This window comes from Crotalus tigris, unplaced genomic scaffold, assembly GCF_016545835.1.
Source record: "Crotalus tigris isolate CLP2741 ecotype Arizona unplaced genomic scaffold, ASM1654583v1 scf7180000019126.842475, whole genome shotgun sequence".
Taxonomy (NCBI): Eukaryota; Metazoa; Chordata; class Lepidosauria; order Squamata; family Viperidae; genus Crotalus; species Crotalus tigris.
In genome coordinates this window covers 693,293-765,381 of record NW_024097388.1, presented here as the reverse complement: position 1 = coordinate 765,381, position 72,089 = coordinate 693,293, and the positions used below count along the sequence as shown (strand labels likewise).

Here is a 72,089-nt window from a genome sequence, read left to right as displayed (position 1 = left end):
AGAGGACAATTTTATATCCCCCATACATTCTTTGCAGTGGCACAAATGTAATATGATTTTTCCAGGTGCAAGCACCTTAAACATCTTGCTGATGTCAGAGACTACTTTAGGTGACAATAGCTTTGCTGATGTTTTATGTTCTCATTGCACAATCACTGCATTTTGTTCTTTCCCCTAACTTCAAAAATAAATTCCTTCAGATGGGGGAAAAAAAAACCTTCATATAAACAGCATTTTCTGAATGCATTCAGAGAGTACAACCTTTTTACGGAATATACATATATAAATCATTCTGTGACCAGGAAGCACATTGCTAGGACATCTCATTCAAAAGAAAGAGTTTCACCTAAATAATGTGTATGTAATTCAGGAATGAAATGCAAAGATCAGTTTCAAAACTAGCTTAAGGAATAGCAGATTGATCAAAATGGCATCTTGTGGCGCAAACTGGTATTATATGTAGATGAGTTTGTGGCAAATGCTGCTTGGTGTACATTTTTTGAAAAAACATTCTGAGCTAATCCACACTTTTCAGGCAAATGTATGTGTTGGGATATAGCTTTGACCTTTGATGTGCTGCATTAAATTTGGTAATATAGTTTGCAGCTCAAAAATTGCATACCGAATATATATCTTAGTAAAAATGCATACAAACATCTTTGTCCCAGAGTTAAACACCAGCATACATTGAATTCTCTTTGTGTGTGTTTTTTTTTTTTTTTTTTTAAAAAAACATTACCTGCAGAATTAATACAGTCTGGCTGTAAATCAAGGGAAGGGAAGGGAAGGGAAGGGAAGGGAAGGGAAAGGAAGGGAAGGGAAGGGAAGGAAAGGAAAGGAAAGGAAAGGAAAGGAAAGGAAAGGAAAGGAAAGGAAAGGAAAGGAAAGGAAAGGGAAGGGAAGGGAAGGGAAGGGAAGGGAAAGGGAAAGGGAAAGGGAAAGGGAAAGGGAAAAGGTTTATTTTTATGAAGGTCACATGAATTAACTAGTTGGATACCAAAATTCATGAAATACCTTATAGTTAAAATTTGCATGTGAATCAGTCTTCGTACTCATGTCCTACTTTCAAAATCATCTCAATGCAGAATGCTATTTCCTTTGAAACCCCATATATGTTCTTGCCAAGTCATTTATTTTAAACTAAACTTGTTGACAATGTTGGAATCCAAGTGAAGATAAATCATTTTATTCTGAGAAATGAATAAAAAAAGAACATCCACTATTTAATTAGGGGAAATGCTTAACTTTATTGCTCATTGTGTAAGTTTTATGTGCATGAGGATATCACAGCTAGCTGTAGATATTGTAAGTTCCTCCAGCATCTAAACTGACATCATCTATAATTGTCAATGTTCTTCAACATACTAGAAAATCTCTCTGCTGATTAGAACTGACATACCTGAAGAAAAAGTTTACAAGGGCATTCCACCAATATTCTGATTATTTTGTGTCTATGTGTGTGGGTGCTTTCAAGTCAATGTTGATTCCTGATGACTGTCTGGACATGTTCCTGCAGTTGTTTTGGCAAGATTTTTTTTTATAATATATTTTATTAATTTTTTAACATGGTCACCTTAATATTTGGTAAACAGTGTGTTGTCTGGGTTTACATTTAAAAAACATTCACTGACAATTGGTTTCTATGATCTATAATCCATATAATAGCTTTACTTGATTTCCTCTTCTTCCCATAATGTTCTTTTTTACCAACCTTAAGTTAATACAATTCTTATTGTTCTAATAGATAACAACTGAATATAATTTCTTCTAATAGTTCTGCAAATAATAATCACATCAATATAATATTTCTTTTTTATTTAATCATTCTGGTTGCCTCATCATAGATCCCGTTTACAGTTGTTTACATTTGTTTTTCTTACACTATTCAAGACATTCTTACTGGTTAAGATTTTCTCAAAGTTAATTACATTTAAATATTTGATTCTACTTTTTCTCATGTAAACCATCCCATAACTTTTATCTTACTTAAGGAATAAATAAGACTAAAAAAAGAGAAAAAAAGAACAAGAGTAAAGAGGGATAAAAAGACAGTATACTACTGATAGTCCATGTTTTCCCTAAGCTAATACATATTTATTTCCAAAATTTTTGCATTTTTTTTACCATAATTAAGAATATATTTAATCTTTAAATATTCCATTTAATAAATCTAGTCATCTGATCTTTTAACTCTTATTCAAAACATTTTTTTCAATCCATTGTAATTTTCTTAAAATCAATCACATTTAAATATCTAAAATATGTCCTTATATATAAGTCATTCTAACTCTTTTATATTACTCAGATCAAGAAATAAGAGAAGAAAAGAAGAGAAAGAGAGAGTGCTATGTTATTTGAGGGACTCCTCCCACTTAAAGTAAAATTCATATCCAAAATCTTTCTATTACTTTAACCATATTCAAACAAATGTTTCTTTTTAAAATATTCTCTCTGATAAGTTCCATCATCTATTTTCTTAATTTTCACTTTGGCCTTCTTCTTTTGCCCAATATTTTTAATCAATATATTCTGCTGAATCAAAGAGTCTTTCCATATTCTTGTAGGTATCACTATAGATATAAAAAAATAAGTCAAGTACAATATCTTTGTAAGAGGCATTTGCTCTTTCATGTTTGTTGAAAATCTTTTTCTTTCTTTTTCCTCTCTGTATCTCTTATCATTTTTTGTCTCTCCAGTTCTAGTGGTGTTCCTGATGTCTCTGCAATCCATTTTGACCAGTCTTTTTTCTTATCTCAAATTTGTCTTGTGGTCTTAAAGTATAAGTTGCCTTTTCCAAAATCCCACTAGATGTCAGCATCAGTTTATTTTTCAAATTATCAAAATATAAAATTGCCTTTAAAATGAGAATCTTAACCTTCAACAATTCCAAACTTATCCATATTTAGATTTTATATTCATTTCATTTCATTTCTCTATGTTTTGGCTCTCCATAAAAGGTTTAATTCACCGCTTCCATTAGTAAAAGGGTGGGGTAAAAATCCCCCTCCTTCACATTCGGAGGGTTTTTGCTTCTTGGGAATTTTTTTTCCAGGAAAGTTAATAAATGGGATATAGAAAATCAATGATCTTACCCAGATTCAAACACACTGTTTATAATCAGCTTAAAATAGTGCTTTTTGACTTGGGTTGCTTGGAGCTTGGGCTAGACTCTGAAATTAGGCTAACCTTTCTCCTGTTGGTTTCTGGAAGGCTTCTCCTGGAACGATCTGGTCGACTTCCATCTCTCTGTGATCCGCAGGACTTCCTTCCTTCTTTGCCGCCTCTTCAGGAAGGCTTCTGGCCCGCTCAGGGTCCCATAACAGGAAGAAATTCAATCAAAGGGCATGGAGCCCCGAAATCCCTTGGCTGCTGCGCTACTGTGCAAGACCGGAAGTCCTGTTTTGGCAAAATTTTTGCAGAGGTACTTCTTGATAGTTCCTTTAGTGACCATTCAAAGTTACAACAGTACTGAAAATAGTGACTTATGATCATTTTTCACACTTATGACTGTTGCAGCATCCCCATGGTCACATGATCAAGATTCAGATGCTTAGCAACTGATTCGTATTTATGATGCCTGCAATGTCCAACCTTTTATCAAGAAAATCAATGAGGAAGCTGGATTCACTTAACAACTGTGTTACTAACTTAACAACTGCAGTGATTCATTTAACAACTCTGGCAAGAAAGGTCGTAATTTGGGGGCAAAATTCACTTAAATGTCTCGCTTAGCAACAGCAATGTTAGGCTCAATTTTGGTTGTAAGTCGAGGACCCCCTCTACTGGTTTGCCCTTGCATGCTTTCTAGGGCTGAGAGAGACCGTCTGGCCCATGGTGATCCAGTTGGCTTCATGCCTAAGGCAGGATTAGAATTCAGAGTCTCCCAGATTCTAGCATGGTGCCTTAACTACTAAACCAAATTGTTTTTGTTCTGGTTTTTATATCTTTGTAAGGGAAAACCTGCAGAAATACGTTGGCCCACTAGAAATCTTTAGATCAGGGGTCCCCATGGACCAGTACCAGGCCGCAGCATGCCAGCAACTAATCCGCACAAGCAAGCAAAGCCCCATGCACAGGATGCAGGCAGCATGGAAAAAAATGCACCCTCCAGTCTGCGGAAAAACCTCTCTCCATGGAACCAGTCCCTGGTGCCCAAAAGGTTGGGGACCTCTGCTTTAGATTGTGTAGCACGGGATTCTGTAATTGCTTCTACTTGTTCTCTAGAAGAGCTCTGAGATTAAAGCGGCAGGGATTTTAGAAAGAAAAAAATTGGACATACAAATCTATATTGTATGCTCAATCCACCCATATCCAAAGTTAATTTTTTCCCTTTAGATTATTTGACTGCTCTGGAGAAGTTCCCTGCGCTGTTGAAATATGTCCAGAGAATGTATTTTATCTTTTGTGGCTTTTTTGAAGAGAGAGAGAAAAAAACAAAGGGCCAAGATTGATATCCAGCAGTGAGAAGTCAACAGAGTATTTAACCTGGAGGAGCATAAAATGATAGATTTACCTCCTGCCTGGATTAATTGTTAGAAAGAAAAAGAGGCAGCTCATTCTCTCTCATTGTTGGAGAATATTGTTCATGTCGATTAAGTTAAGAAAGCTGATCGGCGTCTATACAGCTAACGCCTATTTCTTAGATTATTTAGTTAGAAAATGTTTCTAATAAAATAATAATAATATTCTCTGAAACCCATAAGGAAAGCCAAATCAAAACTATCTTTATAGGAATCAGTTATTAGCCTCTCATATGGTAAAGGTCAGCCTGAAAATCAGTTGGCGCATTTGAAGTATCTTTGAATGTTTAAAATAAATAACATTTATTTATTTACATTAACAATAGCAGCCACAATCTCCCACCATTCATTGAATTTTCAGCTGCCTTTTTAACAGGCCACAAATTTCATGTTAGTGAAAATCTTTGTAAAGCGAAAGAGGGGGGGGGGAGAGAGCTTTAGGCTACTATACAAAATCTACCATGGAAGTTTTATCTCGTATCATAATATCTCGTCTGTGCTCTGTATTTAACCATGAAGAAGCTTTGCTTGCTAAACATACATTGCTACACCATTCCAGAGCTGAACGAGTGCTTTCATGGGGCATAATTTTAAAGCAACCAAACCCTAGGATATTGGCCTTGTCCAAGCTTTTTGGTTTTTTGCTCTCATTTCATGCTTTAAGCTACAGATAATGTTGCAGATCACATTTCATTCATGCTATCAATTCAAACTCTATTATCGGTTCCCTTGGCAAAACTCGTCCTCCAACACTTTGTTAAAAGCTAGCAGATTCCTGTCATTCTTGATGGTGAAATATTTCAGTGCCATTCATGTAACCCAAGTACTGTATATTAACCAACAGCTTACAAAATATCCATCATATTTTAAAGCTTGTGGTATCAGGTTTTTTTTCTCAGAATAGGTTTGACATTTATATTTCTCTACACGCAAACATGCACACATAAGCAATTTTGAGACAAAATGTATAAACAGGAAAGGGAAAAATATCCTTTCCTTGCTTTCTTCATTTCTCCAGTCTAATTCAACTCAAGAAGAGAAATCCAAAGTGAAATAATTAGACTGTTTATTTTTCAACATAGTAACAAAAGCTTCTAAGAGGGTGTAGAAGTTGTGTTGATATACAAGAGCTTTTAAAAACTCAGCAGACCAGTTTTCATTTCTGTCTGCTGAGTTGTCAAGCTTTTTCTATGAAAGCAGGCATATTTTAGACTGTAGGAGAAGAACCTCACAGTTGGGGAAATTTAATTGGAAAGAAAAAAAAATTAATTACTTACTTACCAGGGCTTCATTCATGAGCCTGAAGGGCAACTATTAAAATTGGAAAGTTAAACTGTGGTGCAAAACAAGAAGAAATTATGGGCTGTTAAGAAAACAATGGAAAATCTTGCAGGATTTTAAAGGCCAACTCATTTATTGTGGCAGTGGTACAACCCAATGGTTTTCAATAAAACTCATGCAAGGCAGAAAAGGTTAAAGTTGTTAATTGCAGGATGAGGAAAATGGGATTCTCAGAAATGTGGAGATCCAGCTAAGGGCTGGATAACAAGAAGGAGAATAGGATGTAGAGGAGGAGACTGGTTTGTGAGGGGACATAGAGAAAGATAGATCAGAAACATATAGAAGATTCCAACTTGGATTAGAGGAAGGGAGAATCAAACTAAAAAGAAAGAAGATAAAACATTTGAAACTAGCCAGGCAAGGAACTCCCTTGGGGACAGAAACACTACTTTTGAACAAGAAGTAAAAGAGAAAAGCCATGAAACCACCAGATCTTGGTGAGGATCAAAAATGTCCAAATGCCGTTGGCATCTCTTTTGAAATGTGCATTGACACTGCATACACGTAGGAAGAGACAAAGTTCAATTGCATTGCCATGACCACTGTCTTGACTTTTAACTCTCTCTCCCTCTTCCCTCCACTCCCCTGACAAACATTGATAAACGAGGCTTGTGCAAAGGATACCAGTGGAACAATGGACTGAATGTTGCACTTCCTACCATGTTGTGCTGAGAAAAAGTGTGGAGTGACAGCCTCAGAACAGGAAGCTGCTAGGAGGAGAGGGAGAGAAGAAAGCAAATTGTGGACTCTTAGAGAGTGAGGCAGATGACCTTGGCTAAGATAGGAACTGTTACTTGGACAAAAGGAGTTGAAATGTGTGTGTGTGTGTGTGTGTGTGTGTGTGTGTGTGTATACACACATACATACATATATGCAAGTATATACATATACATGTGTGTGTGTGTTTGTGTGTGTATAGAAGAAGTGGGCCAGTAAGGAGAGGCAGGTGTCAGTTCATGGGAGGCCTGGTAAGTGGGTGTGGGGCACATGGGGCAGCTCCACCACCCTGCCCCACCCTAGCTTGATTTTTAGGCATGCATCTCGCCCCAAAACTAGAGCTTATTTTTGGGGTAGAGCTTATATTAGGCCCATCCCCAAAAATCACGCTATAGCTTATTTTCTGGGTAGGTCTTACTTTCGGGAAAACACCACACACACACACACACACACACACACAAACATACATGTATATGTATAGGGCCCATTGTTCTAGTTTGTCAAGATCTTTTTGAATTCTGAACTTATCTTCTGGGGTGTTGGCTATTCCTGCCAGTTTAGTGTCATCCGCAATCTAATGAGTTCCCCTTCTATTCCCTTCTCTAAGTCATTGATGAAGATATTAAAAGAGTACTGGGCCTTAGAAGGAGCCTTGTGGTATCCCAATGATTACTTCTCTCCATGTGGATTTAGTACCATTGAGGACTACTCATTGAGTATGGTTTGTCAGCCAGCTGCAAATCCATCTGGTGGTGATGTTGTCTATTCCACCCTTTTCTAGCTTACCAAGCAGTAGATTGTGGTCTACTTTGTCAAATGCCTTACTGAAATCTAAGTATACTATGTACACAGAGTTTCGCTAGTCTACTAATTTATCAAAGAATGAAGTAAGATTGGTTTGGCATGATCTGTTTTTAACAAACCCGTGCTGGCTACCAGTTATAACTTTGTTTGCTTCTAGTTGTTCTCAGATCTGTTTTTTGATTATCTTTTCCAGGATTTTCCCAGGTATTGATATTAAATTGATTTGTCTGTAGTTTCTTGGGTCTGTTTTTTTCCCTTTCTTGAAGATGAGAACCACATCAGCTCTTTTCCAATCCTCAGGTACTTCCCTGGTGCTGCAGGATTTTTGAAAGATATGGTGAAATGGTTCTGAGATAACATCTGCCAACTCCTTCAGAACACTGGGATGTAATCTGTCGGTCCTGGTGATTTATATTCATCAAGGTCAGATAGGTGTTCTCTTACCATTTTCTTGCTTATTTTAATTTTTGTTTCTAGTTTGTCTTTTGCAGCATTTTTTGGGTATGTTGTGCTATAAATTCTTTTTATGTGAAGACTGATGCAAAGAATGAGTTAAGCAGCTCTGCTTTCTCCCTATTGTTCGTTGCTTCCTTGCCATCTTCTCTCTTTAGTGGACCTATAGTTTCCTTGGCTTTTTTTCTTGTTATTAATATGTTGAAAGAAACTTTTTTTTATTATCCTTGATTTCTGTTCATTCTGAGCCTTTGCTTTCCTGACTTGTCTTTGCATGTTCTGGCTGTCTGCTGATAATCAGCCTTAGTTATGTGCCCCTCTTTCCATTTTTTGTACTTGTCATTTTTGTCTTTCAGCTTGTCTGAGAGATCTTTGTGTAGCCATGCTGGTTTCTTCTTCACTTTCCTGGTTTTCTTTTTCAGTGGTATTGTGCTAGATTAGGCTTTTATGACAGCATTTTTCAGAGTTTCCCAAGCTTCTTGAGTTGTTTTAGGATTTTCATCCATGGAATCTTTCCTAGGTTCTCTCTGAGTTTGTTAAAATCAGCTCTTTTGAACTTTAAGACATTGCTTGAATTATTTTCTATTGCTTGTGTTTGCATTATATTGGATTCCAGTATGACATGGTCACTTTCCCCCAAGGTTCCAGCAACTTCAACTCCCTCTATCACTTCTTCTCTATTAGTTGTATAGCTTTACTTCTGGTTCCCTCCTCTACCTTTCGGATGACAAAGTTGTCGGCTAGTTGCTTAGGAATCTGTTTGATCTCCTGCTTGCTGCAGAGTTGTCTCCCAGCATTTTAGCATTTTTATTGCATCTGTATGAATATTGATTTATCTATAAACTTTTTCTAAAAATGCAAGCATTTACAAGTTTAAATGCTGCAATAGATTCACAGTTAGATGGGAGATATATTTTTCTTCCTGGCTTCAGCAGAGAGGGAGCTAATTTCTATGAGGCAGGCAGTTTATGAATCAATCAATCCTCCATTAAACTCCTACCTGTTGGTAGAAGGTTTCAGAGAAAGTTTCATAAGATACCTTCTAGTTTGTAAGATAAGAACTGGAAGAAATTCTGCCTGGAAAATTTCAGTAGGGAAATTTCAGGAGCAGCTCCTGAGTTACAGATGACTTGACATACCCTTTTGTGATTGGAGGGTATGTTCTCCATAAAAACTCTCAAGATATGGTACTTGTAGTTGAAAAGGAAACAGCAAGGCATGCAGACAACATGAGACCAATCACCATCTCAGTTTGCTAAGTACCCCATACTATGACAAGATCTCTTCAGCCTCCATTTTAGTGAACAGAAAACAGGGACTGAGACGTGGGGCTGGAACAAACAGGAAAATTGAGAGTTGTTGGACACCACTGTATCTGAAAATAGTTAATTCTAGTCCTTGATTATGTGTCTTAGGAAAGATTGCTCCATTCTCACTCAGCAAATCCATACTTTTCATTAAAAATATGTGTGGAGTTTTAAAGCAGGAAATGTATATAACTGTAGAGTCCTTCCTTTTATACCAATATCTCTTCAAAATATTGGAGAATGTACATAATTTAATGCTGATTTCTTTCCTTCTCTGATAAGGCCAAAAAACTACTCTTTATATGTCCATTCAAATGTAAATGGAATTCAACAAGGTTGACTGCTGGGTAATCAAAGTACAGATTTCATTCTGGCAGAACCATGTGAATCTAAATAATGAAGATAATCAAATACCAGCTTCAGAAAGTAATAAGAATGATTGACTGCAGTAACAAAGAAATTAAGCCCTGCCATCCAACTTTATTATTTTTAAATTAATGTGAATGCCGAATTTCTAATTTTAAGTTATCCAGCAGTTAGGAACAATAACACCATTGCAGCAGGAATAAATTGCTTCAAACTAAGACTAACACCTGATTCTTCCAAGCTGAGTTCTTTATTGTTTCACACCTATAGATAAAAACTTGCCAGATTGAAGTTTCTATTATCTGCATCTACAATATACTCTGTGAATTGTTAGGAAGGGGCTGTCTTCATCCCCTTCCTTTCACACATAACATCTGGATTGAGTTGCCTCTTACTATTTTGGAATGCATCCCCTCCCTCCTGCGAATCTCCTTCCTCAATGCATCCCATTATACTGCATAAATGGTACTATTGTTAGTAATTTGATTAAATAGGATACAATTACTTAATGAATATATACATTAGACAATATATAGAGAATAGCTTAATAATAATAATAAAGTTGGAAGGGACCTTGGAGGTCATCTAGTCCAACCCCCTGCTCAGGCAGGAAACCCTATACCATTTCAGACAAATGGCTATCCAGTCTCTTCTTAAAAATTTCCAGTGTTGGAGCATTCACCACTTCTGGAGGCAGGTTGTTCCACTGGTTAATTGTTCTAACTGCCAGGAAGTTTCTCCTTAGTTCTAGGTTGCTTCTCTCCTTGCTTAGTTTCCACCCGTTGCTTCTTGTCGTGCCTTCAGGTGCCTTAGAAAATAGCTTTACACCCTCTTCTTTGTGGCAGCCCCTGAGATATTGGAACACTGCTATCATGTTCCCCCCTCATCCTTCTCTTCATTAAACTAGATATACTCAATTCCAGCAACCTTTCCTTATATGCTTTAGCCTCCAGTCCCCTAATCATCTTCGTTGCTCTTCTCTGTACTCTTTCTAGAGTCTCAGTATCTTTTTTACATTGTGGTGACCAAAACTGGATGCAGTATTCCAAGTGTGGCCTTACCAAGGCATTGAAAAGTGGTATTAATACTTCACATGATCTTGATTCTATCCCTCTGTTAATGCAGCCCAGCACTGTGTTGGCCTTTTTGGCAGCTGCAGCACACTGCTGGCTCATATTTAAATGATTGTCCACTACCACTACGAGGTCCCTCTCACAGTTACTACAATTGAGCAAGGTACCCCCTATACTATACATGTACATTTGATTTTTCTTGCCTAAATGTAGAACTTTACTTTTTTCACCATTGAATTTCATTTTGTTATCTTTTCTCCAATCTATTATAGTGACAATGGGGAATCAGTGACATTTTGATTTCTCCTTCATTTTAAGAAAAATCTAAAAGTTTAGAGATCATTCTGAGCTAGCCTGCTTGTTTTTAAATCCTTGCTTGCTGAAAAATGGAGAAAGGGGATGGGGAATCTTAGCTTCAAAACTTTTCCCACTGTGGAAGTCTCTGAGGCTCACATAGGATCGACTTTGTAGAACCAACAGTATGGACTTTGTGGTACTGCATTGTACTTGCTGACTAACATAGTTATTTTGTATTTTAATTTGACTTATTTTTCTCTTTTTAAATGATGCTAATGGTTTGATTGATCCCTTTTAACATTCCTAAAATTCAAGCTAAAACACTGTCTTTGTTACTCAAGTCAGGATACGATGGGAAGTTTGTCCTTGGATAAGGGAAAACTGTTAGTGCTAATTGGTATTTGATTTTTCTCTCTGTGAACTCCAAACAGCCTGATGACTTTTTTTCATCACTGACATCTTAAATTTAACACCTCATACCTTTTGTCATACCTCATTTAAATGGACATATGTTTTGTCACATGTAATATGTTTAACGGCTATTTAACTCCATGTAGCTGATTTACCACAAAAGGGGTTACTTTTGTCCTGTTCCAATCAACTTTTCTCTACCATTTTCTTTGATGTGTTAACTAGAAGAACTGAAAGCTGAGGAGTGAGGTTCCCTCTTTGGATGAGAGGAATCCTTTTTAGTCAGAATCTTCTGAATAAATCATAATAAAATGATCTTCCTGTCTCTGTTTCATTGGAAAGTATGCATGCCAAAGCACGAGCCTAGGAAGCCATATTTGCCTAACACCTCAGACTTTGGATTCTTATCCCAGAGTCATATGCCAATCAGTTAAGATCAGGTCTTGCAATCTCCTGATCATAGCAGGGCCATGAAATCATGGTGCCAGATTTTGATAAAAATTGCAGGGTTATTATTAGGGAGGAGCTTCTGCAACAGAAACTAGCATTAGCTAGCAATTGGCTGCATATCGGGTATCCCTGCTTCATTATTGATGAATTCCTGGCAGCTTAAGGCATCATCTTGCTTAGTATGTATGCTTTTTTATGTTATACTTTTAAATGTTTACTTGAGCAAATAATAAAGCTTAAAATCCCTCTATTTACTGGTGCGCTTATTGTCTCTGAATCCAAAAAAGAAAAAAAAATGCCTGGGCACCTCATCACTGCTCTGATAGTTGGCAAATACATACATAAATTAGGAAGAATACATATAATCTAGCAGTATAATTTAGAAGGTATTAAACTTTTCTCTCAGTGGAAAAAAAATCCTGTTGCTCACAATCCTCATTTTAAATGCTACATAAATGTTTTCATCATTTTTGGAAAGATGCACAAGCACCATAGACTTCCTAAAATGTCTCCAACAAATTTAAAATATATGAAGTAAACAGTAAAGTCACCAACTTCCAACAATTCTGGATGGCTTAATATAAAGAAACCAACCAAAAGACCCAACAAATTACGAACATCACCCCAAACAACCTATCCACTAGAGGTTCAATCTTCCCTCTGCCCCAGACACTGGAAAATAGACAGCGATTTAATATCTCTTCAAAATATGCAATGTACAATATATGTTGTTTTCTTTTCTTGTACCCCACTCTCCATATCAGAAACCAAGAACCAAATCAAATAGTTCAGTGCAGTGCTAAGCAACATTGAAATAAATTGAATGATTACCCCAAGCTTGTGCATTCAGCTTTAAAGAACACAAACATCAACCTACTATTTAAATTCTTAGTTCAAGGACAAGTTGATAAAGAGATATGAAACAAGACAGAGAACGTGAATTAATATTCTATATATAGTGTATTTTTACCAAACAAGTTATTAACCAGAAGGAAATATGAGAGATCACCTTTTATACTCATTATAAATATGCAGTTTGCAAGCTACTGACTGGAATCCATAGAAATTAAAAGAGGTTGGGAACAAGAAGGATTAATTTAAGAGCAGTGAAGCCACAAGGACCTTACATCACTGTCAAGATTAGGAACCAATCTTGTTGGAGGGTCTAAATTATCTCAGTTTAGCTACATGCATTTTCCCTTGCCATTTTAAGTGTGATTTTACTTTGTTTTCCAGAGGAGGTGATCCCATTACATCAAATTTCCTGTTTCAGATATTGTTTACTTTGAAATGCCTTGATTTATCTATGTCAGATTGTTTACGGAGTGATCAGTGAGGCTGAATATTTCTAGAATAATAAATCTCTTTAAATAGAGGAAAGAATGGCTTTATGCTTCTCATGAAAATATTTGATGAATTGTGCCAACCCATCTTTATGTGCCTGTGTCTAGCGTAAATGGGTAGTGCTAAGTTTTGGGCCTATCCTGCCTCTAAATTTAGATCTACAGCAGTGGTTCTTAACCTGGGCGATATCGCCCCCCAGGGGGTGATTTCATTTTTCAGGGGGGCGATGGAACAAAAAGCGGCGATGTGGGGGCAAAGGAACAAAAAGGGGGCGATATGGGGGCGATGGAGCGAGAGGTTTTGGGGACACTTTTGAGACTTTTTCGTACAGTGAATCGCTGCATATCTGTCATACAAAAACATCAGATCGCTCGCTATTAGTGGATTGAATTGTGTTTTCAAATGTTCCTTCAGCTAGCTTCAGTACAGAATGCTGTACATATGTGAATACGCATTGTTTATCTTCATGCGCGTTGCACAGCAGCCTCTACCCTTTTTATATTTCTTTTTGCGTCTTAAATTTCACTTGTAATTCAATCATTAGATATTACTGTTTTTCTTTTCAGAGTTTCATTCCATACAGCATTAACCTTGAGAACTCTCAAGCTTCCTCCTTCCGTTATATATTTGAGATGGACAATATTTAATATTTATTGCTACTTATATATAGGGATGTGGGTCTATACATATGTTGTTCATAGTATGTTTAGGTGTGTGTCATGTATGTGTTTCACTTTGAGAGCGGGCAACTAAATTTCATTTTTGATGTGTGCCATTGTGCCCACAGTATAAAAATGACAATAAAGGTTATCTTATCTTATCTTATCTTATCATCTTATCTTATCTTATCTTATCTTATCTTATCTTATCATTACATTTAAGTGTCTTGAATAAATAAGATATTAATGAAATACATGTATCACGAAGTTTGGGAATAAAGTGACAGGTAGCATCAAAATTTTTCAGACAGTTGAGATATGGGAAAAAGACTGGAAATAAATTATTTGCATCAATATGTTTTGATGACAGTTTTAAAGAAAACAAAAAAAGTGTTTGCATACATTGAAGAATTATTTCCTATGTTGTGATTGAGAGGTTATGTTGGGGGAGGGGGGTGATGACAACTTCCTCATTGGCTCACGGGGGTGATTCGTTCAAAAAGGTTAAGAACCACTGATCTACAGTACATATTAAGGATGTGAAAGAAATCCATTGGGAATTTCTATATATTATAAAATGGTGCAATCTGTTATTTGGAGAACCACACCTCACCAATACTGCCAGGGCAAGCTACCATATAAAAGCAGGGAGCAAACCCCACACTCATTAGTACTGATGATGTTACCTTATCAAGTAATGAAATGGTTGTAAACAAGAATTCAAGCTCAGAGAGCACAAAGAACAGCACAAATGCCGATATCCCAGGAACTTTAAGAAGTGCAATAATAATATAACACCTTCATGGTCTGGGTTTAGAGGGAACTGAACATCACTAACTGTTGTGTAGTTCCAGCATAGATTCCTTTTTGTGGTGTCCTAAAATAATTTAGCTTACATTAGCAACTTTTATTAATTTATTCAAGTCCATCTAATCCATGCTTTCAAAGTGATTTAAGAGCCTAAGGATGTCAGTTAGAACAGAAGTTAAAATCAATATTTTTTTTATGTTTGCATAGAAGCTTAGTGGTTAGCTGCAACAGGAAAAAAAATAAATTTATGCATTGGCATTATGTTAATAAAGGCTAGAAAAAAATAATGGTTATGATCAAGTGATGGTTGGAGTCTTTAAGGTTTAGTAATTTAATACAAATCAATTAAAGGCATTTAGCTTTCCAATTAAAATCAAGCATAATATTTTAAATTTTGGCTAAATGATAATAATGGCAATTTATTTTCATGAGCTAAACCTGGGTAGCCCCATCTATAAATTAGATGGAGCAACAAATTAATTACAAAGTACTTTTCTTGTAAAATAATTAAAAAAAAACACTTTTCTTTAAGCTGTTATGGTTCATTTTTAGTCCATGTGCCATTCTTTCAGCTAACTGTACCTTGGAAAAATAGGTTTCCGAAGTAGGAACAATAAGAGAAAACAACTCCTATGTACTGTAAAAGTGTAAATGAATGAATGAGATACTGTTTGAACAAAAGCATTATATCCACTTAATTTACTTATAAACTGGCCTAACTTTTCCAATGCAACTTCAAGTTCTCAGATATTATAACTGCAATTGCAGTGTGTGTTTAATTTTTCATAGATAGGGATCACCAGCAATGGCAATATTATGAGCTGGGTGTTTTTATGTCTGTGATTATGAGGTCATCAAAATAATCACTCAGAATGTTGCCTACCCCTAGCTGATCCAGAGAGATGGATCCTTAAGGAAAGACATGGGACATGAGGAGAATAGGAAGCTAAAGACGACCTCAGGATAGATCAAGAGAGATACAAGACAAAAAGGAAACAAAATATTAGCAACTATCTTTAGGTAAGAATGTACAGATTTTTGGATGTCAACATCCAAAATTCTTCATATGAATATTCTTTGACTTAATATCCAAATGAGGATGGATTTTGAGTTGAGAAGCCATGATGTGAGATGATTTGGAGAAGTTGATTGATCTATGTGGTAGATTGAAAGTGTGTCCATCTATTCTTTCAGACGTATTCAGTTTCCATTGAGAGGATCTTTCACTAGTAATTAAAAGTGATGATTGGAACGTTGGAATATAAATATAAGGGGTGCCTGTTCAACTCTTACTGCTGCTGCAGGTACATTCCTGTTGGTTCCCAAAATAGTTTAAAAGCCTACTTGATATTGTTCAAGTAAGGAAGTGTTTGATAAGACCTGCTGATCTGTGTCACATTTTAGTATTGGTACCATTTTTGCCTTGTGGACTTTTAAAATGGGGACAGAGTGCTTGAGTAGTTATAACTGAGTAATTTAGTTAGCATTTTAGATATGGCTGTTGCATTTATAGAACTTCATTTAAAGTGGTTGGCTCAAGACTCAAGACTCTGCATCTGTAAAAACCACTCCTAAATATGAGAAAGAATCTATTTGTTTTATAGGCTCCCAACGCAAATACCAATTGTATTTGGCCTGTTATTTTCCAATAACTACCACTTTGAATTTAGTCTTATTGATGATCAAAAAGTTAGTAATGCACTAGGCACCATATTTCTTCATCTGTCTTCTCAGGCCTACTTGAGATTATGCCACAGGACTCTATAATCTGAATACAAAAGGATGTTGATGTCTCTGTTGAGGATTTTTGGCATGGGAACATCCATAGAATTTAGAAATTCTGGAATTACCATGAAGATTAAACAATATCTGTTTTTTATTTGTTTGTAAAATTTATTGACCACCCATCTTGCCTCAAATTAACTCTGGGTGGCTTGTAATCGTTAATAAGATTTATGAGTTCTGTAATTTTGGGGGTCTTCCTTGTCTTCTTTCTTTGGTATGGGAACTATGATGCAAAACTTTAACCTGCTATTATGTGTGTGTGTGTGTGTGTGTGTGTATTTGTGTGTGTGTGTATACACACACACACACACACACACACACATTGAATGGTGGGCTGCACTTTAGCAGGACTTGTTGGGCATATTATATCCTGAAAAGTTATGGGGCTAGAAAGACTTCACTAGGAGCCTTGATGGGTTACAGTGACTGAATAATGTGTTTAATTTATGTCACTGACACTGGTGGCCAAGGAGAGAGATTATCATGGGTCAAAAACTCAGTAGCCATCATTTCTGGATGATCCTCTTTGGAGCTGGCAAATAAGTTAGTATAAAAACATAGCTAAGATGGGGATATCAAGTAGAAGCTTACATTCCTTCAGCATACCAGATACTATATTCCAAAATATGACTGAACTAGACCCTTTTCCTGACTTTTTTTGTTCAGACCAAACTGTAACTTTATATTGAGCCTTCTTGGTTGCTATTGGTTTCTTGTAATTGCATTTAAGTTTAATAACTTGATGTGGTTGTTTGGTGAGGGGGTTTCTTTGAACCAAATGATAGCTGCTTTTAGGGTCTTTCTTGAGAGCAATCAAGGTTGAACCAATTAGATCTTATGGGCTGTCAGTTTTTAGTTGGCAATTTTCCTATTTTGTTTTTTTAACATGTAACACAGATGGCATGGTAAAAATTCCATTTGGATCTGGAATAGCGTATTTTCACCAAAGACTGTGTCTTTCAGAGTTCATAAAGCTAGCAATTTCTCAATCACTGGCATTTGAGCCTCCTAGCTTGCTAGTTAGCAAGTAGCCTCTTGTTGTATAATACAGGTAGCCTTATGTCAACATTGCCATAAAAGTTAACTGCAATTTGTCAGTGGTCACTATCAGCCTCCATTATGTAAACAGTGAGTGTAAGATAGATTTGTCTCTTGAGACACATATGTAATTCAGGATACTTTGCTCTAAAAACTAGCATTTAGCATTAAAATTAGCATTAGCATTAAACTAGCATTCTCAGTAATACATAAAGCAAATATGAAGATTTCAAGTATAGGTAAAGGAGATCAGTTTAGAGCCCACCATTTCCATTTTAGAGTTTCTTACCTGCCAGGTGGACCATTTAATAAATAATCCTCAGGTCTGGGCAGAATCATGCAAATAAGTCCCCATCCTAACATAAAAGTCATTCAGTAGGATCAACTTTGGGATATTTTATATTTATCTCTAAGACTACCTTTTCTAATTGCATCCAGATATCAGGGGAGAAGCATGGAAAGGGATATGAAGGTAAGTGTACATTTAGCAACTTCAGATGATTTATACTTAAATTGAATATCTAAAAGATAAAAGGGGTTTCTCTGAGGACCTGTTCCTACTCTTGGCAGCTCAATTCTGCCTTTACAAGTATGTATATTTCCTCAGGCTATCCTTCTGTCTTTGAATTTGTGCATTAGATCATGATCTGAAACCTGATAGGTGAACATTTCATCACTGGTAGTTAACCATGTCTGGTAGTAACCATGGAGTACTATGATGTTGAACCTGGAAGGGGGGAGAGGGAATGATTCTATGCAAATGGAGCATGGACGCAGTTGCCCATTGTTTGAGCAAGTGGGGATATGCTCACTTGTCCGCCACTTCCGTGGCCTGGTTCCTAATGGCTCAAGGCCCAGAGGTGGGCCACAGCCCGGGGGTTGGGGACCCCTGCTTTAAAGTGCCATGTTCTCTGGAGGGAAAAATAGACCAAGAAGATTTGTTTTAGACAGCGTGCTGGGGACCGTGAATTGCCTGAATGTAAGAAAAATTTGCTTAGTGTCTCTGTTGAGTGGAAGCCATTCAGCCACTGTAAAACAATCAGCTGCTTTTCATAGGGTAGTAATTGGCTTAAAGATAAGGTAATTGCTTTTTGATCCATATTGTCCTCTGTTTGCTCTGCTACTTAAAATTTGTAGGTGGTTTGTTTAGGCTGTAAGTAGGATGTGTAGCTTAAATGCCTCTCCCCCTTAGTTTCTGTTTCTCATATCTTCCCACACAAGTGATGAGTTGTCTTTGATCATCACTCTCTTCCTTGATGTAGGGATAAGGTTGTCATAACTTCTCTGCCAACCACTTCTATGGCATGCTTTGTACAGATCTGTCAATTAGCCAAGTTGCCATTTAATTGGTTTTCAAAAAGTTTTACAAAGATGTCTTTTAAAGAGACCACTTGGTGTTAACTCTGGACAACAGCTCAAAAATAGAAAGGACAGTTTGTGTTATAAGCAGGCTCTGTCTGGTTATAATGTCAGTTATATTTTCATTATTTATCAGGTTTGTATTCACATCATCCTGTGTGAGCTGTGCAGCTGCTCAGCAGATTTCAGCAGTATGTTCAGACTAGAGGGAAACATCCACTTCCATGGGAAAGGAGAGATCTATGAACTGCTGGCTATTGATCTCTGCTTGGAAGTCCCATTCTAAAGAATCGTATCCAGTGGAGGAATTGGAGACCACTGGATTACTTTGATTGTGTTGCAAAATGCATAAAATGTCTCTTAGTGATGTCCGGGCGTTTTCTCTTCTCTTTCTACACATTGAGGGCTCCGATACAATAGCACAAGACTGTCACACTGAAAGCATGAACTGAGTGGTACATGTAAAATAAAGTAGCCTTGACAAACACATAACAACTAACATATATGCAGAAAACTATTTTAAAATGAGATTTTTAATCTATTTGAGCATCTAGATGCCTTCTAAAATATATCTAGGCCAACTATAATTCCAGGGATCAGAATTTTTTTTTTTCTATTGGATTTAAATGATAATTGAAAAGGTTTCCTAGTATATCCCAGTCAGAGCTGAAGATACTTCTTGGATGAGAAGTGAAATGTCTTCAAAGAAAAACAAGAAAGTCCAGTTGCCTCGTGAAAAGCATCTTTGGGATAATTATGACCTGGATGACTGAGAATCTCCATAGACATTCTCCTGTTATATATTAAAGACACTAATGATTTCTTAATTAAAGAAATTACTTCAAATAAACACCAAGATAAATATTACACTTAAGTGAATTTTCTTTAGGTCAGGAACATACAACCTTTCCTGAGCTGAAGTTACGTTCAAAAACCATCTTGGTAGTACACTCCTAATACTGCATAAGGACAGAATAAAGAAATCAGAGAGCCAGGATGAAAATGAAACTTAATTGAATTTCAGTATCATTAAAATTAAATTAGTTAAATACAGTTTATATAATTATTCCCTCTGTGTTTAATAACTTTGCCTTCCTGTCATATGAAAAATTACACTTTCAAATCAATATTTCAATGGTCTCTGAGGTCTACAGTTTTGCAGCAATACTTTAATGGGCTCTTAGGTCAATATGCAAAATATTGGGGAAGGGAGGGGAAGGGATAGCTACCCTTGGGACACATATCACAGATCTCAGTTTTACAGCAACACATTGCAGCGCACAGTTCTGGGATTTGGGATTTAAATGAGTTCCACCATGCCAACATTGTAAGGTTCGTTCTATGAGCTTATTATCAATTTAGCAATGCTAGTTGCTGCAATAGCTATGGATGCAGAGAGACAATTTAACACCACAAGCTCTCCACCTCCAGGAACGTATCTGACATCATTTTCTCTACAACAAATAGCACACTTTGGAATTTTCTGTCCTAGATGATTCTATAACTGCCACTTTGGCTGCTGCGTCCTGTTTCCAAGCAGCTGAAGGTTGGGGAACCTGATATAGTTTTGGTTTGTAATATCTATTCTTTATTTTGCTGTTCTATCTTAGAAATACACATTGTTTTAGTCAGGGTCAGATGGATGTTTTCAGCCTGAGGGCTAAACTTGTCTCCCTGCAGATATAGTGAGACCCTGGGCTGTCTGCTAGAAATATGATAGCATCGTTGGCCTACATTTTTTTTGCAGCAGAACTGGAGAACTTGCAGGGAATGGTTAAAGATGGGAATGAGATGATTTGAGGACAGTGAAGTCTTGCCTTTCCAGTCCATTCTTTACTTTAGCATTTTTGAGCTGAAAATCATACTATCAGCTCAGCGACTGAAACTCAGCAGTCATATCCTACTGGTCTGTCCATTCTAGTTGACATAATGAAACTGGGGTCCACCATTATGGGATACAGAAGAATCAATTTTCCAAAGATATTGTTTGATGCTACAAGCTTTTTCTCTCAAGTGCTTGCTTAGATAGGCAGTTTGTGAGTGAGTGTTTTATCTCACCACCCATCCCTCTCTACACAAAAGCTTTGTATAAATAGCTTCTCAAAATTTTTCTTTCTCTTTATGACAGAAAAACAGAGGTCGGTATGAAGAGACATTAATTTACCACTTTTTATGAGTGAGAGAAAAAGCTCTCCTTTATTTCTTAGTCTATAATGGGAGTATCCCTTTTTTCACTTATTTCATTTTCTTGCTTTATAAATGACAATAGCAACATCTGCCTTGGCAATTTGTCCACCATTCTGTATTGGCCACGAAGACTTAATAATGCCATTTCAGGGCATTGTAAGGAAGAAAAGACAGCCACCACAAAATAAATAAGGTATTGTAAGTAAACAATGCTCAAAAAAAAAATTGTAGAGTGGCGGTCTTTTTCTGAAGGAGTAAGAAAACTCTTAGCAATACTATTGGGGAAAATACATATTCTGATAGCCCAACTTATATATGCATCCATGCATATATGTCACATTTACCATATTACACTGTTTTTATGGTTAATCATTGTATTACTCAAGCCTTTATACTGACTGTGTCATCTTCTCCTTCATCAGATTATGGCATCATCAAATGAAGAACTTCATTCTGACAGTAGCTTTTTATCCCTGACTGGGACAGGAAATGAAAACACTACCGTGCCAACTGATGGACCTTCAGACTCAAGGTGTCCCATCTGCTTAGAAAGAATACGGAATGTGGCCCTCTTAAACCCTTGTTTCCATAGATTTTGTTTTGCCTGTATCCTAGAGTGGTCAGACAGGAAGGCAGAGTGCCCACTCTGCAAGCAACGTTTCCATTCTTTCTTTCATACCATAAGATCTGACACAGATTTTGAGGAATACATTGTTCCTTTTGAAAATGCATCCTATAACATGTGTGGGGAGAGATCAGCAACTAATCAAAGACCTGAAGCACTACCAGATAATGGGATCTTATATGGAGGATCCTCAGGTCTCCAATCACAAGATGGGATAAGAATGCTTGATGAGCTGATGAGACAACTTGGAATAAGGAGGTCATCTCATCCTGGAGGAATAACCCTCGCACAAATTCGAGAACAGGCTACACTGAAGTTCAGAAGAACTCTATATCAGTTAGGAGTTCGTGTCAGGAATGTCCAAACTGGAGGATTTTATAGAGATATATCAGCAGACTTTTTTCACAGGAATCCTGTCCGCCTAAACAGGTTAGTGCCTTGGTTGAAGCGTGAGCTACGAGTTCTGTGTGGAACACATGCATCATTAGTCAATAACATACAGCACATCATTCTGAATAACATAACTGTTTATGATCTGGAGAGTCAAGCATTTGCTGATGTGATTCAGCCTCACTTACTCCATTACACCAATCACTTCTTACATGAATTCATTAATTTTGCTCGCTCTCCTTTCAACATTAAGGTTTATGACTGGAGAGCTAGTTATGATGTTCCCTTCCCCATGCATGATGATGGGTTTCAGACCCATTCTTCTTTTACTACATCTTCTTCAGAAGATGAGGAGGAAGAAGGAGAAACAGAAGACTCAGATGAGAATGATGTGGAAGATGGAGAATCAATGGCAAGTGATGAGGAAGAAACTTGGGATGATGAAGTCCAGGAATCAACTAGTTCCAGTTTAGAGCATATTCTGGATGATTTTTTTCTTCCTTTTGGATCTTCTGATGGGGAACTTGTAAGAAATGAAGATAATATGGATGCATTTTTCCAAGCTGATGGACATTTAAGTACTCACAATGGACACTGTCCATCACACAAATGTGTTCTGAATCAACTAGAAGAGAGGACTCCAATACTAGGCAAATTCATCCCAGGCTGTAAGGAGAGGGCAGAGACCAATATTGCTGAAGAGCAGGGGGATGAAGATGATGATGAAGAAGAAGAAGAGGAAGAAGAAGAGGAACTGGCACATAAGCAAGTGTCCTTAAGTATTGATTTTGTTGATGGCCTTTCCAATGGTCCAGGTACAGCTATACCTAATGTTGGCCAGCTTGTTAGCAGTAACCCTACGTCAAACACTCTGCAGCTTCCATCCCAAGAACAAGAAGAAAATGGCATGGGACAGACCTCATTGCAACAACAAGATTTAGTTAGTACGAAAGTGATTCATCACAAAGGAGAGGAGATGATTGTCATTAAGATGCTTCAGCCCCAAACAGAAGACATTTTGGTTATTGAACACATTGAAGTAAAAACAAGAGAAATGGATGATTCTGGTCAATTGTTTTGGCAAGATGAAAAAATGACTAAAACTACAGAGCTGCCGTGTTCTACTGAAACTCCTCCAAGTGGTTCTGCTATTAAGTGGGAACCTGGATGTTTTACATGTATTAAAAGACCATGATTTGTACATCAAAATTTTCAACCCAATAGCCCATAAGAGAACTTTTGAACTAGTTCTCTTACTGAAGTTTTACATGTTACACTCAATCCAATAAATTCATATAAATGAAAAAAAAATGTGCTTAATGTATAATGGCCCAAAACTGGTAGAATCTTAAAAAAAACACTGATGGTAATCCAAGGCCCATTGTATAACTTACCTCAAATGTTATAAAGAAAAATGTACAGGGAATGAAATTTAACATGTTCTGAAAAGTTTTTTTGAAGGATTTTTGAAGCCATAGTTATATGAGAGTGTTTTTAAATTGAAAGTGATGCTACTTACATACTTTATGCAGTGCTAGATCATTCTTTGACAGCAGAGAACAGTTTCCCGCAGATGCTTTATGATCCCTGTATAATTTCTATGAAATATCTGTATATATTTATATATTCATTAAAGATAGACTATCACTTTCCCAATGTTTTGTGTGGGTTCATTGGAAACTGGACTGCACAGTAAGAGTAACTCAAATGGTACAAACTAATCTATTCCACTGTAGATTATGTTAGAATTAACACATTTCCTACTAAATTTGGATTCCTTTTTAGATTCATTGTTCTTTTCTCACATGCTAAATGGGACCCAACGGGAAATTAATTATTACATAGGGAGTACTCATATAACTATTTTACTAATGCAATATTAATTATGTTTAAATTAAATCACTATTTTATGAAGAACTACAGCTTGCTACCCCCAAAAGTATGATGCACTCTTGACATAGAATTATACACCTTTGAGTCACATTGATGTGTACAAATCCTTTGCACACACCCTTACTATATGTTAAGATTAAGTTTTAAGGATGCATGGTTAGAATCAGGTTGCATAGTTCCCTTCACCTGCCTAGTTTAATCCTTGCCATTTATTATTGTTGTTGTTGTTGTTAATTGCGAAGTCGTGTCCGACACATCGTGACCCCATGGACAATGTTCCTCCAGGTCTTCCTGTCCTCTACCATCTTCTGGAGTCCATTTAAGTTCACACTACTGCTTCAGTGACTCCATCTAGCCATCTCATTCTCTGTCGTCCCATTCTTCTATTGCCCTCAATCTTTCCCAGCATTAGGCCCTTCTCCAGTGAGTCCTTCCTTCTCATTAGGTGGCCAAAGTATTTGAGTTTCAACTTGGATCTGGCCTTCTAAAGAGCAGTTGGGGTTGATCTCTTCTAGGACTGACCGGTTTGAAAGCCTTGCAGTCCAAGGGACTCGCAGGAGTCTTCTCCAGCACCATAGTTCAAAGGCCTCGATTCTTTGGTGCTCAGCCTTTCTTATGGTCCAACTTTCACAGCCATACATTGCAACTGGGAAAACCATGGCCTGGACTATACACATTTTTGTTGGCAGGGTGATGTCTCTGCTTTTTAGTATGCTGTCTAGATTTGCCATACTTTCCTCCCCAGGAGCAAGCGTCTTTTAATTTCTTGGCTGCAGTCCCCACCTGAAGTGATCTTGGAGCCCAGAAAAATAAAACCTGTCACTACCTCCATTTCTTCCCCATCTATTTGCCAGGAATTGAGAGGGCCGGATGCCATGATTTTGGTTTTCTTAACGTTGAGTTTCAAGCCAACTTTTGCACTCTCCTTCTTCACCCGCATCAAGAGGCTCTTTAGTTCCTCTTCACTTTCTGCCATTAGAGTGGTATCATCTGCATATCTTAGGTTGTTGATATTTCTCCCAGCAATCTTAATTCCAACTTTTGTTTCATCCAGCCCTGCCTTTCTCATGATGTGCTCTGCATATTAGTTAAATAGGCAGGGCGACAGTATACACCCTTGCCGGACTCCTTTTCTAATTTTGAACCAATCAGTGGTTCCGTGTCCAGTTCTCACTGTTGCTTCTTGACCCGCATATAGGTTTCTCAAGAGACAAATAAGATGGTCTGTTATTCCCATCTCTTTAAGAACTTGCCACAATTTGTTGTGATCCACACAATCAAAGACTTTAGCATAGTCAATGAAGCAGAAGTAGATCTTTTTCTGGAACTCCCTAGCTTTCTCCATGATCCAGCGTATGTTGGCAATTTGATCTCTAGTTCCTCTGCCTCTTCAAAATCCTGCCTGTACTTCTGGTAGTTCTCAATCCACATACTGCTGGAGTCTAGCTTGTAGAATTTTAAGCATAAGTTTACTAGCATGTGAAATGAGTGCAATGGTGCAATAGTTTGAACATTCTTTGGCATTGCCTTTCTTTGGAATTGGAATGTAAACTGACCTTTCCCAATGCTGTGGCCACTGTTAAGTTTTCCAAATTTGCTGGCCAATTGAGTGTAGCACTTTTACTGCATCGTCTTTTAAGATTTTGAATAGCTCAGCTGGAATACTGTCACCTCCACTAGCTGTGTTGTTGCTCAGATTTTCTAAGGCTCATTTCACTTCACATTCTAGGATGTATGGTTCGAAGTCAGTGACCATCTCATTGTGGTTATCTGGGACGTTAAGCTCATTCTTGTATAGTTCTTCTGTGTAGTTTTCCCATCTCTTCTTAATCTCTTCTGCCTCTGTTAGGTCCCTGCCATTTTGGTCATTTATCATGCCCATCTTTGCATGAAACGTTCCCTTCATATCTCCAATTTTCTTGAAGAGATCTCTGGTCCTCCCTATTTTGTTTTTTTCTTCTATTTCTTTGCACTGTTCATTTAAGAAGGCATTCTTATCTCTTCTAGCTATTCTCTGGAATTCTGCATTCAGTTGGGTGTATCTTTCTCTTTCTCCTTTGCCTTTCGCTTCCCTTCTTTCCTCAGCTATTTGCAAAGCTTCCTCAGACATCCATTTTGCTTTCTTGCATTTCTTTTTCTTTGGGATTGTTTTAGTTGTTACCTATTGTACAATGTTGCGAACTTCCATCCATAGTTCTTCAGGCACTCTGTCTATCAGATCTAATTCCTTAAATCTATTTGTCACCTCTACTGTATATTCATCAGGAATATGATTTAGTTCATACCTGAGTGGCCTAGTGCTTTTCCCTACTTTTTTCAATTTAAGCCTAAATTTTGCAACGAGAAGCTCATGATCTGAGCCACAGTCAGCTCCTGGTCTTGTTTTTACTGATTGTATAGAGCTTCTCCATCTTTGACTGCAGAGCACATAGTCAATCTGATTTCTATGTTGACCGTCTGGTGATGTCCATGTGTAGAGCCGTCTCTTAGGTTGTTGGAAAAGAGTGTTTGTTATGACCATAGTATTTTCTTGACAAAATTCTATCAGCCTATGCCCTGCTTCATTTTGTACTCCAAGGCCAAACTTGCCTGTTATTCCGGTTATCTTTTGGCTTCCTACCTTAGCATTCCAATCCCCCAAGATGATAAGGACATCATTTTTTGGTGTTAATTCTATAAGGTGCTGTAGGGCTTCATAGAACCGTCAATTTCATCCTCTTTAGCACCAGTGGTTGGGGCATAGATTTGGATTATTGTGATATTGAATGGTTTGCCTTGGATTCGAATTGAGATCATTCTGTCATTTTGGGGATTGTATCCCAGTATTGCTTTTCCTATTCTTTTATTGACTATGAAGGCTACTCCATTTCTTCTGAGGGATTCTTGCCCACAGTAGTATACCTGATGGTCATCTGAGTTAAATTCACCCATTCCTGTCCATTTTAGTTCACTGATTACTAAGACATTGATGTTCAGTCTTGTCATCTCTTGTTTGATTACGTCTAGCTTGCCTTGATTCATGGATCTTACATTCCAGGTTCCTATGGAGAAAAAATCTTTACAGCATCGGACTTTCCTTTCACCACCAGATATATCCACAGCTGAGCATCCTTTCGGCTTTGGCCCAGTCGCTTCATTCTTTCTGGCGCTACTAGTACTAGCCCTCTGCTCTTCCCCAGTAGCATATTGGACACCTTCCAACCTGAGGGGCTCATCTTCCAGCATCATATCTTTTTTCCTTTTAGTACTGTTCATGGGGTTTTCATGGCAAAGATACTGGAGTGGTTTGCCATTTCCTTCTCCAGTGGATCACATTTTGTCAGAACTCTTTGCTATGACCTGTCCGTCTTGGGTGGCCTTGCATGGCAAAGCTTATAGCTTCATTGAGTTACACAAGCCCCTTCGCAATGACAAGGCAGTAATCCATAAAGGGGAGCCATTTATTAGACACATGCAAAGGGCTTTATAGGTCTACCAATATGTCTTCCACTGCAACTTGAAAAAAGAGAATATTGCAGGATGGTGGGTTTTTTTTTTTTAGTTATAGAGTGAACAATTAATTGCATGCCATTTTTCCCTATATGCAAACACAGTAAATGTACTATACAATGCTTGCCAATGAACATCACAATTCATTAAAATTATATGCTATATCCCCAGATCACTGTGGAAATTTACTATTAAGAAACCTATAGAATCCAAGTCAAATAAGGATGATTAGACATAGTCTTCACAGTTGAAGCTGGAAATAATCCATTAGGAAGACATTTGGAAATAAATTAAGTTTTCAAATGTGAGAATGTATAGAAACAATTAACACATGGTGCAAGTGGGGGCAGAGGTTCAGATTAAACTAAAGGACATATTTTGGATGTTTTAAACCTGTGTGTTTGTGTATGTGTATACCACAATTGGTTGTGTATACCACTGATGTGTATACCACTGATTGGTTCAAAATTGGAAAAGGAGTCCGGCAAGGCTGTATACTGTCGCCCTGCCTATTTAACTTATATGCAGAGCACATCATGAGAAAGGCAGGGCTAGATGAAACAAAAGTTGGAATTAAGATTGCCGGGAGAAATATCAACAACCTAAGATATGCAGATGATACCACTCTAATGGCAGAAAGTGAAGAGGAACTAAAGAGCCTCTTGATGCGGGTGAAGAAGGAGAGTGCAAAAGTTGGCTTGAAACTCAACATTAAGAAAACCAAAATCATGGCATCCGGTCCTCTCAATTCCTGGCAAATAGATGGGGAAGAAATGGAGGTAGTGAAGATTTTATTTTTCTGGGCTGCAAGATCACTGCACATGGGGACTGCAGCCAAGAAATTAAAAGACACTTGCTCCTGGGGAGGAAAGCTATGGCAAATCTAGACAGCATACTAAAAAGCAGAGATATCACCCTGCCAACAAAAGTGCGTATAGTCCAGGCCATGGTTTTCCCAGTTGCAATGTATGGCTGTGAAAGTTGGACCATAAGAAAGGCTGAGCGCAAAAGAATTGAGGCCTTTGAACTATGGTGCTGGAGAAGACTCCTGCGAGTCCCTTGGACTGCAAGGCGTTCAAACCGGTCAGTCCTAGAAGAGATCAACTCCGACTGCTCTTTAGAAGGCCAGATCCTGAAGTTGAAACTCAAATACTTTGGCCACCTAATGAGAAGGAAGGACTCACTGGAGAAGGGCCTAATGCTGGGAAAGATTGAGGGCAATAGAAGAAGGGGACGACAGAGAATGAGATGGCTGGATGGAGTCACTGAAGCAGTAGGTGTGAACTTAAATGGACTCCAGAAGATGGTAGAGGACAGGAAGACCTGGAGGAACATTGTCCATGGGGTCGCGATGTGTCGGACACGACTTCGCAATTAACAACAACAACAACAGACCACAATTGGCAGTAACTGAGATACTTTTCTCTAATGACTGACAGCATTGGATGGTCCTAATCAGGTGAAGGAAGTGGCTATTTGTTTTAGATGATCTTGTCCTCCCAATAATATGGATGGCAACAGGAAGAATCAAATTGCTACAATGATGGCTAAAAATAGTAATAATAAAGAGATTTTAGTAAACATAGCTAAGGCTATCAAATATCCAGAGTTTGCAGATACTTTATTTTTCCTAGCCAAGATTCATCCATGAGTGGATTAAAAATATATTGAAATCTCTGAGGCTGGAGCACATGCGGCAGCATACAAGAAAAAATGGTGATGCCACTTTCTAACTATAGTTCCTAAGAGAGTGTATCATCCCTTTTACTTTCTGATTGGTGCATAAAGAGGGGAGGGAGTGGCTAGCAATTATATAAATAGAGGTATTTTGATTGTGTTTGTTCTCCAAGCTTGTTAATATAATTCTTGAATGTTTTGTTACCAAACTAGGTAATACCAGCAGGATTTTCTTGTCCTAGTCTCCTTAGCTCATAAACTTCTTATGTGCCAATATGGTCAGTTGGTCTTTGAATTCTGAGCTGACTCTTTCTCTTGTTGATTGGCACTTTGAATTGCTTACATATTGATATTGGCTCTAGATCAATATGTTCTTAACTGCTCTTTTGGTGGAATAGAAGTATTGCCGTTCATGAGGCATCAACAGATGCTACCCAGGCTGAGGTTGCATTGGTTGCTTATTCTGTTTTTGTTTGCTTTTTTTGAGAGAGAATTTTTTCTTCAGTAGAAAAAAACTCATTTAAATTGTTTAAGGAGATGCTGTTTTGATTCATGCTGCAAACACTGGTATAACAGCAAAGACCTATAATTTCATGCAGCAAACTATTCAGTGGCTTGTGATTTCACACAACAAACATCATTGATGGTGAAACTTGTACTTTTATATAGCAAGCACATATTTCATTGGCAAAAACTTTTGATTTGGAAACTCTGGTTCAAATCCAATAACCTCTGGGTAGCTAGTTTAATGAGATATTTGCATTTTCACTGTCAAAGAGGAGCAAAACTAATTGTAGGCTTTTGTGTTACTCATAGTTCTGTAAGCTATCCTCTTCCTTTTTTCTTATATTTTTTCTTTATAATGTTATTTTAAAAATATGAATATGAAACAATATAGAAAAAGTCAGAAAGCTATAAAATGTTGAAAACAAAAAGTGAAGAGGAAGAAGAAAAAAATAGTTAAAGAAGTGACTTCTAATCTTCTTTACAACATGGATATATTTGAGACTATTTTCCTTCTCTTAAATTAAATAATAGTTCCCTTTCCCCCACACTCGACTCCTATTAATCAATAAATCCAGAAATCACCAGCTAATTTTTATCCATTTTCTGCAAAAAGTTCTTAAAGAGTTTTGAGTTAAACTTCTCTCTTCCAAGAAACTCTTTTTCAGAAAATAAAATATTGTAATCCTAACTTTAATTAACTTCAGCCGCATTATGGTTAAGCTGTTTGAAGTCCAGCTGACAGCTAATTATGGATAAAACATCTGCTTACTGGCATTCTAAATATATATGTGTGTGTGCATGTGAGGAAACAGTTTAATACATTAGGTCAAGGGTATCAAAAAAGACTAGGTTCAGAATACACACTCATTATCCCAAGAAAATAGAAGTTAAATTGTAGGTCAAATATTAAAATATTAAATTAGTCCCTTTGATGTAAAATTCAGAAATCCTATCCATGGTTTTAACCTGACCCATGAGTGATATACATTGCGTCTGTACATGTGCCCCATTCCATCTCTTGAAAACTTGGACAGACTTGGACAGCAAACTTGGAAGGCAGTTCTGCCTGAGTAAAATCTCCTTTGCAATCCCAGATCCTGTTTTATCTGTGACAGCAGTTGGGTGACCACGTTCAAACTAATGTGATGCAAAAATCTGAAACCAGGGAGACATGCATATGAGGATATCAACAAAGTTTAATGTTATCTGCATGCAAAATGCTAAATTATCCATCCAGAATTCTCTGTACACAGTCAAGAGGAGAAAAACAGCAGAAAAAGAACAGAGAAAGAGTGAAGCAGAAATGTATGAGATCAGCACTCTGGCTCTTCTTTCAAGTTGTTATTATTTGTTTGTTTTATTTTGTAAGGTCCCAGCATTTACTTAAATTTGAGATACCATTAAAAGTCTAATCAGGCAACTCAAACTGAGGCTTCTTGAGGAAACAGCACTTTATTTTCTATCAAAATAAGTCCTGAGTGGGAACACAATCTGAACACTGGCAGCGTTGGGTTCAGAAGTGCCACACCTTAGGAAGTTAGTAGCATTGCTTTATAAACTTTGTTAGCCAATGAAAATCAGACAACAGGGCCATTACATCATAAGGAAGACATCAATCATTCCTGTACAGTCCCTTATTCCCTCCTCCAGTACATCCCATCCATGTACATGTTTCCCACGTTTGCATGAAATTTGTCCCTGACGCAAACGCTGATTACAAAAGTGAGATAGCAATAGTTAGGCTAAACAATTTCTTTTTGTTCCAGTTACAGAACCCTTTAATTTATACCCCGCCTTTTTATTTTATAAAAAACTCAAGGTGATGAACATATCCAACACACCTTCTTCCCCTTATTTTCCCCCAAAACAACAACAACCTGGGGGGGGGGTTGGGCTGAGACAAAGTGATTGGCCCAAAGGGAAAAGCTGGCTTTCATGCCTAAGGTTGGACTTGAACTTACGGTCTCTTACTTTCTAACTTGATGCCTTCACCACTAGACCAGTCTGATTATTTGGTTATTATGCTATGTAATATGCAGGGAAGTTTGTATTAAGGCATCCACCCACATTTTAAGGGTCTTTTTATGGCATAGGTATATCACGATAAGCTCCATAACACCATACCATTCCAACCCAAGAAATTTTATTTATTTTTATTTTATTTTTAAAATTTATAAGCCGCCCCACTCCCGAGGACTCTGGGCGGCTAACAATAAAAACACATAAAACATAACAAAACAAACAGTACAAGAACAGTCATCCAGGGGTCAGATTTTATAAACCCCATTTATTAATAAATAAATAAATAAATAAATAAATAAATAACAGCAACAACAACAACAACAACACTGATCCCATACACTGAAAGATGGCAGCCATTCTCATTTCTTGATTACCTAGTATTACTGATGTTTCCCAGCCCGGAGCTATGAGAAACTCAGAGTTGCTTTTAAGTACAATCATTTTTGTAAAACTACATTGCCTTCACTTTTTTTCCCCCATGATGAAATTTATTCTCCCCATGGGCAAAACCAGATATCCGTCTAGGTTTTAACATCCAGATGTGATATTATGGTGGACAAAGCGAAATATGAGTTTCCTCACATTTATGGTCAACTAAAAACACCTTTATAGACTTTTTTTCCCATGAAACAGGAAAAAATGCATTTGTCGATTAGGAAAAAGAATTAGATAACTGAAAAAAGTGGAATTTATTTTATTTTATTTTTGTAATCAGAGTAAGAGATAGTTTTGTGATTGTACTTATATTTGTTGCAAAGGAAATCAGAAGCTTCTTTCTGTTTTTTTTTCCTTTTCAGTTCTTTTTTTCTGCACTTTTACTTTTTTCAGTTTTTAACTTTCTTTACTACTTCTGCCCCTCATTACTTTCTGTTCATTTTTATGTCTTTTGTAAAACTTTAATATAAAAAAAAAATACACAAACAGGTGAGTTTTTTCTCTTATGTGTCCAAATGTTTTACTATAATCATTGACCAGCATTTTATACAATTTTTGTGGGAGATGATTCTTTATGCACTTATGCATTTCAGTAATCAGTCCAGTTAAGATTTATATTGCTTTAATGACAGTTTTTCTCTTTCTCTTGGCAAATATGGTCTTAGAGCACAAATTCAACACATTTAACAATACTCTTAGTTTATGTTATATTGTCAATTACCAGTTCTTAATAATTTCTTAATAAAGTTCTGAGGCCGTGTGAAACATTGGAAAGGGGTTTCACAAAAGTTGGTAGGAAGAAAATCTCCTCAAACATTAAAGCAGCTAGATATTTTGATACAGTTTCTGCTAGGTTTTTTGCCCCCGTTGTCTCCATGATTTTATGCATGCACAATTCATTTCATTATTAATTATAGCAGAAAAATTGTGACATACACAACCAGGCAAAGTCTTTGCAGCAGCTAGGCCAAGTCCTCCAGAGAGTGTAGCTCTTTAAGACTTGAAACACTTTGTTCTCCACATTCCTTGCAGATCCACCCTTTCAAAAGCTCCCTAATTCATTCATAATCACTGAGAAAAATCATAATTGATATAAAGCTGCGCTCATAAATAGCAACACGGGATAACGAAAAAGGTCAAATTCATTCTAATCTCCTTTTTCCACCCTTTCTCATTTTTTTTCTCTCCTTAAAAATGTTCTGTCTTGAAAATACACAAAACACCCCCAAATAATTTAGGAATTAGGTAGGAAATTGTTTCCTTGCTCACCATAGTGAGGTCACTGCTAGAACTTTCTCTGGGTTCTGTTTACCCAGTTGAATTTTATCTCTATGGGAGAGAGAATTATTAGTTGAAACCAATAATTCTAGAAAAAGGTTAAGCAGAACTGAGCTTTCAGTGAAAGTTTGGAGTAAGTGGAGAGGATAGAAGTTGAAAGAACTATAGTAAAGTAAGTAAAGTTCTAAATATAAAGAATTGCATCAAGAATGGTGGTTAAGATAAGTTGAGAGGTTCAAATTTGGACAAATACAACACAAAATCACGTACATTGAGATTCATATGTTGGGTCACAGCAGGATTTTACTAAGCACCCTAAATCAAAATCTGAATCATCAAGAAAGTTCAGTGATTCAGCAAGTTAATGAAAGATGGAGCAACATTCAGTGAATGTCTGAAAAGTACATTTATCCTGGCTCTTCCTATAAAGAAAATTGGGGAGGCAGAAATAAAGTTGTTTGATTTTTACAGGCACTCAATAGTTTGAACAGATTATCCACACAAAGCATATAAAGGGGAGATGGGTGGCAGAGAATGATGTTGACAAAATATATTTATTTTGGATTATTTTAAAATCCAATTTTCCACCAGTCCTCACTTTAGGAACAGGAACAACAGGAGTTTTGATTTGATGGGATTTGTAAGGATTCAGAATTAGGTACTTACTTAAAAGCGTTAGGTGTTAAAATATTTTCAATTCTGGGAATATTGTCTTAATTGAGCAGAAAAAAAACATGAAAAACTCTTTACTCTTTAGTTTTCTCCTTCTGAAATTTGCAGATGTCTTGCTTATGATGCCATGAGCATGCAGACTATCTCAATTAAAAAATGCAGGTTTTCTGAGTTTTCTTTCTGTGGGTCATCTTTCAGATCATGAGACACTTACAGAAGAAATGTAAGCCAAGGATTGGCTTCAGATCCTCAAGGAAAAGTTCTTTAGTGAAAACTATGCAACAAAACGGAGCCAAAAATTCAAAATGTGCCATCTGTTTAGCAATGATCCAAGACCCGACTTACTTGAACCCTTGCAACCACCAATTCTGCTTCAAATGTATTCAGAAGTGGTCCAGAAAGAAAGTTATATGTCCATTGTGTAAGCAGCGCTTCTATTCATTCTTTCACATGATACGCAGAAAAGGTGCCTTTTGTGAATATGTCCTGCCTTTGAATGATAGCTGTTTTTCTTCTTCTGAAAGCAAAGAAGACTATGCTTCAGCCTCCTCTCAAAGACTTACATCACCTCCTGACAATGGAATTGTGCATAATGAAATTAGCGGAACATTAACTCAAAGACAGAAGGATATTTATCAGCTCATGCGACAGTTTGCAGTTACAGAGAGACCCAATGATATTGATTTAATCAGCCTTGGGAAATTTAAAGCCCAAACAGTAATTCAGTTTAGGAGAACTCTTTACCATGCAGGGATTCTAGTTCAAAATGCTCCAAATCCAGATTTCAGTCAAATACTTTCAGCAGAATTTTTTGGCAGCCATCCTGAATGTTTGGACAGACTGATCCCTTGGCTAAAACGAGAATTAAAAGTGCTGTTTGGTAGCAAGAGATCAACAATTCATGCTTTGCAGAACCTCATCCTAAGTAACCTGACTCAACATGATCTGGACAGCAAAGAGTTTGAAGCTATTTTAGAGCCCCACTTGCGCTATTTCACTGGTCATTTCCTGCATGAGTTCAACAGTTTTGTTCAATCCTCATTAAACCTGAGGAAGTATGACTGGTGTGCCTTGTATGAATGCCCTGTGATATTAAAAGAGCCTGATTTTTTAACTTCTTCTCCATCTTCAGAAGATGAACATCTGCAGCATTCTGAAAACAGTCAGGTACCCAAACCCGATGGTAGTTTAGATTATGGAAACTTAACATTCTTGCTTTCAGGTTCAGAAAAAACCCTTCCTTCCACATTTGCTACAGCAGATGATAAAAATCATTCAACAAATGAAGAGAATTATATGGATTTGTCCAACAAAGATACTGAAAAAGGGATAGTTTCAGCCTATCGTATTATTAAAAATATACTGCTTAAAAAATCCTCTGAGGAAAAAGTACAGCTCCCTGGTTCCCTCTCTCACTCCCACCTATTTCAAGGACAGAAAGAAAAGGAGGACACAGTAGAAATAGATCCTGTTCAGATTCTTAGGCCAATGGATATGGAAACAGGTAAGGGTTCCCAAAATGAATTAGCATTTGTAGATGACAATGCCTTTAACATTTATCACAAAAATTCTGCTAACATCATTACAGTGAAGAAATTGGGCAAAAAGGATATAACAAAATGTCAACCCTCAGAGGTTCCCATCAATAAATTAAAAGAATATTGTCCAGCATGGTCAAAAACACCATCACCAAAGAGAAGCAGTGTACATAAAAATAGTGGATCAAAGGGTAGCATAGAATGCAAATTTAAAGAAATACGTTCTGCTTCAAAAAAAAGGCACGGGGGAAGAAACAAAGCAAAATCTCTGCATGATGAGAAGAAACGTAGAAACTATTCCAAAGACAGGAGACATAGACGAGATCAAAGAAAATCAAAGTCTAAAGAAGTAAGTTTGTTTCACAAGAGCCCTCTGCCTGTAAGAAAAAACAGCACTGAGGCTACTCACAAGTCAAAATCACAGAACATTCATCAGAAAAGAAAAACGAAGAACAAAGATTCTGATCATCTAGGAAGTGGAAGTTCCAGTGAACCCAACCAGAATGATAGAAAGGGTAATTCAGACAAATTATGCCATCCAAATCCATCCACCAGCTCTGGGCAGAAGCCACATTTTTTCTCCGGAAAATAAAATCTTAGTCAATCAAAGGCAGCTAATCAAATACTGATAATTCTGTTCAGGCTTATGCAGAAATTTGGAGAGACCTAAATGTAGGATTATTGTAGGATGACAAAAGAAAGTTTGGTTTGATAAACTAGATAACAAGCCAAAATATAAATTAATGCAGTTGGAGGATGATCTCTCAAAACGATGATGAAGATTTATCCACAGTGATACAAACAGCTAAGATTTTTATTATCAATCTCAACCAAATTCAAAGACCAATATGATGCCAAAGTTACAAATGAAATAGTCAAATCTTAATGAGCATGTATGTAAATAATGGCTTGTCAAAGCAAGAGACCATCAGTGAAGTACAGGATGAGACAAGGAAAAGAACTATTTGTCTTTTCTAAGCATGACATTGCCTTTAAGATCTTAAAAATAAAGATATTTGTACGTTGTGCTCATGATTTCTTTCAAAAACCATTTATAGACTTGGGGCAGGAAGAAAATTACCAACACACACACACAGAGAGAGAGAGAGAGAGAGAGAGAGAGAGAGAGAGAGAGAGAGAGGGAGGGAGGGAGGGAGGGAGGGAGGGAGAGAGAGAGAGAGAGATGCTATAACCACCACTAAGATTTAGTTCCATTAAAGTTATCCCAAGCTAACTGATAACTATCAGTTGAATTCTACCCATTTATGGGAAAGCTCTAAAGGACTTCTTGTAAAGTAGCATTTACAAGTGGGTATAGCTATTTACTTTCTTCACACACTGAGCACTTATACAATCGTGGAAAAGGTGAATACAGTATGCCCACCCCTAACATCCTGCATGATTCTCCGAGGTCCTTTTCTCTGAGCATAGAAGTATCAGCAGATGGAATGAGCAATGGATCAAGGACCAGAACCTGGAAGATGGAGGTTCAAGTCCCATCTGTGGAAATATACAAACTGAATAACTTTGGACCAGTTATTCTTTCAGAGCCTAACTATTTTACTATTTGGTTATTCTGAGCATAAACTGGTAGATGTAGTCCTATGTATGTCACCTCAAAGACCTGAAGGAAAGATGGGATAGAAATCTAATAGAGAAATAAATAAAACATGCAGCTTCTGATTCAGGAGTTGAGTTTAGAGATCACAAGGTCACAGTTGGTGATCATATAGAACAAATTTTGACATAAAATTTTAATAACGTACTAAATTTTTAAACTTCCATAGCTTAACACATCAAAAGCCATCTGTATCATATTAAGATCCCTAATGGTGGATATCCCTATTTCATATGCTGAATTATGTAAAATCTTGCTCTCTCACTCTCTCTCTTACACACACACAGACACACACACACACACACACACACACACAGAGAGAGAGAGAGAGAGAGAGAGAGAGAGAGAGAGAGAGAGAGAGAGAGAGAGAGAGAGAGAGAGAGACCAAGTTAATAATTATACAGGTAGTCCTCAGTTATGACCATAATCAGAACTGACAACTCTATTGCTAAGTGACACAATTATAAAGTGAAAAATTGTGACTGTGCTGACTTACAAAAACAGTACCTGTAGTTGTGGTTGTTAAATGAATTGTGCATGGTCATTAAGTGCAACATCACATGGCTGTATAATGGTATGTACGAAAGACCTTGAGAAATGGGACAAAGAAATGCTACTTAGGAAATGATCAGACAAGAGAAGGTACAGCCTGCAGCTGCACAACAACTGGAGAAAAAGGAGGAGAAGGAGAAGCTGTGTTTCTTTCACAGCTTGAGAAGTTAGGGAGATCCCTTCTCCCTAACTTCTCAAGCTGTGAAAGAAACAGTGGGAGATTTGTACTTTTGGATATGAAAGATTGTTGTGTCTTTTCAAGTATACCAGACCAAAAACCGACCAGATGAGCTATTTCTACTTTATTTTAAGGCTGCATTAACAGAATCTTGCAAGGGCCCAAATTGTGATTGCTAATTGACAAGCATCCAAATTGCAGTCACATAATTGTAGGGATGCTGAAACAGCTGCAACTACAAGAAGCGGTCCTAAGTCTCCTTCTTCAGCTCCATCATAATGCTGAATGAGTGGTCACTGAATGAGGACTAATTGTAAATTACATCAAACTATCTGTAAAATAAGGTTTACATCTACTAACTGTTACTCATCTGCCTCTAGCAACTATTCTCTCTCAGACACAAATCACTCTAAGAAGAATTTGAGTAAACAAGCATATACACACAAAAAGCTGTCTTTTTTACAATCCTATGGCCCCTATTCAGAAGAGGATCTAGGCAGCTGGATGCAGCTGAGCTTTTAGTGGGCGGATGCCCTTCCTGATGCCTATGCAGAGTTCATAGCAGTTTTTTTTTTCTTTGTGCCCTAGGAGAGAAATATCTGCTGCTATGTAGGATTGAACTCTCAACCTGTTCAATGGGAGGCAAGGATCTTTGCCACTAGACCACCATGCCACTCAAGCATACATACACAAATATAAATAACCCATACCTCCTCCCCCTCCAATTTCCTTCCCTGAGGAGGAGAAGGAGGTGAACCATCATCACTACTATCATCATCCCCCTCTCTTCATCTCCCCAGGATGAAAACAGGATAAGAAGGGATATAGGATGGAGAAAGAGAAATATCAACTGAGAAGGGACAAAACTGGACCAAGATGATTAGATTAATAAGATAGGAAATGAAAGGAGAGAGGAAAAAATCCTATGTTAAATACTCCAGGTAAAGACACTCCCCCCACCCTTGTAAAAAATAATTTTCATGTTTATGTTTAGATCTGCGGCAGCCATTTTATTAACTCCTTTGTCCTTGGCAAATTCTATTTATGCTGGTATAAATAGCTTCCCCCATCTCTCAATTCAATTCATCTGAGAGAGAAAGCCTCATCTTTTTCGGCTGGGTGAATGCAGTTCATCACATTTCATGAAGCCAAATGTTTAAATTTTATGAGAACTACAATGCTCAGAAAAGGAATAGGAAAATGTTACAGACCTAGTCCAGTCTTATATAGCTAGGCCTCACTTATGACCGATTGCTTAGCAACTGTTTGAAGCTATGATGGATCTTCTCACAGCTGCTTACAACCTGTTTTCTAAGTTTCAATGTCCACCCTTCTCCCCACAATCATGCAATTGCATTTTGAGTATTGTTATGTGACTAGGATTTATGACATTTTTGGCTGGAAACCAACATTTATTTCTCATTTCTGGCAAAAAAATGCCCAATTAGTATAATGGCTTCACTTAATGACATGATGTTCGCTTAACAACTGCTTCCAAAATGGTTATAAAATTAAGCACAGTCACATGTTGACCCACTTAATGACCAACATAACTTACAATTGTAATTCTGAACTCAGTAATGGTTGAAAATCAAGGACTACCTGTAAGTGACAGAAATATATCACTGATTGGATTTTCCCCGAGGTGGGTGGGAAAGGTTTATTTGTGAGAAGACAATATCACAAGATCTACCATTAACATTGGTAGCTTTTTAAAAAATTCTTTAAAATGTCTGTTATTATTTTCCTTGTTGTTGTTGTTAGTTGCAAAGTCGTGTCCAACCTATCGCGACCCCATGGACAATGTTCCTCCAGGTCTTCCTGTCCTCTACCGTCTTCTGGAGTCCATTTAAGCTCACGCCTACTGCTTCAGTGACTCCATCCAGCCACCTCATTCTCTGTCGTCCCCTTCTTCTATTGCCCTCAATCTTTCCCAGCATTAGGCTCTTCTCCAGTGAGTCCTTCCTTCTCATTAGGTGGCCAAAGTATTTGAGTTTCAACTTCAGGATCTGGCCTTCTAAAGAGCAGTCGGGGTTGATCTCTTCTAAGACTGACCAGTTTGAATGCCTTGCAGTCCAAGGGACCTGCAGGAGTCTTCTCCAGCACCATAGTTCAAAGGCCTCAATTCTTTGGCACTCAGCCTTTCTTATGGTCCAATTTTCACAGCCATACATTGCAACTGGGAAAACCATGGCCTTGACTATACGTACTTTTGTTGGCAGGGTGATGTCTCTGCTTTTTATTATGCTGTCTAGATTTGCCATAGTTTTCCTCCCCAGGAGCAAGCGTCTTTTAATTTCTTGGCTGCAGTCCCCATCTGCAGTGATCTTGGAGCCCAGGAAAATAAAATCTGTCACTACCTCCATTTCTTCTCCATCTATTTGCCAGGAATTGAAAGGACCGAATACCATGATCTTGATTTTCTTAATGTTTAGTTTCAAGCCAACTTTTGACTCTCCTTCTTCACCCGCATCAAGAAACTCTTTAGTTCCTCTTCACTTTCTGCCATTAGAGTGGTATCATCTGCATATCTTAGGTTGTTGATACTTCTCCCTGCAATCTTAATTTCAACTTTTGATTCTTGCCACAATTTGTTGTGATCCACACAATCAAAGACTTTAGCATAGTCAATGAAGCAGAAGTAGATCTTTTTCTGGAACTCCCTAGCTTTCTCCATGATCCAGCGTATGTTGGCAAATTGATCTCTAGTTCCTCTGCCTCTTCAAAATCCTGCCTGTACTTCTGGTATTTCTCGATCCACATATTGCTGGAGTCTAGCTTGTAGGATTTTAAGCATAACTTTACTAGCATGTGAAATGAGTGCAATGGTGCAATAGTTTGAACATTCTTTGGCATTGCCTTTCTTTGAAATTGGAATGTAAACTGACCTTTTTCAATCCTGTGACCACTGTTGAGTTTTCCAAATTTGCTGGCAAATTGAGTGTAGCACTTTTACTGCATCTTCTTTTAAGATTTTGAATAGCTCAGCTGGAATACTGTCACCTCCACTAGCTTTGTTGTTGCTCAGATTTCCTAAGGCCCATTTCACTTCACATTCTAGGATGTCTGGCTCGAGGTCAGTGACCACTCCATCGTGGTTATCTGGGACATTAAGCTCATTCTTGTATAGTTCTTCTGTGTAGTTTTGCCACCTCTTCTTAATCTCTTCTGCCTCTGTTAGATCCCTGCCATTTTGGTCCTTTATCATGCCCATCTTTGCATGAAACGTTCCCTTCATATCTCCAATTTTCTTGAAGAGATCTCTGTCCTCCCTATTCTATTGTTTTCTTCTATTTCTTTGCACTCTTCATTTAAGAAGGCATTCTTATCTCTTCTAACTATTCTCTGGAATTCTGTGTTTAATTGGGTGTATCTTTCTCTTTCTCCCTTGCCTTTCACTTCCCTTCTTTCTCAGCTATTTGCAAAGTTTCCTCAGACAGCCATTTTGCTTTCTTGCATTTCTTTTTCTTTGGGATGGTTTTACTTGCTACCTCTTGTACAATGTTGTGAACCTCCGTCCATAGTTCTTCAGACATTCTGTCTATCAGATCTAATTCCTTAAATCTATTTGTCACCTCTACTGTATATACATCAGGGATATGATTTAGTTCATATCTGAGTGGCCTAGTGCTTTTCTCTACTTTCTTCAATTTAAGCCTAAATTTTGCAATGAGAAGTTCATAATCTGAGCCACAGTCAGCTCCTGGTCTTGTTTTTACTGATTGTATAGAGCTTCTCCATCTTTGACTGCAGAGCACATAGTCAATCTGATTTCTGTGTTGACCGTCTGGTGATGTCCATATGTAGAGCCGTCTCTTGGGTTGTTGGAAAACAGTGTTTGCTATGACCATCATATTCTCTTGACAAAATTCTATCAGCCTGTGCCTTGCTTCATTTTGTACTCCAAGGCCAAACTTGCCTGTTATTCCGGTTATCTTTTGGCTTCTTACTTTAGCATTCCAATCCTCCATGATGATAAGGACATCATTTTAGGGTGTTAATTCTATAAGGTGCTGTAGGGCTTCATAGAACCTGTCAATTTCATCCTCTTCAGCACCAGTGGCTGAGGCATAGACTTGGACTACTGTAATATTGAATGGTTTGCCTTGGATTCAAACTGAGAATATTCTGTCATTTTGGGGATTGTATCCAAGTATTGCTTTTCCTACTCTTTTATTGACTATGAAGGCTACTCCACTTCTTCTGAGGGATTCTTGCTCGCAGTAGTATACCTGATGATCATCTGAGTTAAATTCACCCATTCCTGTCCATTTTAGTTCACTGATTACTAAGACATGGATGTTCAGTCTTGTCATCTCTTGTTTGACCATGTCCAGTTTGCCTTGATTCATGGATCTTACATTCCAGGTTCCTATGGAGAAAAGATCTTTACAGCATCGGACTTTCCTTTTACCACCAGATGCATCCACAGCTGAGCGTCCTTTCGGCTTTGGCCCAGTCGCTTCACTCATTCTGGCACTACTAGTACTAGCCCTCTGCTCTTCCCCAGTAACATATTGGACAACTTCCGACCTGAGGGGCTCATCTTCCTGCATCATATCTTTTTGCCTTTTGGTACTATCCATGGGGTTTCAAGGCAAAGATACTAGAGTGGGTTGCCATTTCCTTCTCCAGTGGATCATATTTTGTCAGAACTCTCTGCTATGACCTGTCCATCTTGGGTTGCCCTGCACAGCATAGCTCATAGCTTCATTGAGTTATGCAGGCTCCTTCACCACGATAAGGCAGTAATCCATGAAGGAGATGATGATGATAATGATGATGATGATGATGATCCTATACTATCCATATTTCCTGCGGTCAATGACAAAACAGCCAACATTTTCCATCCTTCCCAGTTTCTACTTATTGGGGAAAATTTCTGCTTACTGGGACAAAAATGTTTATCAACACAAAATAATAATGGAGAAAAAAAGCAATCTTTTTTTTTTTAGATTACCAAAAAGAAACATATTTTTTCCTGAAACAAAATGTTGTATGAGTCTTTTCTAGTTATCTGTTTTTGAAATACCAGATTTACAAGGGATTTTAAACATTTAGACAAAAAATCAGATGTCATGTCTTAACAGCTGCATATTATGTACAATATATACACTATTTGTCCATGAAGTTATGAACAATCATCAGATATATTGTTATCCATATAATGTTTTTTAGATTCTAAATTCCAAAACCTAAATTCTAAATTCCGTTTATCTAATATTCAGTAAGGAGGAGTAAGAAAACAGAACTCAGTGTCTATTGATAACTAGTTCATATGGTGCATATAATGTACATTAGTGATTGGCTATTTATTTCAGAGTATTATCATCAAACCAATCAATGTTTAATTACAGCACATTCAACTTTATTGCCTGTGTAATTCTGAGATAACAATAAGGAAATCAGATTCATTGCAGATCTTCTGCTGACTAAAATATTTTTTCATCAACTGTAATTAATTTAATAGCTACTACTTCAATCTTAAAATTAAAAACGTATTTGTAGCACTCCATTTCACTTGCAAACATTTTTAGCTTGAATGACCCAGGCTTTCAGCAAATTTGCATTCAATTTTTTTGTTACCAATTATTCCAAATCTGGATTATAACTATCAAAAATTGTTCTCTCACTTGACATATCTCCCCTCCAGCTAACCTGTGCCTTTCTTCTGAGAATAATAAGCTTCTGATATGACTTGAAATAACCAGTGCAAATCTTATTGAAATATTTTCATCTAAGTCTCTGATTAGGAAGGAAGTGCAGTTGGATCTACCATTTTGCATGATTTTGTTGGGGATGATGACTCATATTGGCTACTGCTATTAATTAGCCTTGTCTGAGTTGTCTTAAGAAACTTTCTGAGTTCTTGAAAGAAATGTACAATTTTGTGAATGGAAAAACTGCTGCTGAACCATCCTTGCCATCGTAGCTCTATGTTCTGTACATGTCACTGCAAACTGAAAATCTACATGAATTTGACCCAAATGTGCTTTTTCAAGAGGCAACTGGACTTTGTTTGTTTTCCCTTGAAGTCATTTCACTTCTCATCCAAGAAGCTTCTTCAGTTCTGACTGAATAGTGGAGAGTGGAAGGACTGATATTCCTTGGAGTCATCTGATTGTTAGCACTCTCTCCAGGAGTTGTTGAGGCCACTTGGGGGTTTATCAGTGCCCTCGGGGTCACCTGAATAGTGCAAATGAGTATGGGACCTTCTTGGAACTGCTGAAAGGACTGTGCTGCTTCAGCAGTTCCAAGAAGTTTCCACATCCATTTGCACTATTCAGGTGACTCTGAGGGCACCGATAAGCCTCCAAGTGGCCTCAACAATAGCAAGAAATATAAATCCTTCCATTCTCCACTATTCAGTCAGAACTGAAGAAGTCTCTTGGATCAGAAGCAAAATGTCTTCAAGGAAAAACAAAGTCCAGTTGCCTCTTCAAAAAAAATCACCTTTGGAACATCCATCACCTGAATGACTGAGACTCTTCATAGACAACATGAATTGACTTTGTGAATTATAGTAGACTTAGTATCAGGATGCCTATAATATTTGTCATAAGATTTCTATCCTGCCTTTCCTTCAGGATCCAACATGGTTTATGCAGCATTCCCTCATTCCACTTTTTTCCAGATGACAACAACTCTGAGGTAGGATCAGATATAACCAGGTTTACAAGAGTGTCACACAAGACAAGACACGTTGATCCAGCAAAGGGAAGACAGATCAGAGCTGCTTCTTAAAGTTGCAGACAGCTGTCAGTAATTAAGAGGTTTACTCCCTTGCTTGGAAAGAAGCTACATAGATCAATGTTGCTCCGTTCTTCAATCTACTTCCTGGGTGTGGAGGACTGGGACACCTGAGGTTAGCAACCATTATCTAACTATTCTAACTATCCAGGTGAGCCATGTGTTTGATCAGCTTCATGTGGTTTCAAGCCTAGTTCCTCCTGAAGCTGTCATTCCACAAGTTCTGCTGGAACAGCTTCTTCTGAATCTGAATCTTGAGCCTGGGTCATGACACACTTATCCCTCCCTTCCTTGCAAACTCCTATGCAAGAGAATTCACAACTGAGTATTCAGTTGCTGCACATTGTCCATTGTTGGTTCTCCTCACTAGGCAATACCCTGTGCAAAGGCCCAGGATGAGGAGGAGACATGCAGATAAGGCTGGGACAGACTTTGGGGTAGAATCTGTAATTCAGGTATCCCCTTGCTTGAAATATGAAGACCCAATGGAGTCAATTTTTAGCTCTCATGATCAGTGGGTTGCCAGGTTATACAAAGATGGAATTTATCCTGAGCAAACTATGAGGAAAGCTCATTGGGCAACCTGTTTAGGTCTAATCAGAATTATGTATTACTAACTTTAATTGAGTTTATCTGGAAATAAACTACTGCCACAAGCAGCAGATTAATAATAATTTTGTTAGGATTAGTTTCACATAGCTAACAATATAAACACAATATTTCAAAATCTTTTTTCTTATTCTTTTATGAAGTGTAGCCTCTCACCATCTATTCTGATAGGGTTAAAAATATTTTCCAGAAAAACCATTAGCTAATTAGCTTAAATAATTGGACTGCTGTGGTTACTTGCTATCTTCTGAACTGCCAAAAAATAACAATGGGCTTAGAAAGGGGATTGGCTTTATTTAGCAGGGCACATGGGAAGTTAAAATAAAAAGTAATTATTTATGGAAAGCATATGCAAATTTAGCAGCTGACATTTTTTTAAATGTGTGTATATATATTTTTTTTCAGTTCATAAAAGGCAGGGCTGGCTGGGGAATTCTGGGAATTGAAGTCCACAAGTCTTAAAGTTGCCAAGGTTGAACACCCCTGATATATAAGGTTTCAGTCTTTCATAAAAGTTTTCTTTCTCTCTCTCTCTGACCAAACAGGTCAGCTTTGCCATCTTGGCAAATTTTTGACATTTTCGCAACTCATTCCTCCACTGTGATAATTTCATTTTTCTTCCGCCATTGAGCATACAATAATCTTGCTGTAGTTACCATATACAAAAAAAAAATCAATCTGCTATGAACTCCTAACATTTTCATAGTGGTTATTTCCCCTCTTTTCTCACATATAGTCACACCAAACCTTTTGAGATATAATGGTAGGAAAAAATATCTCCATTTTCAACTCCACTCTCATGTTTTGTATTTTAAAGTTAACAAAATCAAAATGTCTGTCTGTCTATTCTCTGCCTGTCTCTGTCTCTGTCTCTCTTTCACACACACACACACACACACACACACACACACTATTATTTTACTATTATTTTAGAATAGACAATTCACTTCAGGAGGATCCTTTTGCCACATATGTACTGCTGAAATAATTGTACTCAGGCAAAAAAAATATTTCTGGAGTTTCATCCTCATGTACATTTTCAGTCAAATTGTCAGATTCCTAAACTAGCTAGTTAATCATTAATTTATATAGAAAGCAATCTGTGCAATCTGTGGGAGGTGTGGAGTCCCTTTTTAGCAAAGTTTATCAGAATCAGCAGCAGATTTTTTTTTTTTAAAAAAAAGTACCCTGGTGATAAAAGAGTTTATAAAAGCTTTTTTGCATTTATCAAACACTGTATTATTTTAGCAAATACATTCTCTGCTTCTCACACACAATAAAAGCCTTTTTTTGTAAAGTGGTGCCCTAGCATTCCATGACTGCTGAAATGTATTCAGGATCTATAAATAAACATTTTTTTTTTCATATTCCTGGAAGGGAAAGGGAAAAATGGGAAGGTGAATCTCTCTTTCCTAGTATTCCACATAGTCAATAATTCTGCAGATTCTGTCAGGGGTGCATAACCCCCAATTTGAGACTTCTCTGATTTGGGGCAGCACCGTCTTTAATCCTTTACAAAGAAGGAAGAGGGTAAAAAAAAAAAATCAGACCTTCCTCTTCCTCTGAGTTGCATTGTTCAATTGGTTCTTCAGTTGGTTGAAGAAGCAAATTGTGACCTTGTGCATCAGGTTATATGTGAAACTAAATATAAAGGCTGAGGTGATCTTTGAAGAAGTGTTTTATTTCTCAAAGTGTCTGTTCAAAACAACTTTATAAAGAGAAGTGGCGGCTCACTTTAAAGACAGGATTGGAGCAATTAGTCTGCTTTGCATTATTTGTTTGTTTTCAAAGCAAAGTACCATTTTATGCTATTTATTGCTATTCCCTGCTGGATATCCACTGTTTCTCATTTTTTTTAATTTTAATTTACTAACATTTGTGTCCACCCTAGTTTCTAGCACATTGACAATCTAATAAGTAAAAATAAAATAATAATTAACAGTTATCACACAGAAACAGTTCAAGAATTATCTGTGTTGGTATTAAAATAACAGCCATGACATCCACCCTCTCATTTAAATAATTGGATCACATAGCTATAGCTCAACACATAACATTAATCTTTATTCTTCAAAGCAGCGTAGGACAGGACAGGACAGGACAGGACAGGACAGGACAGAACAGAACAGAACAGAATAGAATAGAATAGAATAGAATAGAATAACTTTATTTGGCCAAGTGTGATTAGACACACAAAGAGTTTGTTTTTGGTACAGAAGCTCTCAGAGTACATGCAAAGCAAAATGTACACCACAGTGTATACGACACTGTATGCAACAGTTATGTATGTTACCTTTGCGATAATAGGTTCAACATTGTCACAAACCTCATATAAGTACTCTTTTATACACTACATAACTTCCTTGTAAAATCAGTCATGAGGTTTTGGTTTTCATTTTAACGCTGGCTGAGGAATTCTGGGAGTTGAAGTCCACAAGTCATAAAAGGGCCAAGTTTGAAGACCCCTGCATTATTCCCTTTGGAGGGTCTTATAAATATGATAAACAGTCTTGAAGAATTTAGATTATGTATTGCTGAGCAACATGAAAGATTTTACATTTTCATCAACCTTCACTATTAACAACAATGGAGATTGGAATTCAGAAACATTGGAAGAGCCAGCATTACTTATGATCAGGATAACATAAAATAAGCTCAAATTTATTTTTAAACAAAATAGGAAGGTACATGTTTGAAATATATCTAGATACTTGTGATCTGAAAATTCAGATGTATGATATCCCTGGAAGAATTTAATCAGAAAAAAATGAGAAGGGAATTTATTTTTTGTCTCTATTACAGCAAACTTCCCTATCCATTGTTTTTCGATGTGTTTTTTTCTTTATAATACCTTCTACACAGTAAAAAGACTCCCAACTTAGTCTATATAATGAATCCAGGAAAAAATCAATTTTATTAAGCTATGTTGTAGCATGTGTTGGCATCTCCTGATTTTTTTTAAGGTGTAAAATTTTATGAAATGCTAATTTGCTTTGAACTACAGATTTAAAAAATTCATACTTTGCTTCAGATTGCTGTTAAATATTTCAGCAAGATTAAGGCTATGATTCATGAACAGGCTTTTAAGGAAATGAAATAATTCTGTCTGTTGAGCTTGCATTTGAATTCTTGAACACTATAGAACTTTTCATACCATAAAAATGGTATTCACACTTTGACCTCTGATCACTCTTGTATCTGTATAGGAACAAAAGTTCCAGAAAAATATTTCTTACTCTAATTTGAACTGTTTTTCAGTTTACAAACAAGAAATTTTGTCCCCAGATATTTAGAATGTTTTATTTATACAGGATGAAGAAAGCAAATTAAACATATGGAAGAGGAGAAAGTGAAGTCATTATACATTTTGGGCCCTGAGAGATTGCATGACTTCTGACCTCAGAGCTTTAAAGGTACAGGAAAAGACTAACCCTAACCCTAACATGGATTTCACAGATTTGCCAGCTAATGTCAAGTAGACATTAGTCAAACTGCCGGACTTGTTACAAGGAAACCACGCCCACTTCATTACCGGCAAAGAGGGAAAAGTTCTGATATGCCGTGCGATGTCACGTGACATCATGAGTATGACATGTCTGGTGTAGAGAAAGATTTTTCCAAAGTTGTTTTGCAGAATCCCATGATTTTATGTGACCTTGACGGGGTTCTGTGAGAGACAAAGGACAAAAATATCCCCTTCACTTTATCACTAAAGTTTTGCCCCTTGATGAGGAGTTGTAATATTCCACAGCTGATAACCCTGACCTAGAAGACAATAATTCAGTTATCCAAGATATAGATCAATGGTGGTGAACCTATGGCACGAGTGCCAGAGGCGGCACTTGAAGCCCTGTCTGTGGGCACATATGCCGTTGCCCCAGCCTTGCCTTTGCCCGCGACCCCTTCCTCACCAGCAACCCCCCTGGAGGAGAATCACCCCTGAGCATGGCCCATTCAGAGCAGTGCAGCCAAGGACATGGCAGCCTGGCAGCGTAGACAAGACTCTGCCCTCACGCCCCAATGCACACAGTTGATGGTAGAAGGCATGGGCAGAGGGTGTGGCCACCATGGTGCTACTGGGCTGCCTGGGCAATCTGCAGCGGGCTCTGGAAGCAGTGAGTGGCCCTGTGGGCAGGCAGGGTGGGGTGGAGTGGGGGCAGGACAGGGGGTGGAGTGGGGGCAGGCAGGGGGGTGAAGCAGGGGCGAGGCCAGTTTTTAAGCACTCAGTCTCTAAAAGGTTCACCATCACTGATATAGATCATATAGCTCCTTTCATATCCCTAAAATAGTGTCTCAAACTTAGCAAATTTAAGATGTGTGGACTTCAACTCCTAGAATTCTGGGAGTTGAAGTCCATGCATTGAAAAACACCACCCTAGAATATCCTTCTCTTCAATTTAATCCAACTATTCTTATCTTCAGTAACTGGTAGAATGAAAGCTAGTCCAGTCTTTGAAATCCCAAGGAATATCTGTAATACAATGCCACCTCCATACTTGACTGCTTCCCAACTCGTCATAATTTGGTACTTGACTCATTTTGACAAGAAAATGTTGTCACACTCATCAATTTTTTAGTACTCGACATGCTGCAAAAGGAAGGGGATAGGGGATGGTCATGGAGAATGGATAGGAAGTTAGCCATGCTGGGAAAATTGCTACAAAAGGAAGTGGGGGACAGCTGCAGAGGAAGAGTAGGAAGTCGGCCATACTGAGAAGGCACTACAAAAGGAAGTGGGAGATGGCTGCAAAGGGAGTGCAGGTAGTTGGCCATGCTGGGAAGGTTGCTGAACTAGGAAAAGGGATAGACAGAAAGTTCTTCCCAGCCAAAACAATGGGTTACATGGTAAGTCACGTGGTTTGTTTGGTAGTCATCATTTTTAGTACTCCTTTCACCTCCTAGAACCAATTAACAATGATTATTGAAGGCACCAGTGTATTTGCTGAGTTCTTGATTCCTGTGCAATTGATGAGGACACATGGTGACAATTAACAAATGTTTTATTCTCTTTCTCCTACAACCAAGCAAAGGAGTAACAGGCACGCAGGCCTTTTATAGGGCCAGAAACCCAGACAGTGTTAACCAATAGGAATTTAGCATTTTCGCTCCTTGTGCATGCACACAAGGCTGGCGCTGCTCTGTCTAGTCCCGGGCAGCTTTTGGAATGCCCAGCACCAATTGCAACATTCTGAGCCTGCTTTCAGCTCTTGCAGGCTCAGGACACAACAGTATTCTTAAGAAAATTTGTTATTTATTTATTTATTTATGAGACTTATATACCGCTTTAAGTGCAAGCACTCTCTAAGCGGTGTACACCAGTAAGCAATGTATATATATATTTACATTGCCCCCAACAATCTGGGTCCTCATTTTACCTACCTTGGAAGGATGGAAGGCTGAGTCAACCTTGAGCCAGTGAGATTTGAACCGCTGACCTGCTGAACACAGTCAGCTAAAGTGGCCTGCAGTACTGCACTCTAACTGCTGCGCCACCTCGGCTCTTATAAATGTTTATCTTGCTTCCTTTTAGAAAGTAGTTGGTATTTTCAACAAAAACAATTCCTGTTGTTTTGTTTAGTAAGCATGGAGAATTTGAAATTGGAGCCCATCTGAATCATTTTGCCTGCCCTGGGTTTTGGCAGACTCCAGATGCTCATCTGATCCTACAATAAGAAAGTAAAGTAAAACAGTGTTTTGAAATAGTGGCCTTTTCTTCGCTTACCTGAATTATTGTGTGTTTAGTCCAAATTTGAATAAAACATATAGGTGGTGTAGCCAAGAAAAAGGCAATTTGTCATGCCTTTGTAGTTGGGCCAAACATGGCATACACTAAAAGAATAATTCATAACCCATCTTTGCTGCATCAGTGATATCTCTACCAATACCTGATTACAGTCTAAAGTATATTTTTTAAACTTTATTTAAAAGATGTGTATAGCTGCCCATCTTTTATATCATAACCCAGGGTAGCTTACAAACCATAATAAAACAATAAAAAAGGATAAAAATTACCAGTGTCCTGAAAGATAACACACCTCTCATGGCCAATAGATAGACTTTCCTATAGTCCAGTCAACATGTGCCTCCTAAGATGAATGCCTCTAGAAAGCAAACAGACTTAATCTGAAGATTAAACATCCTGGTAGAAAGTGTCCTTGCTATCTGTCTGTAAATTACAAATTAATAACATATGTCAGTCAAACTCAGAAAAATACAAAAAGTATTCCCGTGCAGGCCCACACACAAATGCTATGGGGACCAGAGAATAAGAGAGAAATGTAACTTTTCTTAAACCCTGTGGCTGTAGTTATCTGGATTAGGCTTATAAATATAATGATGACAGATTAGACTTAAAGACTTAAGATTTATGTATTGCTGTGTAATATCAACATCTTCTTGTAGCAATTATTTGTGTTATCTTAATATTTTACTTATGGGAGTATTGTTCATCTTTGTTAAATCCTCAGTGGAGAAGTAAATTTCCCTTTTTCTTTCAAATGAACTCTGTTTTCTGAAGATCCTTCAGTGTGCATTTCTGCAGGATATAGAAAAAAAAAGTTAAGATAGTCACAATGATGGGATCAATGCTCTGCCTTTTTTAAATGTGTCTCTTCCATGCAACACACATAAAAATGGGAGAACCATCACAAACACCCTTGAGTTCCTTGTCCATATTCTTTGGACACTCCTGGTAACCAGTAGTTATCACTTTGTGCTTTAAAGCCACTTTGTGCTTTAAAGGAATATTAAATAGGCTCCTTTGCAGGGCTGACTTGTTGACCATTGAACTTAAAGGTATATGATTACTGGGAAGAATATAACCTTAACAGTACACATCTGGCCCTCTGTACTATCAAATAGATAAATGTACCAATTGTCACCATAGCTGGTTTTCTTATTCTGGTCTTATTCAATGAAGAATAATTACAACTTCAACATAATAAGACCCAAACTTTTAGTTTCTGAAAGAAGCAACTGGGCACTTTTACCTTTTATACAGTTATTTATGTATTCATTTACTGACTTCTTATAGTGACCTTTTCTTAAAGGCATGCAGTAAACCTTAGTCTAGACTATAATTTGGGTGTGACATTTTCAACCTTGCTTCTAAGAGATCTAGAAAAACTTGACTGCCATTATATGAAAAGACCCTTATTCTTCCTTCCACTCAGATGTTAATTATAAGGTAATGCTATCAAAAGTCTGTTCAAATTCATAAACAAGTTATGCAGTAGCAATATGGAAGATCATTGTTGTTTTGAGGAGTTTAATGATATATTGTGATTTCTCCTTCATATTAAGAAAAATGTAGAATTTTAGAGCTTGTTTTGAGTTAATGGCACTTAGACTTATATACCAGCTCATAGTGCTTTACAGCTGTCTCTAAGTGGTTTACATATTGCCCCAATAGTCTCTAGGTCCTCATTTTATCAACTTGGAAGGATGGAAGGCTCAGTCAACCTTGAGCCAGTCAGGCATTCAAAAGATTTGAACTCCTGGCAGCGGGAGCAGAGTTAGCCTGTAATACTACATTCTAACCCTCCGCCACTACAGCTGATAACCTGCTTGTTTTTATATTCCGGTTTACTGAATAGAGGAGAAGAGAAGAATCTTCATGTAGTAACAAAGCTTTTCTTGCTATAAAAGTCTCAAACTTTTGATTCTCATCCCAGACTAGTGCCGCCCACTCAAGGTCAGTTCTTGGAGTCTCAGGCCACAGCAGAGCCAGGCAGTCATAGTGAAAGACTTTGATAAAAACCTAGGGGGGGGGGTTATTTGTGAGAAGCTTATGCACAGAACCTAGCATTGGGTACTATGGAAACTGGCCTCCCTTAGGGTATCTCTGCTATAGTTATTAAGAAGCTTCTGGCAACTTGTTAAGAGATTTGGGTATCATCTTACTTAGTACATACTCTTTTTATGTTACGCTTTTAAATCTGTTTGCTTGAGCTAATAATGAAAGTTAAAATCCTTTTAAATACAGCACCAAACGAATGGCCAATCATACAACCAACTGACCACACTGGCACACAAAACATATGTAAGCTAAAGAGGAATGGGACAAGGCACTTCTACAAAACTCCTGCTGCTGATGTTATCCAGCCTGGTAACAAAATGTTTGGGAACTAAATGGCAAGCTCAGAGAGCAAATCATTGCCAAAATTCTAAATCCCCTTATTTATCAGTGTGCTTATTGTTTCTGGATCCAAAAGAACCAATTGCCTGACTACCTGATTATTGCCTTAGCAGCAGATGGGTGGCAATTTTTCTTTAATTCAATTAAGATACTGCCAACCATCTTCAGTTTTTCCAGATCACGATCCATTTAGTTACTCATCTGCCACTGACGTCTGATGTTATTAACGTGATTGCAGGGACATGTTAAAATTTGTTCAAGAGTGGCCTTGGAACTTGTCTTTTCAATCCTCTAAAACAGGGGTGTCAAATTGCTGGTCTGCGGGCCGGATGCATCACGTGGAATGCATTAGGCCCTTTCTGAGGGTAGAGAGGATGTATGATTTCATTTGTATTTGGTTTATCTGAATGTGCCTCCAGACGGATCCATAGATCTCTCTTCCAACTGGAGTCAATTGTCCTTAAGTTGCTGTGTCTTTTGCAGGTGTCTGGTAAATATATCAGCCTTGTTCACAAGTCACTTACAATCTTTAATGGGCCATGGGGAGTGACAACAGGAAGAAGAGAAAAAGGAAAAGAAAAAAGTTAATTTGAGCAAATGTGATTGTATTCACTTACCTCTGGATATACATAGTGAACATGTCATGGAGATAGTGACAGAAACTTGAGGAAATTATTTATCTCAGGAAATCTGATTACAGCAATAAAAGCTGAACCAGATGTTTTTCTTTTTTTTAAGACAATTGGTATCTCAGTAGATGGGGAAGGAGGGAATATTTGTAGGATCTTCAGGCAGGAGAACAAATTCTATGGACTTTTGGAAAAATATTTATATTTAAATAACAAATTAACTGAGAGCTTTTGTTTTACCCTTTTCCAAAAGAAAGCTTATAAGCCTATAAGCAGTTTCTTTCTGCAGCCCAAGCTCATTCCACACTGCACTCAGTAATATAGAAGTTTGATTTACCAATATCACGTCTTGGATATTATTCTACAACTTGCTTCTTTTCAAGATAATGCTTACGTGCAAAACATTCAGCGGCAGAGGAGATAAAAATATAGAGCTGTTCAAAAAATGAGCAATATCTGAAAAGAGATTCCAACAGAAAAATGCAAGAATCAAAATAAGGCTATGAACAGATCACAGCGTGACAGATCTGTTACTATTACAAAAGCAATTCTGAGAAAAAAGGGTGCCCCAAACACACAAGGAATGAAGCTAAACATACTACAATGTTATCCCTGTGCTAATTTGTGACCAAACAGGACAAGCTCATAGATGGGGTGTTCTTTAGATCAGTCAAGTAATAATTTCTGTTACCAAGAGAAACAGTTGTTAGGTGACTTTTGCCCCCATTTTATGACTTTTCTTGCCATAGTTGTTAAATGAATCACTGCAGTTGTTAAGTTAGTAAAGTGATTGTTAAGTGAATCTGGCTTCCCCATTGACTTTTCTTGTCAGAAAGTCTCAAAAGGGGATCACATGATCCCAGGAACACTGCAACCATCATAAATGTGAACCAGTTGCCAAGCATCTGAATTTTGATCATGTGACCATGGGGATGCTACAATGGTCATAAATGTAAAAAATAGTCATAAGTCCCTTTTTTCAGTGCTCTTGTAAGTTTGAACTATTGTAAGTTGAGAACTATCTGTATTAAGTGTGTTGCCTCCAATATACCATCAAAATCCAATCCCCATCCCCACTTTGTTTTTCCCAAAACAAAAACAAATTATTTTTTGCAACCAGGACAAACCAGTTTGATAGCATTCCTGCTTTAGCTGTGTTTTTTTTTTTTTTTTGCTAGAAAGTATTCAAAAGCATGCCATCATTATTATCTGTGTCTCATGACTAATAAACCTTCATAGCAGTATCCTCCACAAAACCTTTTAAAATCATATGAGATCATCACCACATCTTAAAGTTACCAGTGCTGAATTTCCAGATGGTGAAAATGATTTATAAAGTGTAGTATTTCATAAACTGTAAATGGCCCTCAGGAAACCTTGAAAATGTACTTTGGCAAGAGTGCTTTAAAGTATATTTTCAGGGTGCCTTAGACATTTCCTTTACCCCATGAAGAACAATATTATTCCTTAGGTGGAACCACTAACAGTATTTTAAAATCTGTATTGCAGATATATCCAATGACTCATTAATGATCTAAAAGGCTGAGTTAGATCAATTAGATATTAAAAGTTTATCCTTGTATATGACTAATGCCTAACAATAAGTGTTGTTTTTCCTTCACAATAAAAAAGAAGAATGAAGCAATAGAGACCAGTATCTTGAATTGAAAGCAAATGAATTCTTCTGAGTTCATAGATAATGGTTTTCATATCTGACTGCAAAGTTAACAGCTCATAGCTTTGTGGCCCAGGAAAAGGAGTGTCCTACAAACCTAAAAGACTAATCTTCTCTACAAAAATCCTTATCTCTGATGTTAATATTTTTAGTGCTACTTTTATTAATCAGGGTTACACCCAAACCATATTTCTGATCAAAATTGTGGTTCAGTGTATCTTTGTTTGGGGGAATGGAAAAGGATGCTAAACTCATAATGCTGGTTGTTCCAAAATATAAAAAAGAAGAATTCCATAGATGTACGCATAATAATTTTTTATTATTCAGCTGGGTGTCATTATATCTTTAAGGAACTTCCATTTTTTTTACATATCTTCATTTTTGCACATTTGAACAATTTGGCTGAACCATTGCATATTGAAGAGCACAAAAGAGTATAAGTTGGGGAAAAAGTGGAAGAAGTTTTAAATTAAGAAATTAACTCATAAAAGATTATTTTTTCCCCTAGATAATTATTTTTATCTAAATAACCTAGATCAGGGGTGTCAAGGAAACCACACCCACCCCATTGACGGCAATGGGGAAAAAAGATCCAATACATCGTGTGACGTCACGTGATGTCGTGAGTTTGACATGTCTGACCTAGATAATCAGAATAAATGAATTTTGCTGCAAATGTTCAATAGATACACTGAAATGGAAAAAAACAGATAATTTAAAACTGCCACTAGATGCCTCTGTTACACAGATGGATCATAACATTATAAACAAAGATGGTTTTCCTTAAATATAGTGTGGTTTTAAAAAGAATTCAACACAGATTTCTCCCAGAATCCTCTGGAATGCATTTCTGTGCATTCTTACCACAGGTAAGAAACACTGGAATCTAATTATATGGTATGTGGAAATAATGTAAAGATATGGATTCTAGGAACATTCATCAACCCCAGCAATCTAATCTCTAGAATTGCAGAATTGTTTTTCTTAGTTATTAGTACCCTCTCTCCATCACTGTACAATTATTCCCAGCATGCTACCTTTTATCTAGCAGCTTGATATGCTAATAGTCTTCTGGCACTGAAATAACAGCTGTGAATGCCTAGATTATTGTTACCCATCTATTTTAAGCAAGACAGATCAGTGTTAGATAGGGGACCAGATGCAGGTTCAGGCAGAAAGTACTGGCACTTTGAATGCAGACACTGAATGCATGCAGATGGATTCACCATCAAATAATTGCCTTCTCCCCCCCCCCAGCATTCATTTGTTTCTTTTTGTTTGTTATGAAATTTCCTATAAAGTTTTCTGTCTGGTCCTCAGCAAGAAATACCCTTGGTGGTTTTCCTCCAGTTGAGGAAACTGGGATCTCCCATAGCAGCTAGGAACATACCACACTTTTCCTGAAGATGGCACATTTAGTGCAGTTGTTAATGTTCAGACAGACACTCACTCTGTTCCCTTTTCTCTGTGGCATCTGAAGACTTATCTAGAAAAAATCTTTGAATCACCTTTGTTTTGGCCAAGCCTGCATGTCCATAAAGAGGCAGTAGTAAATTGCATGTGCTGAAAACTGCCTTCCATAGTTAATAGTATTTTCTCGGAGGTTTCTAATTCTCTTTCTCTCTTCCCTTCCCACTTCTTTTTTGACAGTTTCCCCTAAATTTCCTTGACATCCATTTGACAGAAAAATACTGATGTGCTGTGACTGCATTGTCTTTTCAAAAAATGGCCTAGCACAACCAAACCTTTATCACAGGCTTGGAAAAGGGCTTTGGAATCTTAGAGTATGTAAAACAAATGACAACATTTGACAACCTGTTACTGAAAAAAAAAAAAGAGTTTCTTTGCCCCGGTGACAGGAACAAATACAGACATGTCTGCATTAAAGGGACAGAAGAGTGGACCAAAAAAGGGGAGGCGAAAGGAATTTTATGTCAGTTGGTTTTCTTTTAAATCAGGCTAGTAAAAACATCACAGGAAATAAGAGATTCATCTTCACTGTTGCACTGAAATACTTCAAAATCTCCTGACTGGCTACAAGATTCTAAAGCACTTCTACTACAAAATTTATGGTAGAACTTAGTTGTCTTTTTTCCAAAGGAACTTGGGGTATGGATGCAGTCAATCAAACTATCATCATCAGTCTCTTGGAGAAAATCTGTCAGAATGAACATTTCCTTTTTTTTTCTGGGTCTGAAAACCTTTCTATATATTTTTCACATTTTTATATCCCCCCCCCCCTTCACTCAAGCAGAACAGACTTCTGGAGAAGGGGTAACATCACTTGTGCCAAGAATCTAGATAAATTGCTTAAAGACTGAGTTTGAAATAATAATTACTAAAAGTCTAATTACTAAAAAAAACCTAGATTTCTCCCATACTTGTAAACGTTTATTTGCTAGTGCTTTGATTTTAGCATTCTTTCTGAGTACTTAGTACTTACTGAGTAAATTTTTTGTTTGTTTTTTTAATTCAATCCAAAATCTATTGTGATGTCATCACAAAAGATTAAACAGTATCTAAAACTATTGCATTTCTTTAGATGAAGGAAACTCTTCTAATTTTGATCTCTCCAAGTTCTTTTGCATTTGACATTTTGTATTGTTTTCCATTTTTCTGTTGCTTTATTTGAAAGCTTCATAATTTTTTTTATTAATTCCAAAAATTTCCAACACATTGTTCCTTGCCATGAAATTATTTTCAAAATGAAAATGGAAAGATGTTTGATCCCAAATTCATGCAGTTCATTTTGTCCTGCAGTCTTGCTGGGGTCAAAATTGTATTGCTTTTTCAGAGGTGTTTTTATTTTTCATTTTCTTGTTTTTGTTTCTTTAAATTCTATTGATTGCTAATATCTTTTTGAAACGGATTTATTTTCCAAACTAATTGTCCGCTTTGGCATCTGAAATGTTTTGGTGGCTTGCTTTCTATCTTTATTACTTTTGAAAGATGGTACATGAGCTAATTAGTCTCTCTGATCATCTTTGATCATAATTGATTGGGTAACCATATTTGTGTCATGACAAATTCCATTTAACTTTTATTTGCAGAAGACATCAATTTCAAATGAGGCCAATTTTATCTTACAATTTCCTTCATGCTTTCCCAAACCTTTTCTCCAAGTTAATGTTAATATTCTGATAACTTTGTTTCAGTTTCATTATTTTGCTCAAAATTTTCACTGACTACCTCCGTGAATATGTTCATGGTGTGCAGTTTTCCTACTGCTTTTGTAGAACATTTTTTTCTTTTTCAGATTCAAATCTTTTGTTTTCGTTATTTATTTTTGTTCTTCCAATTCATTAAATAAAATCTATATTTCCAAGTATACAGCATCCCTGATCCACAAGCCATTGTTCCATGAAATGTGGTTTTCATACATTCATGTCTGGAAACCATGAGTCAATGGATTTGTCTTATAATAGAATTTCAGTTTTATGTTATGATAGGCTAGCAAATAGAATTGAGTCTTGTAGCACACATACTATCATTCCTTGCCTATGTGCCAAAGCAGCAGATGGATCCTTCGTGACCCAAGGAGTGGCTGATCCAGTATGGAAACTGTTTTCCACATTTCATCATTCAAAATAGGTAGTTGTAAATGTATTTGGTTCAATTCTCTTAGCTAATGCCTCTCTGACTTGACAGGCCCTTTCAGTATATGCAATACCACTAAAATAATCCCCTCCATGCTACAACAAGGAGGACATATACATGGATTACTTACATTGTTGTTATTTTAATCCTTCTTTTAAACATAACATCACCAGATGGATTTGCAGCTGGCTGACCGGCTGGACTCAGCATGTGGTCCTCAATGGAACTGCATCTACATGAAGGGAAGTGTGTAGTGGGGTGCCCCAGCGCTCTGTTTTAGGCCCAGTGCTCTTCAACATCTTCATCAATGATTTGGATGAGGGAATAGATGGGAAACTCATCAAATTTGCAGATGACACCAAGCTGGCAGAAATAGCCAACACTCCAGAAGATACAGGAGGACCTGGACAGACTTGAACACTGGGCACTATCTAACAAAATGAAATTCAATGGTGAAAAAAGTAAGGCTCTACATTTAGGCAAGAAAAACCAAATGTACAGGTATAGTATAGGGGGTACCTTGCTCAATAGTAGTAACTGTGAGACGGATCTCAGAGTCCTAGTGCACAATCACTTAAATATGAGCCAGCAGTGTGCTGCAGCTGCCAAAAAAGCCAACTCAGTGCTGGGCTGCACTAACAGACAGATAGAATCAAGATCACGTGAAGTATTAATACCACTTTACAATGCCTTGGTAAGGCCACACTTGGAATACTGCATCCAGTTTTGGTCACCACGATGTAAAAAAGATACTGAGACTCTAGAAAGAGTACAGAGAAGAGCAATGAAGATGATTAGAGGACTGGAGGCTAAAACATGAGGAACGGTTGCTGGAATTGAGTATGTCTAGTTTAACGAAGAGAAGGATGAGGGGGGACATGATAGCAGTGTTCCAATATCTCAGGGCCTGCCACAAAGAAGAGGGAGTCAAGCTATTCTCCAAAGCACCTGAGGGCAGGACAAGAAGTAACGGATGAAACTAATCAAGGAGAGAAGCAACTAGAACTAAGGAGAAACTTCCTGACAGTTAGAACATTTAACCAATGGAACAACCTGCCTCCAGAAGTGGTGAATGCTTCAACACTGGAAGTTTTTAAGAAGAGACTGGACAGCCATCTGTCCGAAATGGTATAGGGTTTCCTGCCTGAGCAGGGGGTTGGACTCGATGACCTCCAAGGTCCCTTCCAACTTTATTAATAATTATTATTATTAATGTAGCCTGAAAAAGCATTTATATTTTCAGCAATCAAAATACACCACTGACTCATTTATCTTGTGATCAGTTATAATATCGATCCTTTTCACACAAATTTTTTCCATACCTTCCCATATCTGAAAATTTATTTTCTTTTTTCAAGTGAGCAATTTTGCATTTGTCTTTCTTAAATTTCATTTTGCTATTTTTCACCCCATTGATATAATTTACCAAGATGGTTTTTAAATATTGGTTGTATCATCTAAAGTAGGGGTCTCCAAACTTGGCAACTGAAGTCCACAAGTCCAAGACTTGTGGACTTCAACTACCAGAATTCCTCATCCAGCTATGTTGGCTGGGAAATTCTGGGAGTTGAAGTCCACAAGTCTTAAAGTTGACACACTTGGAGACCTCTGATCTAAAACATTTTTGTATTTTCCACAAATTTGTAAAGTGTTTTCTCTACTTCTTTATCCAAATAATGAATCAAAATGTTGAAAAGGTATAGGCCCAGGACTGAAACCTGTGATGCCCCATTTGATACTTCAATCTTCTTTGATATGGAATCATTGATAAGCATTCTTTTAAATGGCTGTGGATCCACATAATAGTTATACCCCCCAGAGCATGCTTAAGCGGCCTGGTGACCTTAAGATATTTCATCAAATCCTCACAATATATTGTATACATAGAATTTCTGCAATCTACTAAGAAAGTCGCCTAATCAAAAAATATAGGTAGTTCTCGACTTATGCCCACAATTGAACCCAAAATTTCTGTTGCTAAGTGAGACATTTCTTAAGTGAGTTTTGCCCCTTTTTATTACTTTTCTTGCCACAGTTGTTAAGTCAATCAATTCAGTTGTTAAGTTAGTAACATGTTGTTAAGTGGCTTCCCCATTGACTTTGCTTGTCGGAAGGTCGCAAAAGGTGATCATATGACTCTGGGACACTGCAACGGTCATAAATACGAGTTAGTTGCCAAGCATCTGAATTTTGATCATGTGACCATGGGGATGCTGAAACAGCTGTAAGTGTGAAAAACAATCATGTGTGAAAAACAATCATGTTACTTTTTTCAGGGTTGTTGTAACTTTGAACGATCAATAAATGAACTGTTGTAAATTGAGGTCTACCTGTATTAACCAATCTGATGTTTATTACTTTTTAAATATATCAATAATTAGTTGGATAAGGTTTGTTTTATCATTATATAACAGTTTTCAAGGTCCTTACAGATCAATACTATAATCATCTGTTCTAAAACCTTCTCAACTATCAAGGTCGGACTCATTGATGGGAAATTTTCTTGGTCCGCTTTTCCCCCTTTTTGAAAACAGGGTCAGCATTTATCTTCTCTAGGCATACAGGAAATTATGAGCAATGCTGTCTTTTGAACAAGTCCAGTCCTGAAAGCTGTGTGCATACGTGCTTGTTTTAGTGTCTTTTTTCCCCTTTCTAACTGTCTATCTCTCATCCTGAAAATAAGATGAATTTCACGGGTTTCTAGTATGTTCTGGGAGCCTCTAGTCCCCTGACTACTTTTCCTGATTTCTTTTTACTTCTTCAATTAATTTATTTTCTAAATTGGTGTCATATGGGCATATTTATTGAGATGTTAGTCTCCAATAAATCGCAATTATTATTTCAAGGATCACCTATCTCCAATTATTTTTGTCTGTCTGGTGAGATTGGGCAGAGTAGGTGTACTCTGAGTCTCATCAAGTAAACAATGTAATGTATCAAGTCCCAGAAGGCATACCTTCTCTGTCACAGCACCTTTCTCAGAAACAGCATCCCTCCAGAGATCCAGACAGCTCCCTGATGACATTCAGAAAATCACCAAAAATTTGGCTGATCTCCCAGATCTTGAGACAGTATGATGACTGTCTATAGGATGATTTGCTTGTTGTATCTGTTATGATCCAGATCATAGTTTCCTTCTTTTTATTCCTGCTTATTTTGTTCCTGCTTTTTAAAGGGTAAACTGTCCAGAATCGTTTGCACCTGGGTGACCTCTGAATTGTATTACATAAATAAATACATATTATCAGCCCAATCCACTGGTGGGGTGAAAACCATAGTCAACTACAATGATCCATCATAGATTGGAGTAAAAGGAAGAATGACTAGCCCAAGGTCACCCAAGTGACTTTTGTTTCTGAGGAATGATTAGAACTGGTTTTTTGCTGCTCCTAGCACTTTAATCACTACAACATACTGATGTACCTGCTTAGTTTGCTCAGCAAAGCCATTAATCAATAATGCAACAAAGGATGTTGCATCATAGAATCTGATGTTGGCTTTGGTCTGAGAGAAAGTGGTTGGCTCAAAACTCCCCATCTGGCTTCTGTGCCAAGGATGAATTGGAACTTGGATTTCCCTGCTTCTACTCCAGTATCATGTACTACCAACATTCTTTAGATTATGTTTTAGTACAGCAGGTTGCTGCCTTGGAGCAGGGAAATGTGAGGAAATTATTTTGTGTTTTTTTTTTTTTTGGGGTATGGGTTTACACAGAAGAGGTGGCAGTGATGTAGTGTAATGTGATTTGCTTCTGAGTTTGAGCCACATCAAATTAAACTAGCAATCATGTCCAAAACCTGTTGTTCTCCTGCTCCCCCCCCCCAACCAGTATTAGGGTAAAGAAGATAGAACTGTTCATGGTACTGAATTTAATGGATTTGGGGATCTACAGTGCCCTGAGTCTAGACCTGTTGGTTCCATCAAATTGCCTCTCTATCAGCAACACTGAAATAGTTTTTTTTTTCTAAATGGGGTTTAAAGGGCTTTAACACCACACTCAAGTGATTGCTGTGGGTTGTGTATATGTATATGCATAGTTGGGGACATGGTGGTCTAATAATCCACTACCAGACCTGTGTATATTCCCCTCTGCACACTTATCCAAACACCTAGTGGCACGTAACTTCCTAAACTTAACACAATGGCTTTATTAATTGATTTATTTATATCCTGCTTTTATCTTTTTATGTAAATAAATAATGGTGCCAAACATACCTATCATGCCTTCTTTTTCCACTTTCTTCCTTTAACAAATTGGTCTTTCTTGAGCCCATGTGACTAGATGGCATGCACATTGAGTTCCAGAGAAATAAGAAGGGTCCCATCTGAGATGCTTTCTCTGTCTCCATCCCTTCTGTGGGCTAAGATCTTCTATCTGATCATAGTCTAAGCTGTGGTTCTTCCTCCTGTCTCCCAAAGTTACTCTCACAGGCATTTGCATTGCTAGGGTTTATTTTACCCCCAAATGCCCCTTTTTAAACTTTTTTTTAACCAAAGTATTCAATAATAAAAAGTACTTCTTTTAATGCTACCTCCCTCCCAAAACATTTCATTTTAGCAGAAAATCCCATTAAATTCATAGGACTTTTTAGAAAAAGAGAGAAAGAGATAACCATATAGTTATATATTTATGTGATCAAAATACGCTTGTCACATGGTAAGTTTTTTCAGCGACTAATGGGAGCAGAAGGGCATTTTGTTTCTATTGCATTATTGAGGTAGACACAATTATAATGCAACTGGAGAAAATGCCTTGCTAGATCACACTCCCTTGAGGAATAATTTTTATTCCCACATGTTGCCCTAAAGAAATATAACTCTCAAAGAGCTTCAGATTCTATTCCTTATGTCATTGTAGTCTTATAGCATCAGTCCAATGGAAAATAAATTCAAGAGTTAGGGGTCTGCTTTAGTTCCTATTGTTTTGATCCAGGAAACCCAGCAATTAAATTAAATTGATTTTAAAAATGTTCAAGTTTCAGGACTTCTAATACAATGTGGAAAATACAATGTTTTGCATAACTTTCTTTGAATTCATTTTTACCTGTGCTTGAGTATTTTTCAGTGGAACATATTGGAAAATCATTCCTGATTACTCCAAATCTTTTGGAGCAAAGCAAATATATTTGTAAGTTTTCTAAGAATGCTACTTCTCTGCTAATTGTGTATGTTTGTCACTGTAATTTTTGTTCCTTCCTATATATTGTTCTCAGATTTTTGGGACAAGTAGAAAGAGCTGCTCTTCTTTTATGCTGCTATTCGGGAGGGTGATTCAGTGAAGTAGTAAATTAGAAAATTCATTGGTGTCATGACTTAAGCTGAACCAAGAGCCATACATTACATCAAGTATTTAGGCACAATAGAGAGACAGCCTGGAATATACATTGTTAGATGCTCTTATCTAGTAACAATTCACATATTTATTCTTCATTGTGAATTCCAAGATGGGGACAGTTTTGTTAGCTAAAGAACTCGTCCAGGTTCTCCTTTCCAGGAGCCAGAAGATATACAACCCAGAATTACAATCAGGTTAAGAGAAAAATGAAGTATGTAGACTGCGTTGGGGGCTGAATCTATTTGATCTTTTTTTTTTTTTTTACTAATTTTGTTATTTTTGTACTGTACAGTGTATGTAAGTGTCTGTGGATGGAGATGTGGTCTAGAGCCCAACCAATTTTTTTTTGCTCCTTAATCAGCTTCTCATTGATCACAAAATAAGCAATTGCACCTTTAAATATGGAGTTCTGGAACTTCAGACAGTATTCCCTCAAAACAGAAGATGAATTTGAAAGGCCTATGGAGCATAATAGGAAAACAATTCAAAGGAGCCCAGAAGAAGACAAAAATTAGAATGGTTAGCTCTATATTTATTCTGATGATGTTAGGGATGTGAGAAATGGACTCTGAGCAAGAAGAAGAGGAAGAAGATTGAAGGGTTTTTTTGAGCTAAGATGCTGAGGAAGATTGCTTTGTATTGTTTGTACTAGAGAAAACTAAGTCAGAATGCTCGTTGTAAGCAAGGATCATGAAACAAAACTCTAATACTTAAGGCACATCGTGAGAACTGACACACCTATGGAAAAGATAACAAAGCCAACAGTTCATGAGGTGGATGATGGAATGGAACTTCACAGTAAAAGAATTAGTAAGCTATGAAAATATGAAACGTTCACATTAACACAAATACAACATGATGTCGTTAAAGGTCCATTGGAAAAAAGAGTTTTTCAAAGTAAGTTTGAACATTAAGATTAGATCTTGGAATGGCAGATAATGAGAGGCTGGTTGGGGAAACTACTCCCAAGCATAAAAAGCAACATCTTCAGGGTGTGTGTCTCTGTGTATGTCAAAAGAGTCAGAATGGCAGATGTAGCATCATGATCCAAAGCAAGCCCCTTTGTACATCATGTGTTTGGCTCATAGCAAATATGCAATTTAACCTGAACAATTGATCATAATTAGAACAGACTTTAAAGCAGTGGTTCTCAACCTGTGGGTCGGGACCCCATTTGGGGTCGAACGACCATTTCACGGGGGTCGCCAAACAAGGCTGTCCGCCATTTTTCCCCCCTTTTCCTTGGCCATGCCCCTGGTACCCAGTGATGTATAAGTGGTTGGGGGTCACCACAACATGTGTAACTGTATTATGGGGTCACGGCATTAGAAAGGTTGAGAACCACTGCTTTAAAGAATCATCATGCCCTGCTTTATTTGAATGTAAATATAAAACATTTGAATATAAATAGAAACTGATGGTCAGGTTTGTATGTCACCAGAACAATCATCTGAAGAGAGAAGGTGGGTTCACCATCTCTGGAAGTTTTAAGAAGGAGGTGGACAGCCTCTTTTTCAATATTATTTGAGGGTATTTTAATTAGCTTACCTGCACCTTGCAAGGGTTGGAAAAGATGATCCTTGTAGTCCTTTCCAACTTCACACTTCAATGATTTTGCATGCATTCCTCCTGTACTGTAATCAAGAATTAAGGGAAAGAAGCTGTGGCAATAAATTCTCCTCTTCAAGACTGACTGTTTATTTTTCACTTTCTTTGTATTGGTTATTACTTAATCATAAAAATTTTCTTTTACCTGAAGCAGAAGTGCCATGCTTGGAGAACTTGTATTCTCTTCTTCCAAAAAGATTTGCTATCTTGTAGATCCCGTAGAACCTAATATTTACAAGCCATTGATCATCACTTTTCTTTTCCTTTCTCTAACAATGTTCAAAGAAAATATCATAGCTTTTCACTAATAATGATAATAAAACCTCTAGCACTGCCATAATATTTCAGGTCATAAATGTTTTATTAGAACATTGTTTTCAAAGGAAAAATAAGTTCTGTGAAAACCTATAAAATGGAGGTGAAAAGGACAGGCAGAATATTAAGAAAAATAACATCTCAGTATGTGGCTTTTGTCTAAAAGGAACTGTTTTGTGTGCTTATGTGTAAATATTTTAATAGAGCAATCAAATAGTAACATTCGTTATTGGTGAAACTAGAATACACACATTATAACCTGAAACAGAATTAGGAGATGTTAATAGTTCTGTAGACATGTTTTTAGTCAAACAAGTCTTTTCTGAAATTAATTTTTGTTTTCTGAACCAGCAGGTATTGATTTATTAATTATATACCCTTTACAGAAAATGATATGGTCCTCCCAGTGCAATCTCAAATTGGCCTAAGGAGACTACTCTGGAAGTTGAGTGCTTACTGCACCATTTTCTTGAAAAGCAATATGGCCAAGAGCAAATTAATAATATTTGGAACGAGTTGTACCCAATGCAGCTGCCTGGTACTTGCATGAAGAGCCTATATAACAAGTGAATTATTTCTCATATCTAGAGGTAATTTTCACCAATACAGGATCATGGATGAGTCATCTCAAAAGAAGTGTGACGAGGGTCACAGCCAGTTGTAAAATATTTCTGAAACTAGTTATTTATAACTACCCAGGTAACCTAATCGTTATGCTAAAGGTCTATGAGGCAAAAGTATTACTTAAATCACCTAGGATGCAGAACTGTGGGGATTTATAACAGTCATCATTACTTGAACAAAACCAGACCTGCTTTCTAAAATCCATTCTGGAAACAATAAAACCATTTTAATAAAGTAAAAGAAAAATTTTAAGTATTCAGGAGCAGGCTGGTAGCCTAGTTGTGAAGACACTTGCTCTCACTTGGAAGGTTGAGAGTTCAATCATAGGTAACGGCAGATGTTTGTCTCCTAGGGCACAAAGAAAAAATATTCACTGAGAACTCCACATAGGAGTCAGGGAGGGATTCTGAGCAATAAATGCTCAGCTCCATCCAGTCGCCCCAACTCTCCTGATTAGGGACTACGGTATCGTAAAAAGGGAGTTTTATTTTCCAAAGTTGGATTCTTTGTGCCTCATTTCAACTCCATGGCAAAATATTATGGGAAGTCACGTCCCCTGGTTCTTCCATGCATGCAGAAATCTGGATGTGTAGCCAGCCAGAGCAATTGCAAAGAGATGAGTAAAGGCAAAACCATAACATCAGCACCCTTTGGCCTTTCATAACAAGTAGGCACTGGTACTCTCCTTTAACAAAAAAATTGAAAGTGTCCTTTTCTGAAGAACCAAACCTTGGAGGAAGATAGCTTTTAGGATAATATTTTTTGATATAATTGATGGAATTAGTATTTAAACGATCCTATTGTGTCATATTATGATAGTTACTTACTTCGTCATTTTATTGTGATAGTATGATGTGATTTTACACATTACACAGAAACAAAGCCATTTTTTAATCTGGTACACAATCAACAAGAAGAACGATCTTTTCAAATTAAAGTTAAACTTTCATGAACGGTTTTAACATGATCTGATCTAATAAGCATTGTAAATAATAAATGTTTTCGTGTAATATAGAGGTCACCTAGAGTTCTTTGTAAGAATATGATGTAGAGGAAGAGGGAGGGAGGGAGGGAGGGAGGGAGAGAAGGAGGGAGGAAGGAAGGAGGGAAGGAAGGAAAGAAGGAAGGAAGGAAGGAAGGAAGGAAGGAAGGAAGGAAGGAAGGAAGGAAGGAAGGAAGGAAGGAAGGAAGGAAGGAAGGAAGGCAGGCTCATGTCTATGTGCATACAGCCTATAAAATACTGATAGATTCCATGGGACCAATATTTTACAATGAGCCAAATTGAGAAGACAGCCTTTTCCCCATATCATTGGAAACAAGGAGGAAAACGTGTAACTCAAAAAAAAAATGACTCCAAAGAAAACATCTTTAAGTAAACTATGCATCAAAATGCATTTACTGGGAGAAAGTGTCCCTCCAAGCATTATTCTAATGAAAAATTGCTTGGTGACAATGTCCCTAGCTAGGAAAAATGCATTTAAGCTTGTTTATATAAAGGAAAAAAGAACATAAAAATGCATCCAGTTTTTGCTTTGGAAGGCAGAATTCACAAACTGAGGTAGAAGTGATCTAAAATTAACCTAAGGCTGGGGAAATGAGTAAACATCAAATAGTAGATTCACCTATCTCAACTCTAACAGAAATCTTGTTATAATTGTACTGTAAGTATGTTAAAGATCCTAAGAGTATGCAGAAAAGTGGTGTAGTTTGGAATTATTTTCTTTAATGTATCCACTCATTACTATCCAAGATGGTAGGCATGGAAGTATGAAGAGGGGCAAGAAGACAAGTTGGTGTATAATTACACAATTGTGCTTCAAACTCTTCCCATTGTTCTTACACTGACTGTGAAGAATGTTGCCTGTGATAATATCTCTGCAATTGCTTCTCTATCCAGGATTTCTGTTTAGTTTGAATGAGTGTCTACAGAAAAAGCCATTATCACCCACTGAAATGTGAGAAACATAATGGATTTCCTACCCTATTGTTGAGCTTTTCATCATTTGTGGAGGAAGAGATTGCATCAATATTTTTTTTTTAGGAATGTGATGCCAATGATGAAAGAAGAGCCTTGCCCTATGATTCAAGACAATGTTGAGAAGCATGAACCCCCTTCCATTGTTTAATTTCATGGAGATGTTCATGCTAAATTTGTTCTAACAGAAAACTATAAATATTTTGAAATAAGGATGAACAAACAAGATTCACCAATCACAGAGAAATTTATTGTGTATCATTAATTTCTTTCACACACTTCTTTAATTCTGTTTGAATTCAACTACTGGAAAGAAACATTATTTATCAAAATAGGAAATGAAAGGCATGTTATATGATTTTCAAAGTGAAGAAAAATGGATGACTATGGTAACTTGTGTATCAGAAAAAAAAATATTAGAGTCATGGGTCCAAATTTAATCTCATCCTGAAGCTTATTGGATGGCAGTGGACCTTTCTCTTAGCCCAAGGGTCTCCAAATTTGGCAACTTTAAGACTTGTGGACTTCAATTGCCAGAATTCTGGCTGGCTGAGGAATTCTGGGAGTTGAAGTCCACAAGTCTTAAAGTTGCCAAGTTTAGAGACCCCTGTCTTAGACTATGTTGTGTCCTGAGCCTGCAAAGGCAGGCTCAGGACGTTGCAATGGTCCCAGGCAGTTGCAAGCTGCCCGGGACCAGACTGGCTGGCGCCAGCGCTCGCACGCATGCGCGAGGCGTGCAGCATGCCTAAATGTTGCTTTTTGGCCCGGGGATCGTCTTTAAGAGAGGCTGAGAGGTTTGTTCTGCTCAGAGTTGTAACGGGGGCTACTGAAGACCAATAAAGAGTTCCTGAAACCACAGAATGTCTCGCGCTATCATTGCATTAACCGAGGACCTAACACTGGCAACGAAGGTGGGATTGCCTTACAATTACACAAAAGATTGTAAGCTTACCCTGGAGTCCTGAGACAGCAGAAAACGGCATTAAATTCAGCAACTGCCTGCCAATACAGCTTCGTTGGAGGTAAGCTGGCTGATAGACCCTTCCTGCTTACTGAAGATGGCAAAGATAGGGAAACTTTCTGAGTTTGATGTTACACATCCAGAAAGATGCGAATCTTATGTGGCCCGAGCAGAAAACTATTTCAGAGTAAATCAAGTGAGAGAAGAGGGCTTAAAGGCCACCACCCTGCTGTGTGTTTGTGGTCAAGATGCATTTGAAATTGCTGAAAACTTAGTAGCCCCTGCACCTCTTGACTCTGTTACCTACACAGATTTAAAGAAATTATTAAAAGAGCATTTTCAGCCCAAGTTGTCTGTTATTGCATGGAGACATACTTTTGAACAGAGGGATCAACGGGCTGGTGAGTCAGCTAAAGAGTACATTGCTGCATTAAGAAGAGCAGCTAAACATTGTGAGTTTAAAGACTTAGAGGAAAGACTGAGAGACAGATTTGTATGTGGGCTGAGAAACAGAGATGTGCAGCAAAGACTTTTTGCTAAAGAGGATATATCGTTCCAAGATGCCTTGAGAGAGGTTACTGCAGAAGAGGTAGCAAGTGGGGCAATCAAGAATATGAGGCCTATCAGAAGTACTCCAGAAGCTGTTTTCGTGCACCACGAGGGAATCCAAGGAAGCTCGGAAGAGGAACCTGATGATGAAGTAGATCATCTCTACCCAACCAAAGAAGGGAAGCAAAGGGAAGGCAAAGAAAAGGCTTCATCTGTACCCAAGTGCTTCGGGTGTGGAGGTTGCCACAAGAGGACCAACTGCAAGTTCCGTTCTGCAATCTGTAGAGCATGTGGGAAGCAAGGCCACATAGCAGCTGTGTGTCTGGGCCGTCAGAAGGTACAACCCCGAGAAGAATTGCGCCTGAAAGGTACCAGGGTCCCCAGCCAAAACAGGGTGGGTTTCTGTGCTTCACGAAGAAGCATTTATAGGACAGGCACACACAAGCCACTCAAAAAGAAACTGTCACTTAAGGTGAAGTTGCAAGGGGTTCCATTGGTCATGGAACTAGACACTGGGTCTGCACTTTCAATTATCTCCATTCACACATTCAGAAAGATTTGTTCTGGTAGTGGTTTTCAGGCCAAACTTAGGCCCTCTAATATAGTGCTAACAGACTTTCAAAACTCCAAAGTGTGTGTTAAGGGGGAGGCCACCCTTAACGTACAGTATAAGGATTTTGAAGGTCCATTAGATGTATTGATAGTGGGGGGTGAGCGCACAAGTCTCACAGGACTCGATTGGTTTGAGGCCTTGGGAATACAAGTTACAGGGCTCAATAGCATGCAAACAGTAGATTTACAGGAAGTCTGCAAAGAATTTGCAGATGTTTTCAGCCCACAGCTGGGCACATACAAAGGGCCCCCAGTCTCTTTGAAGTTGGACCCCACTGTCACTCCTATCAGAGTAAAGGCAAGAAGGGTACCTTTTGCTTTAAAAGGGAAAATTGATGCTGAATTGGACAAATTAATTCAGCAAGGAATCTTAGAACCTGTTGACTCCAGTCCTTGGGAAAGTCCCATAGTCACGCCTCTTAAGGCTAATGGGGACATTCGCATCTGTGCAGATTACAAATGCACTCTCAATAAGGCATTGCAACAACATGCCTATCCTGTACCTGTAGTCAGCCATATTCTGGCCTCCCTCAAGGGGGGACGTGTTTTTGCAAAGCTTGACTTAGCACGGGCTTATCAACAGCTGCCTGTTGATGAAGCTGCTGCTGTAGCACAAACCATTGTAACTCATAGGGGGGCATTCAAAGTCAAGAGACTACAATTTGGAATAAACATGGCTCCTGGAATTTTCCAAAGTGTAATGGAAAATACTTTGAGGGGTATACCAGGGGTTTGCCCCTATTTTGATGATGTCTTAATTGCTGGAGACTCCACCCAAAATCTAACTGAGAGGTGGAGGGCTGTCCTGCTGCGGTTCCGGAAAACAGGACTCAAGCTTTAAAAGGACAAATGTAAAATTGGGGTGTCTTCTACAGATTTCCTGGGATTCAAAATTGATGCCAATGGGATTCATCCTGC

At 37.6% G+C, this 72,089-nt stretch overlaps 2 protein-coding genes across 4 annotated transcripts; both read left to right on the top strand.

Moving 5' to 3' along the window:
- Positions 1-15,455: 15,455 nt before the first annotated feature.
- LOC120315451 (E3 ubiquitin-protein ligase Topors-like) lies at positions 15,456-23,541 on the top strand. Of its 3 annotated transcripts, none has more exons than XM_039359788.1 (3): positions 15,456-15,572; positions 17,814-17,847; positions 21,344-23,541. In XM_039359788.1, the coding sequence occupies exons 2-3, from the start codon at positions 17,830-17,832 to the stop codon at positions 23,129-23,131; spliced, it is 1,806 nt and encodes a 601-aa protein (XP_039215722.1). In that variant the 5' UTR covers positions 15,456-15,572; positions 17,814-17,829; the 3' UTR covers positions 23,132-23,541. The 3 variants fall into 3 exon arrangements, 2 of the variants coding, with proteins under 2 accessions (XP_039215722.1, XP_039215724.1); XR_005558691.1 differs by lacking the exon at positions 21,344-23,541 and adding an exon at positions 18,871-19,093 and having other exon boundaries at positions 15,468-15,572; XM_039359790.1 differs by lacking the exon at positions 17,814-17,847 and having other exon boundaries at positions 15,477-15,572.
- A 9,789-nt stretch (positions 23,542-33,330) lies between these two features.
- On the top strand, positions 33,331-36,427 carry LOC120315450 (E3 ubiquitin-protein ligase Topors-like). Its single transcript, XM_039359787.1, has 2 exons — positions 33,331-33,409; positions 34,108-36,427. Exon 2 carries the CDS (start codon positions 34,111-34,113, stop codon positions 36,037-36,039), a length of 1,929 nt encoding a protein of 642 aa, XP_039215721.1. The 5' UTR covers positions 33,331-33,409; positions 34,108-34,110; the 3' UTR covers positions 36,040-36,427.
- The last annotated feature ends 35,662 nt before the right edge of the window (positions 36,428-72,089 follow it).

Bases quoted from the DNA above. Each gene is read 5' to 3' on its own strand.
- LOC120315450 (XM_039359787.1), top strand. From the start codon at position 34,111: ATGAGACACTTACAGAAGAAATGTAAGCCAAGGATTGGCTTCAGATCC.